We start from the raw sequence: 72,089 nt of genomic DNA, 5'->3' as shown, positions 1-72,089 counted from the left end.
TCCATGCACCTGTAATTAAAGGCTATATTAAGCCAATTAGTGGATGTAATTGGGCATCAAGAATTAATACAAATCCTCTCTTTCTCTCTCTACATTCTTCTCCCTTAATTTTCTGGTTATTGTTCTTATTGGTTATTACTCTCGAGGTTTCCCTTCATTTCCTCTTGATTTCCTCTGAGCTAACCAATCTAATCCTCATCCATTAAGTTGGATTGAATCAGGTGGCTGAGTCATTGTGTCCTGTTAACTGATTGCATCATATCCTTCTCCATGAGACAACTAATGGTTTTATCAATCATCTCATCTAGACCGACAAACAACTATATAGAAGATGAAGACTCGAAATCCTTGTGATAGACGCCATCTGAAAATCGCACATCGTAGTATACATAAGTTATAAGATTTCGTACAAGTAATTTTTTCTAAGTATATTCATGAATGTACCCGTAGGTTTTTCTTTTTTTTTTATTTATTTTTATTTATTTTTTTTTGAAATTTTTAGTTTTCTAACTAATGTTTTATGCAATATTTGATCTAAAAGTATTATACAATTTGACAACTTTTTGTTTGTTAAAGATTAAAAATTAAGATTGCAATTGGTATGCCTAATGTAATTGTTTCTTGTTCTTCCTATTCAATTCTTAGTTTTTTACGTCATTTTTTTTTTAATTTAGCTTTATTATTATACTGTCAATTAATTTTATGTTGCATTGTAACCTTCTATTCAATTCTTAGGATTTTTTTTATTTTTTTCATTATGATTCCAAAGTCAGTACAGTATCAAGATGTAAGTTGTAAAATTTTAATGTTTTATCAGTATAGTTTAGGATTTTTTTTTTTATTTCTTTGGTAATTTTTATGTATATTTAAATTATGCAATATCATGGTTGTGTTTTTTTTTTTTTTTTTGAAAGACATGGTTGTGTTTTTTGATATTATGTAATACGAAGTACAATATTATGAATAAAATAGCTTGGACAATGATTAAATTCAAGGATAAAAAACTTAAATGGTTTGATTCAAGGCTACAAAGCTTAATCGGTTTTCAATATGAAAGGATAATAATTGTTCAGTTGATTAAATGGTGTGTTTCAATCGCATAATTTGTGGCATAGTGTAGACACCTAAAAATGTCTCCTCAAAACCAAACTCGATGATGAACAACCTTTCATTGTCACTATTGGTCGGGTTCATTATTTAATCCCGAGAGTGCTTAAAAAATTGTATTTAATTTAATTCAATAGTCCGATCAGTCTTGATGTTTAGTCAAAGCATAGTTTTTAGTTTCAGCCCAAACTCTTTTTATTTTATTGTTTTATTATTTATTTTTGCCCAAACCTTTTATTTACTTTTTTTTTTTAGCCCAAATAATAATAATAAATCAGAAATGGCCTGAAATTATCAATCGGCACTTAAAATGCTGAACGAAATTAGGGTTAAAAATGAATTTAGACGGAAAAACGGATCATAGACTCCCGTGTCACGGGAGCTGTCCAACGTGTCACGGGAACCTGTCCCGTCAGACGGTGGGAATCCCCGTGACACGGGACACCTGCTATGACACGGGAGTTTTCTTGTCCTTTTCGCGTAAACCCTTAACGCGTTTTCTCCCCCGTTTACCAAATATTTCCCACGTCACACAACAAGTACACCGTGTCACGGGAAGTTTCCCGTCTGACAGTGGGGTTTCCTGTGTCACGGTATACTTTGTCGTGTCGCGACATAGTTTTTTAGGGTTTTTATATTTTTAGGGTTCCGTGTGTTCCCTCAGCACATTTTTTCTATAAATACCCCCTTATTTCTGATGTACGGGGCATGAATGAATTCTCTATTTTTCTCTCTTCTATGCACTAGCCTAAACACTAGCCTACCCCTCTTCTTTCAAAATTCCTTCTTCAAGCACTCCTTGGAGTCTATACTTTACTCATGGTTATGTCCTTAAGCCAAGGCGTGAAAGGTAGAACTGTTTGAGGGTTTGGCCCCAAATCAACTCTACTTTAATTAATTTAATTCAATTATTGTTCTATTATTATTTCCTTGACGTTACTAACTCGTTTATTATTTTGTAGTTGCAAGCAAACAGAATCAAAGTAAGAATTATGTTCCTTTTATTTCTATTATTTTTCTAACGATTTTGTATTGTTGGAATTATTGTTAAATTGCTTCTAATATTGACGTTATTCTATTATGTTTATTGATCACTATATTGCATGTTTAAAGGGAATATGTAATTGAAAACCACGCCTAATAAGATAATTTGGACAACCGGATTAGGTTCCTTTTAATCTTGTTATTAAATCAAGTGATCACAATATATTAGAATTATATGTTGCATTAATATTAAACCAATTTAGCTTAATAATAGTTTGGAGCAAATTGAATCTCTGTTTGTATGCCTTTGAGATCACAGGAATCATTTTTTCGCTATAAGAATCGAGTAGAGGCCAATACGGGCGAATGTGACTCCATGACTCACTTCGTACCATCATCCCTGATCCTCCTTTCGTGGTTCCGAACCATATAGAGTTAGTAATCTCATGGATTATGAATGGGGTATAACCTTCACGGGTCAATCGTTGTTGCCTTTCGTTGTCCCTTATCGTGGTTGCCTTTTTATGATCCGTGAACGGTTTACAGGTTCCTTAAAAACTTGTTGGCGGCTCCCTACTATATTTGTCCCTAATCGTGTTATGTCAATTCCCAATTCCTATGAGTGCCAAGCATATTCACACATGCTTTAACTTCGAACAACGCCTACAATTTGGCGACTCCACTAGGGAGGATTCTTGGTTATTTATCGATTTGAGTGATCGGTATTTAATTAAGATGAGTGGATGAGACTTGAAAGATTCTTGAAAAATATTCATGTGATTAATTTGGCATTGTTGCATAAGCATAGACGTTTTAACGTCGCATTTAGGTCTTTCCCGCAGGAAAAATTGAATAACTTGATTGCGTACGAAGGAAAATAGGGCACCAGTCAGATTGTCTGACTGTCGTGCCTCGGCAGAATCTGCCGTGTCACAGTGCAGTACACCGTCTGATGGTGTGCAGCACCGTGGCATGGTGCTCTCTGCCGTGTCACTGCAGTCCTAAAATCAGTCTGGTAGCTTATTTTATCTTCTCACAGTCAACTTCCTTCGATTTTTCTGAAAAAAACGTGTGTGTTCTACATGCGTCTTAGCCCTGGGGGATTTAAGCTCTTTCAACCCAAACACGCTCATGGAAATAAGGGTTCATTCGAGTTATTAAATCCACCTAAACCATGGAGTCGAGTTCGATTTCATCACGAACTCGCGGAGCCGCCCGTTGGCATACACCCGCAATGGAGGTTGCCTTGCTAACACGTCCAAACTCTTAACCATAGTACACTATTGACACAAAATAAACCTGACCATAGTCGAACATAGAACTTGACCTTAGGTTGCAAACTATTCTTTGCATCATTGTGCCTACGTGTTTATGTTTGGTTGTTTTGATCTTAACCTTAACGATCTTTCTTTGTCTATGGTGGATTATTTCATGACTAACGATCGCCAATGGACCATGCTCACTTAGTAATTAGCGCAAAAAAAAAAACAATCCCGTACCACGTCAGCATCCACCGTGTCACGGCAATTTCTACCGTGACGGTGGATTTCCAAAAAAAAAAAAAAATTCCCGTGCCACGTTAGCATCCACCGTGTCACGGGAAAGTTCACCGTGTCACGGCAATTTCCACCGTGACACGGTGGATTTCCAGCACCAAAAAAAAAAAATTAAATAAAATTTCCTGTGGTACGTCAGCATCCACCGTGTCACGGGAAAGTTCACCGTGTCACGGCAATTTCCACCGTGACACGGTGGATTTCCAGCACCAAAAAAAAAAAAAATCTCGTGCCACGTTAGCATTCACCGTGGCACGGGTAAGTTTACCGTGGCACGGGAAAGTTCACCGTGTCACGGCAATTTCCATCGTGGCACGGTGGATTTCCAAAAAAAAAAAAAAACCCACCGCGTTACGGCAGCTTATACCGTGACACGGTACAGTTTTCCGTGTCACGGTCCCCTTGAAATAAGTCCAGTCAGCTTTTTTTAAGTCTTCCGTGTTAATTTGGTCCTCGCGTCAGTCATTTTGGTTATTGATCACATGTCTAGCCATACAATCATACCACGAGTCTTATGACATCACTTAGTCAATCACGAGTCAAGTATAGTCCACACACTTTCTCTATGTTCCGACTCGAGTCGTGCACCAGGTTGTTTATGATCGTATACTAGGTTTTTGCACCCTTTTTTTGTCATAATAAAAAATGAGTGGAGTTTTCTCACCTGTTTTCAAATGTCTATTTTTTTCATTCCTTCCTTTCCTATCTTAAGCAATGAGTCAAACAATTAAGTGAATTATTTTATTTCACAATACTTGGTCAAGGAACAGGGATAGATTAATACGGTTCGAGTCATTACCGCAACAATCTATTAGATCTAATAGGCGTTCAAAGAGAACTTTTCCATCTCCACATTACTTATCACCTTTCAATGGCTACTAAAGACGATATTGAGAACATCAACAAATTCATCGAGGCACTATCTGCCATGATGCAAACCATTACCATTAGGGTCACTACCATGGAACAAAACAAGGTCACTGTTTCCACCCATGACAAATTGAAGGAACAAATGAGTAAGATTTCTGAGGATTTCACTTATATGGAACGGCCTCCCACTCCTTTAGATGTGAAGGACAGACTCCCTGAAAAGTTCTCCGCTGCTGATATTCCAAAGTTCAAGCCTACGGACAATCCAATATTCCATTTGAAGGCGTTCTCTGCAACTATGGCTCTTAAGGGATTAGACGTAACACTCTTCCCTACGGTGTTCCCTCTCTCCTTAGAACATGTTTGCCAACAATGGTTTTATTCCTTAGATGCCAAGCATACTGCGACTTGGCAAGATGACCGACAGTTTCATGAATCGTTACAAGTGTAACATTCAAACTAAAACTTCTGAACGTGAACTCTCCATTCTCAAACAGAAAGAGAATGAAGGCTTCACCGCTTACCTGAACAGGTGGAGGGAAACATCTCCACTCTTGGTAGATCCTCCCAAAGAAAGAGAGATGGTTCGCCTCTTTATTCAAAATCGGACTCATAAATATAGGGAACATCTCAAATTTCTTCCACTGAACACTTTCGAAGCTATATACGACATCGACATCAATATCGAGGATGAGCTAATAAAGACTGCTGGTAGTAACAATAATAACATTTGGAAAAAAAAGAAGAACGACCATCCTTCTTCTTCGTCTTCTAGGCACGAAAATACTACCAACAATATAAGCCAAGTTGATATCAATGAAGTGTTAGCTCTTGATGCTCCATTGCCCAGGAAGAAAAGAACTTACACTCCTTTAGGAATGACTTATGATGCGGCCTTTGATCGCCTTTGTGGTCAAGGCTTGATCACACCTATTGGGCCATTTTTCAGAGCTAAAACCTGAAGAAAGGAGCGCCAAATGGAATCCCAATGACGATTGCAAGTACCATCAAGGAAGGGGCCACACTACGGAGAAATTTTGGAATTTGAAGGACGTCATACAAGACTTGGTGGATGAAAACAAACTTCCTGTCCCTCCAGGCGGCAAGAAGTAATGAATACAAGGCGCACAGCAGATCCTTTGTGAAAGATTTCATGATTTCTTTCTTTATCATTCATCTCCATTCCCCCATTCATGTCTAGCATAGGCTTTCCACTTTGAATTTTTATATGTTTCATGTGTTTCGTTCACCTTTTCCATTAATAAAATGAGCAAATTTCCTTTACATCTCGATCATAGAAGTTTTCATTCATTCATTCATTCTCAAAAAAAATAAAAAAAAAATAAAAAATAAGAAAAAAAAATCAATTACCGAACTAAACCCAAGGTACACCAATGACTTGAGGCACCTTTGCAACCCTGTCATTCCCTGTTAACCGTTCAATCACATTCCATTTCTTCATCAACCATTTTGAGCCTCGTTTAACGTTTGACCTTCATTTCTTTAACCCACATTCACTTAACCCTAGGATTGGAAGATGTGTAATTGTATAAAATTCAAAAAGCATGTAGGAAAGAAAAAATAAAAAAAGCAGCAAAGCAACAATAAAACAATGTCTAAAGGCAAATGTTCCAATGTCTTTGATACGAACACGTCTCAAATTGTGTCTCTTATCGAGTGCTCGGTACCGTTCCTAAGAAACATGAATGCTAAGTGAGTGATGGACCGCATGATCTGAGATTGCCTACATTGATTCAAAAGAATGAAAAATAAAATCAAAGCAAAAATAAAATATATATATATATATATATATATATATATATATATATATATATATATATTTATATGTTGAAAATAAACTTGCAAAATTCAAAATTTTCAAATTCACAATTACACATCTTGGGGGCTTCTCTCGGGTCTTGAGCCTTTTACCCCTTTCTTCCTTAAACCATCAACTTAACCACATTACAACCCTTGAAAGACCTCTTTGAGGTGTACATACACTTGTGCAAAGTTCGGTTAGAGCTACGTTCGGCCTGATTCCTAACGGATACGTAGACAACTTCACATTGAGGTGCGGCCACATATCTATGCATGATCGAGTCAAAGAATATCCAATGCTTATCTCTATATCCCTACGCAATTAAAGCTAGACTTGGGGGCTTGAACCCACATCACATTAGCTTACCCAGCCTAAAGAGTCATCATCTTTGACTCTTCACACATATATTTCCATCACTATAACCTTTGCAGCCTCACCTTAGTATCACTTTCACACATACATATCCATATCGTCTTTCCCTTAGGAACCCTTTATCATGAAATCTTGTTTCCCTACCGCGCATGCTTCATCATCTTTCAAGACAACATTCATCAGAAGAAACGTTGTATACTTGCTTAGCTTCTTGACCTGAGCAATGTTCATTGTTTCATGCATCGCATAATGTGCTGAGTAACATTTCTATATCAATGATTTGTAATAATACAAAACATATCGTTCTTAGCTCCTTAACCTAAGAAACGTTCATAATCACTTCATCTATATACGTGCTTAGCTTCCAGACCTAAGTGACGTTCAAGATCGCTTCTTTACACCATATATGATGCTTAGCTCCATGACTTAAGTTCATTCATCTATCGTGTCACATGATGTAATTGTCCTTAGCCTCCTAGCCTAAGAACATGCATCATGCATACATTATTTTCAGGACAAGCAATTAAATCCATACGATTCATTTCTTCTTGCTCAAGGAGGAAGTTCAAAACTTTTTTCCTTTTTCATTATTTTATTTTGGGGAAGTTCAAAAACTTTTTCCAAATTTTTATCGAGGGAAGTTCGAAAATAAAATTTCATTTTTCACGTCTATCTTTTTCGGGAGAAAGTCGGCACCCTCCACTCGTCTGATGACAAAAATGATGGAAAATTTTTGCTTTTGCATTTTCGGTTGCTTATGTCTGCACACACACACTCAAACTATACACACACAATCACAAGTCATACTCATGTCATGTCGTGTCAAGTCAAACTTGGTCAAGTCAATCATAATCTATACGAGTCCCCTGGAAAATTTTATTTTGCAGGTCTCAATTACAGCCCATGTCCGGGGACAAGCGGACCATTTACAGCCCACGTCCGGGGACAAGCGGACCATCTACAACCCACAACCAGGGACAAGCGGACCATCTACAGCCCACGTCCGAGGACAAGCAGACCATTTACAGCCCACGTCTGGGGACAAGCAGACCATTTACAGCCATTCCACCGTCCGGGGACAAGCGGACCATCTACAGCCCACGTCCGGGGATAACCGGATCATTTACAGCCCACGTCCAAGGACAAGCTGACCATCTACAGCCCACGTTCGGGGACAATCGAACCACCATCATTTCACGGCGCAAGGTTCTCGATACACAGAGACTTGCACTCTCATCATCTGTCAACTTTCCTTAAGCATGGAAAGTATTATCCGGTGGATTTCTTCAAGCGTAGAAAACCGCCAAATTCATATGTCGGCTTTCCTCAACCATGGAAAATATCATCTGGTAGATTTCTTCAGGCTTAGAAAGTTACCAAATTTATCAGTCGGCTTTCCTCAAGCATGGAAAGTGTTTCAACGAACGTCATCCGGTGGATTCCTTCAAGCATAGGAACCTGCCAAACTCATTTGTCATCGAGGTGCCAGATACGTATTCTATCCTTTTACTCTTTAATCCGTGGAATTAACAATTTTCAGCAGGTATCAGCGTATATAGAGTGATTTAGGATCGAAAAACGTCTTAAATCTTTCTCCGTCCCTATCAGCTACTTTCACTATTGTTTTTGAAACTGACGTTTCTACAAACTCAGTCAAAGTGGAGGCTTCTATAGACACCAAAAAATGTCTCCCCAAAACCAAACCGGATGATGAACAACCATTCACTATCACTATTGGTCGGGTTCAGTATTTAATCCCGAGAGTGCTTAAAAAATCGTATTTAATTAAATTCAATAGTCTATGGATCAGTCTTGATGTTCAATCAAAGCATAGTTTTTAATTTCAGCCCAAACCCTTTTTATTTTATTGTTTTATTATTTATTTTGGCCCAAACCTTTTATTTATTTTATTTACTTATTTTCTTTTGTTAGCCCAAATGATAATAATAAATCAGAAATGGCCCAAAATTATCAATCGACACTTAAAATGTTGAATGAAATTAGGGTTAAAAATGAATTTAGACGGAAAAACGGATCACAGACTCCCGCGTCACGGGAGCTATCCAACGTGTCACGGGAACCTGTCCCGTCAGACAGTGGGAATCCCCGTGACACGGGACACCTGCTATGACACAGGAGTTTTCGTGTCCTTTCCGCGTAAACCCTTAACGCGTTTTCTCCCCTGTTTACTAAATATTTCCCGCGTCACACAACAAGTACACCGTGTCACGGGAATGTTTCTCGTCTAATGTTGGGGTTTCCCGTGTCACGGTATAGTTTCCCGTGTCACGGTATAGTTTACCGTGTCGCGGCATAGTTTTTTATGGTTTTTATCTTTGTAGGGTTCCGTGTGTTCCCTTAGCACATTTTTTCTATAAATACCCCCTCATTTCGGATGTATGGGGCATGAATGAATTCTCTATTTTTCTCTCTTCTATGCTCTAGCCTAAACACTAGCCTACCCCTCTTCTTTCAAAATTCCTTCTTCAAGCGCTCCCAGAGTCCATACTTTACTCGTGGTTCTGTCCTTAAGCCAATGCGTGAAAGGTAGAACTGTGTGAGGGTTTGGCCCCAAATTAACTCTACTTTATTTAATTTAATTCAATTATTGTTCTATTATTATTTCCTTGAAGTTACTAACTTGTTTATTATTTTGTAGTTGCAAGAAAACAGAATCAAAGTAAGAATTATGTTCCTTTTACTTCTATTATTTTTTTAACGATTTTGTATTGTTGGAATTCTATACTACATGTTTAAAGGGAATATGTAATTGAAAACCACGCCTAATAAGATAATTTGGACAACCGATTTAGGTTCCTTTTAATCTTGTTATTAAATCAAGTGATCATAATATATTAGAATTATATGTTGCATTAATATTAAACCAATTTAGCTTAATAATAGTTTGGAGCAAATTGAATCTTTGTTTGTATGCTTTTGAGATCGCATGAATTATTTTTTCGCTATAAGAATCAAGTAGAGGCCAATACGGGCGAATGTGACTCCATGACTCACTTCGTACCATCATCCCCGATCCTCCTTTTGTGGTTCCGTACCATATGGAGTTAGTAATCTCATTGATTATGAATGGGGTGTAACCTTCACGGGTTAATCATTGTTGCCTTTCGTTGTCCCTTATTGTGGTTGCCTTTTTATGATCCGTAAACGGTTTACATGTTCCTTAAAAACTTTTTGGCAGCTCCCTACTTTATTTGTCCCTAATCGTGTTATGTCAATTCCCACTTCCTATGAGTGCCAAGCATATTCACACATGCTTTAACGTAGGCGCACTTCGAACGACGCCTACACATCGCATTTGCTTAAACTACTATGCTTTTTTTTTTTAATTAAAATTTTTTATCAAAGAGACCGGTCCTTTCAATACACTGGTTTCTTAGATTATATCAATGAAACCTTTGATTTAAAGAAATTCGGTCTCTTAGGCTTGGTAATTTACATTATTCAGCAATGGATAGGAAACCGGTTATCAGAAATAAATGGTCTATTTGAGTATTCTAAGAAGACATATAAAATCTCCGGTCTCTTAGGCTAAGAGACCTACTACCTAGGCACCAGAACTTTTACGGTCTCTTAGACCTATTTTACTCGGTTTCTTAGGCCTGTTTTGTATTAGTACGTGAAAGTTTAGACTGGATTTGAGACCAAACCCTCAGAAATTATCAACCTTTGACGTCTAGGGAGAAGGCAACTTCGAATTTAGCTAGGTGTGTCAAGAACTAATGAGTGTGGTATGGTGTATTTTTAAAAGGGTTAGGCTTAGAAAAAGAATAGAGAGAGAATAAGCTTTAGCTTAGAGAGAAAAGAGAGATGATTGTGATGGTTTTGGATAATTGAAAATGGAGGTCCAAGGAACCTATTTATATAAAAATAGTCCAAAAACGATAGAAAATACTTCACGTTCAACACGGAATAAAACTGCCATATGTCGCTAGACGACAAGACCGACGTCAGGCGACAGGCTCCATCGCCAAACGACAGGACCTTCGCCAGGCGACAGGTTTCGTCGCCAGACGACAGGACCGTCGCCAGGCGACAAGCTTTCCCTGCAGCGCTAGGCGCTGCGTGGAAAAATACGTGTTATGTACGTGGAATCCACTTCTCAATATAATTAAGTCGAAAAATCCGTGTTTAAAGGGTAAAATCGTAATTTCGTAAAAATATTCATTTTGTTCCGAGTAAAACTCTAAAACATAATTATCAATCTTAACTCCATTAGGATTTAAGAGAACCTTCTAGATAATTCTATAAGACTATAATCAATTCTAATGGCTTTAGAATGATAATTAATAATAGGCCCTCCTCTAGATCATTGGGCTGTATGTAAGAACCAGACCGGGCCCAGTTTAGTATTTTGGCCATAACTTTCTCATTATTTATCGGAATTCGGCTTATAATATATCTTTGGAAAGCTCTTTTCAAGCCCCATCCAACTACCATTATTGTACCCTTATCATGGACCAAACAAAACTAGAATGGCTATTTTCATAAAATAGAGCAGGTTTTCAAAAGCAGAGAGAAAGATTTTAATAAAAATCTACTGCAACACTAGATTTTTCACACTTCACTTCGTTTGATTATGATTCGACGCGAAAGGTATTCATCACTGGGTTTGATTTTGGGGAGACACAAATGGGTGTCTACACTTACATATTCCCAGCATATCCGGGGTCTTTCCCTGCAGGCTTAAAACACATTCAAGCATCTTGCAAACCCAAGATTCTCTATGAAATGGTATAAGAACATTAAGAACATTAAGTTCGACCCTATCAACTCATCAGTGCAACTATCAATCCACTGCTCAACGAGCTCTCAGGCTAGATGCATTAAGGGATACTCCCAACCTCTTTAATTTGGTACCACTATTGTTCCCTACTCGAGTAATATCAAGGCTAATGATTCTAATTCATTTAAGGATCACTATCGTTCCCTACACTCGAGCAACTAGACTAGTAGTACTAAGAGCAAGCAATGCTCAACCTTCCACCTTCGGTGTCATTATCAATCCTACTCTAAGTGACACTAGGCTTATGGTCATAAATCCACTAAAGAACCATTATCAATCCCTGCTCAAAGAATAACTGGACAAATGACATTAAGAGCTACGCTTAACCTTACTGAATCTACCTGGTCAAGAAACCACTACAAAGAGTTATAGATTCAATAAACATAAATGGTGTAAATCCAACAATGAGTTAATCAAAATAAGGCTCTAGATCCATTCAGAACAAAAGTTCAACAAATTAAGGCACTTCGGTGTGTCCATGTAAGTGTCTTAATTGACCACCCAACCTAGGTTATGAACATATTAAGAGCACTTAAAGCTCAACCTGTAAACATCAAGCAACAAGTGTACGTAACAAAGCATCTCATAACTATATAAATTAGAGGGTTATCGAGCCAGATCACTTCAAAACGTAGACTCGTCATTTAAATCTTCATCATTAGAATAATCTAAAATAACCCTAGGATGTTAAATATATTCCCTTAGACAATCAAGCACTTACCTGTGGTTCATCCTTGTATAAGGACCTGCTTGATTCTTTTTTGCTTTCACATACTCTAACATATGTATCACCTCCACAAGATCTTTCTAACTCTGTCAAAACATCTATAGTTCCTGAAAACATACATAGAACCTTGTGAAAAATAATGTAGAGAACATGAGGATCAACTTATCCCCACAATGGATAAACTTCCAGAGATTAATTTTGCAACAATCATCTTCTTGACACACGTCATCCAATCTAATGAACCTTTCCTTCGTAATGATTAGTGCACAACAATTTTTTTTGCAGCTCAATCGAAACAGAGCACCACCCTTCGTCATATAAAAACCATATACTGAAAAGGTTGAACTAATCATCGTTGTTCATTCAATCATTGTCTCTTAGAACTTACTGGACAAGTACTTGAGAAACATTCTCACTTTAACTCTCATCCCTGTACTACTCGAAACTCAAAGCAATAATTGAGTTATTCTCTCTAGACACACAGAAGGAACAATATAGTTCACATCAAAACCATTTTAGGTCAAGAATAAATTGTTCATCATATAGATTGCAAAACATCAGCACATTGGAATCAAACATCAAGGCTAATTCATAATATTAATTCTGGCTTAAGCATGATAAATATAATTTACCAAAACACTTTCTCTACATCACAAAAATGAGATTGACGCGTACCTTTATCGGTTCATTGGCTTATTGCCTAGATACATTCTACTTATCTCATTATCTCATACTTATTTATAAGCTTTGATACATTCATACATCTTTATCTCAACAACAGTATGCACGTGAAGTTAACAACTTATGATCATTCTAGCATATGAACTCTATCAATGCGAACCACAGTAACATCACACATGCATCAAGAAGTTTAAAACACAAGCCAAGAAAAACTTAACATAACAAGTTTGGGTACTCAAATCTTACCCCACTCACCATACATACCACAAAGGATATAACAACATGAGCAAAAATATCTCATCTTCTAAGTTGTCAATTGTGCATGCATGTTAAATACACAACCTTGATTTACAATTAATCATTCTAGGAAGCTTAAGCAACCTTACTGCAAAGCAGACAAGCTTAGAGAAAACCAGGTGAGTCATAAAAGTAGGTCAGTACCAAACTTACAAAATAAATCATGACATCACAGTATTTTACCTTCAACCCATTTCAAATCAACCACCTTTCAACTCACCTTGAAAGATACTTACAATAGATGGATTTCTAAGAACAAGGCAAGATATCCTATTCTCAAGCATATCAAACTCAAAGGAGTACACACTCGCATTAACATGCTTCTTTCCACAACTAGTTAATCAAGGTCTATTCATATGGTTCAGGAATTTTCATCCACCACTACATGAATATATACCACACAACAAACCCTCTACAATCACCTTTCGATCAAGAAAGTCAAATCAAGATGAAACACAACTAGTTCAAGCTTTAACCAAATCTACCTTAGATGATGAACTCATCAACTTTACTGGCAGAATAAAGCTTAGGAGGCAAGAACAAATTCTATGAACGAGCAAAACTAACATGTCATGTCATATATAGGAAAACATATACTTGAGATATTTCACAAGTTTTAACATATTAAGGTCGTACAAGTTAAACATAGCCGATATTCAGCATACACATCACCCACAGTCCCACAAGACTTCATGCTTTACGTGAAACATATATAGAAATAAATTCTTCATTATTGGAAACCCCCACATCACATATACCACATGAAAATAATCATGACTCGGGTAACAAAATATGGAGTATCAACCAAATTCTTAGGTGAACTACTTACTAAACAAATAAACAACTGAAACAAATCTGCAACCCCCACATTACTAACATACACATAATATTTATAGATATCAAGGACATATGGAATCTCAATTCTCATCCTTACCTCATGTGGAGCACTTATACATTAAACTTACATGGCCATTCTGACTTTGCTAAGTCATACCTTTTTTATCTGCTAATAAGCACAGAGATAAAATCGATCTCGTCTAGACCATCAACAAGAAATATAAGAGCTACACCTCTAGCAATTATATACATTTCAAGTTCGTGAACAAAGCTAATTAAGTTCACAAGAATTTAAAGTAATAATTCTAACTCCCTTTTTAATCTAAAAAAGGAACACTTACAAGCTTATCGCATACTCCGTGCTCAACAAAACATTGTCCATGATTATGAGAAATAACAATAAAACACTATCATAATATAGAACACATATATATCATCCCTAATCTACTAGGACAAATCACATTAAAGTTCATGAGGGTAAGTAATTTATTATTGGACAAAACATACATTAGTAACGGTAAATTACTTGTAAAAAAACAAGTCAACAAACATATAGCCACAGATAAACGTCTCTTACGGAAACCTTCCTCCTCAAAACCACTTTTGAACAAGAGTAAAACTAACATACTAGTTAGTCTCAAGATCCAACTCATCTAACCCCCACATTGCATTGCAATTCTTCATAATAATAAAATTATGCATACAAAACAGGGGCACATAATAATAGACACCATATTATGTAAAGTTAGACATTACTTAAATAAATATGAGAAGGAACTTATCTGATATTAAGCACAATTATTGATCGTGCAATGTGCTTCCTCAATATATGTAGAGCACCTTTACGAGTTTTATTCGTCAACTTAACTGCTACGCACTGGACTCCAACCATGACCAAACTTGCTGCTTGGAAAAGAACCAAATGACTATTATGAGCCTTGGTAATCACCACCTCACAACTACATCTTTTGATACTGTCGTCGTCCACAACACCATACCCTCACAAGAACATTGGTCCATGAATATCATCCAAAATAATGCCATCATAAAAGTTCATTTAACTAGTAAATCACTATTAATAATGTAGTCTTGACAGCAGCATTACCATGGAATATATCTTGATTCTTGAAGCCTAACTTCAATAACAAGAACCCAAATTGGATGACACTTGCGCATAACATATCATAATCTAACACTTCATTAGTTCATCACCAAGGTCTTGATACTCGTAATTTAATAATAAAAATCCAGTCAATGATTAAGTTCATAATCTTTCCAAAGAGCCAAGATAATTAAATACCTGGAATTCCAAGTTAATCTTCATGATTAACTAACTCTGTCAATCTAAGGGTAGTTTCGGTATTTTTACTTACTAAGTTGAGGATACCATTGTAAAATTCACCTCATGACTTGGATTTCTAACCTTGACGGATTTTCAGTTGGACTTCACGCCTTCTAACAGCGGGAGCTGCTACACATACACCAAGTGTATGTAGCCCCCACATACACTCCCAATTAAATCTTGACACCTCACCATTCACCAAATAAAAGAGAGGGAAAATTGGGAGGGAAATATTTCATGCAATTACCGCCATTATACACTTTTAGGCGGGAGAAACTAGTTTGGCGCCAATCCTAAACATGTGGGGCCCACCATTCCCACCCACCCCATCATCACTTTAATAAAAAAAATAATAAAAAAATAAAAAAAAAAATCAAAGGAAGCCATTAACGATAGAAGCATTTTTTGGCGAGGTTTTTTTTTTTGTCTTCATTTTTTTGTTTTTTAATAAAATCAATTGTGTTCAACTATGTATTTCATATGATCAATACATCGAGATTCTATTGTTCAATATTTCATTGTACACATTCCATGTATAAAGCACGCTTTATGTAATGTTATAAAAAAATCGACTTATAATGTTGTAATTTCAATTTTCATTGTTAACTTATTTTTATAATCCAATAATAATTGTAGTGTTTGTTTAACTTGAATGTTACATATATTTTGTTTTATTTAAATCAAGTGGTCTGGTTTTGACAAACTTTCTGGAATTGTACAATTCTGGGTATAATCCACTATTTTGGTTCGACGAAGAAGAAGAATCAAGTTCTTCGTGATTTAAGAATGTCTTTATATTTTAATTTAATAACAATAATATTTGTTTAGTATTTTTAATTATATATTAGTAACTTAATAGTGACCCGTATATTCTCTGTAGTATAATATCAAGGGTTACTAAACAAATGATGGGATTACTATTCAAATACATTAAAAAATAAATTATAAATCTTGTACTTAGAATTAACAAATACTTAATATTAGATTCGAACACGGGACTTAAATGTTTGGAACAAGGTCTGTACATTGCAGATAATTAAAATATAGATGCTTAATATTAGTTCCCTACGACTCACGACAAGACTCGGACTATATATTTTAGTATTTTAATTGTCTTGTAACTCTTGTTCAACATACATACTCCGTCCGTCTCAAAATAACATTTTAAGTTATTCTCTTATAATACTAGTATTTGGAAAAAAATCCTTAACTTTCATTTTAAAGTTTGTCTGAAGTTTAAAGTTCTCTAACTAGTCTTCATTTTATTATCAATTTCCATCTTCAGTAGCATCGTTCTTATCTGCAAACTTTTATATAGCATTTCAATGCTAATAAAATAAATATTGTTACTAAAATAATTGTGTCCGAAATTTAATCAAGTACGGGAGGGTTACAATTAAAACAAACGTAATTAAATAAAATAGGCTATCAGCTACTAACAAGTATACAATTTTGTCAACAATGATATAAAGAAGGTTAATATTTGTATAAATTGTAAGGATATCTCTACCTATTGTTCATTTTATTATCATTTTTCATGTTCACATGTTTAGTAGGATATTTATAATACAACGTTGTTATTTGCAATTTTGCAAACTATTAAATACCATTCCAATAATAATAATAACATATATAATGTTACTATAACATTATGTTTAAAATTTATAATACTTGATAATTGTGAAAAAAAGGGTGTGATGACGAACCCAGGATTCGAACCAGGGAACTAATTGCATTAAGAACGTATTAACTAATCAAAGGTGTAAACAAGATTGAGAGATGTTCACCATGTTAACAAGTACATTTTTTAAATCAATATAGCACACGCCGGCACGCCGCTATTATTTGCAAACTATAATAAAGTTTTCCAATACTCTTTAAAATCATACTGTTACTAAATCACAAACAAACCATGAATTGTTCGTTACTATTATAGATGACAATTATTGCACAGTATATGTTTAAATTTCAATATGGATTATCATAGTAATTGAAACACACGTACAATAGATTTTCATTATTGGATACAATGATCTCTTTATTTCAATTAACATAGTAATTAATAATAGACTACAAAAGCATGTTGTCTTTATTTCAATTAACATAATCCATAAGGGGTATTTCATACTTTTTAAAAGGTAGGGATAAAATTACTAACTATCGATCAATTGTTTAACCAAATACGTACATAATTATACAAAAATATATATATTTACAATGTAATGACAAAAACTCAAGTTAGAGGGCTAAAAGTTAGTTATGAAGGGTTATAACTAAATAGTGGAGGGTTACAATAAAAGCAAATTTAATTCATATAAAAGATTATCAACTACTAATAAATATAAAATATTTTCAAAAATGAAATAAATGAAGTAAAAGTTTTTACAATATATACACTTTTTTTACTTTTTGTAAGGAAATCTCTAAATGTAGAATATCTCTTATAAGCTTCTTTTACATATAGCCCTAAGGGTCATCTATGTCAAGTTCCGTTAATAAATTAAGATATGCCTAATGTCTATCCTTATTCCTTAACATTGATAGTATATTATTCTGATTAATTTTTTTTTTTATTTTTTTTATCTTTTTTAAAATTGCGTATGCGGTCTTTTTATTATTCTTTTTAATTTGGTTTTTGGTTTTATTTGTATTTTTTTGTGTTAATATTGTAGCATAGAATAAAATACAAATATAAAATCAACAATGTCTCAAATTTCTATATTTAATATTTTGTTGTTGAAAATTATCTTATATGTTTTTGGTTAAAAAATGATTGCTTTTGTTTCTTGAATTGGTATTGTAATTATGTGTGAAATTTTCTTACATTTAGTAATATGTTCCACATAAACATAGTAACTACAAAATATTTATATGTAACAGATATTGAAATATAAGTAGTATAAAATCTAAATTAGTAACAAAGAATCCCTTATATCGGACTTAAAATTTGTGTTTAATCAGTTACTGGGATATATAGAAGAGATCCATGTTTTATGATTGTGATTACTACAACTTTTATTTTGTGTTACTAAAAATAAACTAACTTATCAAACATTTATGTTGATGATAGGAGAAAACCGAATAACATTGAAATTAACGATTTGTCATTTTTCTTCAACGAAATATTAAGTTTTAATTATGGAAAACACCAAGTTCAATTAACGTATTAGGTTGATTTGAAACAAATCATATAATGGAAAACCCCAAGTTTAATTATCTACAGTGTTAAATATTAAAAATTCACATTCATCTATAAATATTAAAATTAAACACTAGAATAATAAAAATAAAAATAGTAATCGGCGAAATAGATCTCCAAATTGTTGTTACACATGCAATTCTCCGGTTTAATTCGGATCACCCATCATTTTGCCAGGGGTAATTCTCCATTTTAATTATATTTCTTCAGTACTGGAATTAAACTCCAATTTCGTGATTACGAACCCTAGAAATTATTAGGGAATTCAAGGGATGTGAAAAGAAAATAAAATAAAGAAATTATTAAAAATATGGAGCAAATTGTGTACACAAATCCAGAATATTGAAGATTAAAAACATGTAAGTTATTTTCACAAACAAATCTGGGAACAAAATTATAGAAGAATAGATGAACATTATGAAGAACAATGGAGGAAAGAGAAGAACCATATAAATTGGGGATTTGTGAAACGAAAATTAAAAATAAAAATCGTAAAAAAAATTAAAGCAAATTGATTCCATAAATTCATAATATTAAAAATTTTGACATGTAAAGTATTTTATAAACTAAATTTGGATAAAAAATTAAAAAATAAGGAACATGAAGAACAAGAAGAATGGAGGAAAGAGGAGAGAGAAGAGAGAAAATTAGACCCAAAAAATAAATAGCATTGTCGAAATGACAGAGGAGAGAGAGTGGAGTGGTTGGGGGTAGTGGGGGCCAAGCAAATTTGAAATTTGAATCTGAAATATTCAAATGAAATTTGAGTTTTTTTTTTTTGGGACTCAAATGCAAAGCCAATAGAAGGCCGACACATCACTGGTGTATGTCTGGCCCACATACACTCAGTGTATGTGTAGCCTTACCGTCTAACAGCCTTATGTTAACTAAAGTTTGAAAAGATGCCACCAAAACTCTGTATTAAATTTTGCAAAATCCCCTTCACTAATTGGCACACACATGTCACAATTTGATTTACAAAAAAAGAGGCGACCCACTAATGAAGACATCCAATTATTAACTAAAATTGTAATTTTTCATTGTTTATTTGTGTAAATTACGTCTATAATTATCGTAAGTAGGTAAAGTAGAATTTCTTATTTTTAGTGTAAATTAAGAGTATGGAATTTTAATTTATGAATTGTTATATTATTAGAAGTGTCAATTCAGATAACCGGATGTAGTTTGGGTCGAATCTATTCGTGTCCGGTCAATTTGAATCGGATATATTCGGGTCAAAATTAAATTATTCTTTTAACTTGGGTGGGTCGGGTCGGATCAAATTCGGGTCGGTTAAATTAGGATCATGTTCTATTGAGTCCAAGTCAGATATGGGTCTGGTCAACTCCAGATCAGTTCATATTCGGTTTGGATAAATTCAAATCGGGTTCAAAATAGGTTTGACCGAGTTAATTTCGGGTCGGATGAATTTGGGTCGGTCTGATTTTAGTTCAGTCAAGTTTTGTTTGATTAAGATAAGGTTGATTCAATATTTAGTCAATTCCGATTCAAATCATTTCCGTGTATGCTAGATTTTGGTTGAGTTGACCAAATTCAGTATCCAAATAACTGAAATAAAGTCATTTTAAAATAGAGTAATTATTGAATTTGTACCTTATTATTGGGTCGATATCAAGTAATGCATGTGTCATTTTTTATACAACGTGGTCAATTATTGCGAAATGTGAAAAATTAGTTTTCTCATTCAATCTATTCTTGTGTAATATTTATCTTGGAGCCAAATTCAAGTTGAATAATTATAGATGAATTATCATACGTATGTACATATAATTAACACAAATAGTAATGAACTAGTCATAGACTGATTAAGGTACTACTCTTCAATTGTTTAATCTCATGAGGCTATGAATACTATCGATGAAATTGTATGCATTTTTTTTTATGATGTGTTGTGGTTTGTGTGAGTTGTGGGTTAAGCTCAATGGAAACCCTCACGAGATAATAATTCGTCCTCTTAGGCGACTTAGGGGTTTAAATTACCTTTCACTTGTGCTAAAAGTGTCTATGGTTGTTACCATGCGGATTTGTGTTTTTGTGTTTCTCTTTATTACCTCTCCTTGAATTGATCATTAGCAAGTTATCTTCCTTCTTGATTTGACATGTTTGTTTTGCTCGAGGACTAGCAAAAGCTTAGCTTGGGGGGATTTGATAACTTGTTATTTGGAATGATTTTAGGGTACTTTTGAACCTTGTTTTCGTGATTATTCGAAATCAAAATTCATTATTTATCCTATTTTTATACAAATTTTGTACCATCCATGCTTCACGGGTTGTTTGTGTTTTTATGTAATGTAGCTATTTTTAGCACTATATATGGACGTGATTAAGCATGAGTGATCAAGGAGAAGGGAAATCTTGGTTGATAGAGCAATTAAGGAAGAAGGATGAGTGCCTTAAAGAGAAATGAAAAGCTTTTGGAATGTTTTGGAAGGATTTTTGCACTAAGGTCAACTTCAAATGACCATAACTTTTGTTCCACTCAGTATTTTGGAGTGATTCTAATTGAAGATTAAAGTTCATCTCAAGGCCTTTCCAACGACTAGTCACATGCCTTATTCCAATGAGTAACAGAGAAGTTATGACCTTCAAAAAATAAACTATTTCGCCAGAAAAGGGCTGCACGTCCGTGTTAATAAGTGGCACATCTGTGCAAGTCACTGCACGTCCGTGCCAAATGAAGCACGTCCGTGCAAGGTCAAGTAGTAGTTGTTGGTTGTATTTTAACAGGTTTGCACGTCTGTTCAACCTTTGGTACGTCCGTGCCGACCTGTAGACGAGTTGTTTCCTCGTGTGCTCCGTCCTTTTACTTGGGGATTATATAATACCCATTTGGCTTCATTTGTAAGGGGGGATCTTCTTAGTGTAGTTTTAGCTTACGTTAGGTTTTTAGAGAGAGAAACTCTCAATTTTAAGAGAGAGAAAGTGGGAAAAACTTGTTGAAAGCTTGGAATATGAAGAATTGAAGGAAGGAGACTTGAAGTTTGATTATTTCTTGCATTATCAATGAGAATTTCTTACTCTCTCTCTTATTTTATTTCTTTAATTGCTTATTTTTGTATCTTTTCTTGTTTTATTACTTTTTTAGTGTTTTATTTCATTTTCTTAGTTGTTAATTATTCATTTAGTTTTGCAATTATTATGATTGTGAGTAGTTCTTTTAATTGGGATGATTGAAACCATTGATGAATTCACAAATACTTGTTTGCATGCGTTGATTTAGCTAATGTGGGATGTTAATTAGTTGAGCTTAAGTGGTTTCATTGTTAGTTCTTGTAAGTGGCCATTGCTAGAACTATTTATCTAAGATTTCTCAACGAAGGATCGAGAGATGAACTTGAGTTAGCTCCCTTATGCTTAATTGACTTGAAATGCCATGAGAATAGGGATTTCCAGTCAAGGGAATGTATTCGTCATCGTGATTATGCTTTAACACTTGTTATATGCTTTGTAACCACGAGAGTAGGTTGTATTCATGATTCAAGTAATCCCTCTAGCTTGAGAGAGTAGTTGGGTGCTTTAGATGACTTCCCCTATATTATCCCCTTAATTTACCATTGTGTGCTACATGCCATTTGTAATTTGTGACGGAATTGAGTGGTATATCCCGAGCCCTAGAACTCTCTAAATATTATTAATCACCCCTTAGTATTAGTTGATTTGAATTAGTACATGTTACATAAAAACCAAACCAATTTCGAATTCATTTAGCTTATTTAAACGATAGTATTTCGGTGGTTGATTCAACGCCTCTCTTGGGTTCGACCCTTTCTTACCCTTGCTATTAGCTAGTGAGACCAAGATAGGACTTTATCTTTGGTAGGCTCGACGACGGCCTATCATTAATTCAATGTAATTAGAGGCTTCAAAAAAAAAAGTATGAAATCTGAAAATTTATACTTGAGGTTGTAATTTAAAGTTCAAAGTTTTTTTAATCATAAAATACCCACAATAATTATTTTATAGGCTTAGAAGCATAAAAACATGAAATTAATTGCTCATAAAAATCAAAACTTTAATAATCTGCAAATTTATATATAATCAAAATAATCATACTTTGATATAATTTAAACATAGAATAATTAGATAACTTGATTAGTACGTTATCAAGCCCTAAAACATGAAAAATCATGATTTAAACCCTATATTATACAACATAAATAATCTGAAATTTAATATGATAATTTAAACATGATAAAACTCATAAATTTATAATCTTTTGTAATTTAAACATAATATCAAACCATAATAACAATAATTTAGAATTGAAATCAAATAAAAACTGAAGCTTTAAATCAAAAGTAACAAAATAAGAGAAGTGAGAAAAAGGGAGGAAGAAGGGCGAACTGCAGAGGGGTGCGGCTGGCGGCGGTGGCTATGCGCCTGGGCGGCGCCAGGAGCTTCAAGTTTCTTTTGTTTTTTTTTTTTTTTCTTTTCTGTTTCACGTGAAAGAGAGGAAGAGAGGTGAGGGTTTTTGTATTTTATTTAGGTTTTATTCTCCTAGTTTTTATTAGGATTGGGTTTTGGGCAATTTGGGTTTGGGTAGGAATTAAGTAATTCGGCCACTAAGTTAAGGAAAGCGTTATAATTTTAATAAAAACTTAGTAGTTTTACTTTACTAATAAAGAAAATTGTATTACTTTTACATTAAATAATCCATACTTATAAAGCTGAAATTAAAATAATAAATAATTATATTAGAAAAATATTGGTGTAGACACCCAAATGTGTCTCCCCAAAACCAAACCCAGTGATGAATACCTTTCATGTCATTTGATTATCGAAAGAAGCGAAAGTGTGAAAATTCTAGTGATGAGGATATTTTTATTAAAATATCTCTTCTTTTTGTTTTTGAAAAGAAAATGTTTCTTTTCTTACTCTATTTTTGAAAAACATGCATTCAAGTTTAATTTGGTCTATGATATGGGTCTAATAATGGTGTAGTTGTATGGGGCTTGAAAAGACCTTTCCAACGATATATTACTAGCCCAATTCCGATGAATAATGAGGAATTTTTGGCCAAAATACTAAATTGGGCCCAAACCGGATTTTACCTACGACCAAATGATCATGTTGAGGGTGCAAAGGTATAATCCTATTCCTACACTAATTAGGATTATTTAGAAGCTTCTATAAGTTTCTAAAAGATCTTAATTATCCTTTTTAAAAAGATAAGAATAAAGAATTTGAGTTAAATAAAAACTTTCCTTTTAAAAAACTTTCCTTTTCTTTAATCCTTATTCTATTCGAATTTAAAGATGTTCAAAGATAGTCAGATATTATTTTCGTGCGTCATAATATTTATCCAAATTTTATATGGTTATATAGATCTTGAAATTATCTTTCCAATGATATATTATAATATTAAATCCGAGTTATAACGAAAAAGATATGAATGAGATATGAAACTCTATCCAAAACTGATACCATTTTACAATTTCGGCCATATCTTTTTATCTACAAGAGATTTTAATTTTATTCTAATTGGGGTAAAAAGAATACTTCAAGAGCTTTCCAACGACATATTATATGCCTTATTTGAACTTCTGGATCAAAAGATATGATAAAAACAAAATCCGCAAAAACTGCTGTCCATCGAGTTTTATTTCGATTCGAGTTCGGATTCTTTTCTTTATTTTTTTACTCTCTTTTTTCCTATAAATAAAGGTCATATCTCCCCTTTTTCAATCACCAACTCTCATAAGAAATTCTTGATTCTATCTCTCTTTTTAAGTCTAGCTTTTTATAAACATAATTACTCATACATTAGCACTAGACACACATAGCATAATTCGAAGTTGCCTTCGCCCTAGACGTGAAAGGTTTGATATTTCTGAGGGTTTGGTCCCAAATATCTCTTTCAATTATTTAATTTAATTCTTTGATCTTATATTTTCCTTGAAGTTACTAACACGTGTATTTTGTTATTAGAAAGAGGCACGAGGCATCCAAGTAAGTGCTTTAGTTGTTTGCATTGATATTATGATATAGAAATCATGTCTAGGTTGTTATTATGCTTCCTAGTATCATGTTAGGATGCTTGATGTTTTGAATGAAAACAATGATTCCTAGTATTATGTTTAGGGTAAATTTAATATCAAATATGACAATTGTGATGCTTCCTATATTCTTTCCTAATAGCGTGTTAGTATCATGTTAGGGTTAAAACTTTAATCTTTATTACTTAGTGACATGCTAGGGTTTGTTATTAATCTTGTTAGTATCATGCTTAGGATCTTGCTATTATTATGCTTTAACATGATTGTTTTTATTATTATGATTATTATTATTATTATTATTTATTATTATGTTGCTTGATTATATTTATTGTTATTGCTTGATCACCCCTTTTATGCATGTTTAAAGGGAATTTGTATTTGTAATCACGCTTAATAAGATATTTAATAAATTTTTTAGGGTTAATTTGATTATGATTCAAGTGATCGCTAATAATAGATTTATTTATGCATTAATATTCAACCAACATAGATAAACAGGTTTAGGATAAATCTATGTATTGCATGTTAGTCAGAAAGCGCACATGAATACGATCAGAATAAATTTGAGGCCTATTATTAGGGCAAGTTCAATCTCTTTTAGGTTTGATTTGTACCTTCATCCCCGAACTACAAGTCATGGTTCCAGACCTATTGGAGTTGACGATCTCCTGGATCGTTAAGGGGTGTAACCTTCACCCTGTGAACGGTTTACAAGTTCCTAAAACTTCTTGGCGACTCTTTTGCTCTATCTTCTTTCCCTTTGGACGCCACCGTACTTTAGTGTATGATCATAGTGGGGTTCAAGGTAGGGGTAATGCTTGACATATTCCCTACAGTTTTTGGCGACTCCACTGGGGAGGATTTCTATTTTAATTCCTGAAATTTATTTCGGCAATGATTTAGAATGAGTGGATGAGACTCGAAAAGTTCTAAGTATTTCATGTGGGTAATTTTGATTAACATTATTGTCATATGCATAAAAAAGATCTCATTTTGAAATACCATTCTTAATGATTTAAAAACATAGGATTTTTATACGTAGGAAATTTGAGGAATATCTTTCACAACTAGGATCGAAATAATGATGCGCAAAACTGGAAAATTTTATCGAGCATAGAAATCTGCTGAGGCATGTAGGAACTAGCGTCAGGGAACAAAGTCTAGTGCCAACAATTTGACGTTAGCGTCAGGCGACAGCTTCTGTCGCCAGGCGCTAAAGCTAAATTGTGGCATTGGCCTCTGTTTGCTGGCGCCAAGTTCTTCCAATACCGAGCCAGTAATATGCGTTCTAATTTTGACCAGTTTTTAGCACTGTTTGCTCGATCTTACTTCCTGATTGAGTTTTTTCTCACTTTTCTGAAACCCATATGTGTTCTACATATGGACAAAACACTCTGGGAATTCATGCTCCATCTACCTGATTGAACGCTCTTTGAAACAAAGGGTACATCCGAGAATGTTGAATTGACCAAACCATGGAAGCGAGTTTTTCTTAACTCGCGGTGTCCCATCCACTCGCGCCAACCCTTCACGGTTAGGCTTCCGCGCGGTGCATCCAGAAAATTAACCATGGACCCTCTTTGACCAACCCATATCCCGAACTTTAGAGAACTAGAGCCATGGTTAAGTTGCAAACTCATTGCATCATATTGTGCTTACTTGACTAATTGTGCATTATTTGTTGTCCATACTCTATGTGTTTTTTTCCTAGCCGTTTGTTTGACTTGTGTTAAGACTTAATAAACTAATTAATGACTAAAGGACTTTGTTTAATTAATTAATTAGTTTATTTGAGCTAATTAATATGTCTAAAATCGAGTCATAGTCCCTTTTAAGTCAACCCAGATTTTTATTCCCGTATACTGCACAAACGTCAACTTGTTTTGGTCATATCCGTGGTTCTAGAAAGAACTACGAGTCTTACAATCTATGGATCTATAGCCTTGAGTTTTATCTTTAATTTGGCGTTGGTTTAATACCAATCAGAGTCACAGATCAAAAGTTATGACTAAAATACCACAGTCTGTCCTGTTTAATGCATATACGTGAGGTCTTAACTTGGTCTTTGCTTGATTCCAGTCACATAGTCTAGCCACGTGGTCATGACACGAGTCTTAACATATCAACTACACTCACTAGACTTAGCACACACTTTGTATATGTCACCATGACCATGTCTTAGGTTCATGCATGAGTCGCTTTCCGTCATTTGAGTTGGGGGTACATTCTATTCCTAATTTTTTGATCTCTCCATCTACATCATCTTTCCATTCTCTACATGCTTTCTCCATATCACAATATTCATTCTTCCTACCTTCTTCCATCCATGCATGTTGAATCGAGTTTGAGTCATATGATTGACATAAAAAAAATGAGGGTTATGATGAAACAAATGCACAAAGCAAGCTTCTCACCAAGATTTCATGTTTTCTTCTTCTTTTTTTCAAACCCTTTACCCAATAAGTCTAGCATAGGTACCCTTTATCCTTCTTGAATTTATTTCTTAGACTTTGATTTTTACCCTTCACTTTTTAAATAAAATGAACATTTATTTCCTTACATATGATCATTACATTGCATTATATTTAAAAAAAATCCATGTCGAATTAAGCACAAGGTATACCAATGATTTGAGGCACCCCTTGTAGCCACATCATATTACTTTTCACCCTTCAAATATACATCCTTTCTTGATACACTACTTTGAGCCTCGTCTAACGATAAACCTTTCTTTTTTCAACCCATATCTACCTAACCTTGGGATGAGATGGTGTGTAACTTATGCAATTTTTCAAAGAACAAAATCTTGAGTGACTTCAAAAGATTAAAATAGCAAAAATAGAAAAATAAATAAATAAAAGTGTACAAAAGGGCAAGTGTTCCAACGTCTTTGATATGAAATTGTCTTTGATAAGAACACGTCTCAGATTGCGTCTCTTATCGAGTGTTAGGCACTGTGCCTGAGAAACATGAAAGCCAAATGAGTGATAGACCGCATGATCGGGATCGCCCACACTTATAAAAATGAAATAAATGCTAAAGTTAAATAAAGAGCTAAAAAAAGAGTAGAAAACCTCAAGCATGAAAATACAAATATTCAATAGCAAAGTTGCACACCTTAGGGCTTATCGAGGGTCTTGAGCTTTTATCCCCTTCTTCTATAACCTTTAGCCTAACCACGTCACCACCCTTAAAAAGAACTTTTTGAGGTATACACACTTGTGCGAGGTTCGGCTAGAGCTACGTTGATTCCTAACGGATACGTAGGCAACCTCACATCGAGGTGCGGCCGTAATAAAAATGCATTCACATCCACACATCATGATCATATCAAGGGATCTTCTACGCTCATCCCTATTTACATAGAGCTAGACTTGGGAGCTTGATCCTTACATCATTAGCTTACCTAGTCTAAGAGTCACCATCTTTTGACTCTTCTAAAAATAATATCTTTCCAAACACTTAGCTCTTGTGGCCTAACTTTAGTGTCACTTTCACACACTGCACAGATACATGACCAAATATACTTCCCTTAGGAACCCTTTGTCATGAAATCTTAACACAACATTATTGCATACTTCGTCACTCATCATTACATCATAAAGTATGAAGTACTTAGCCTCTGTGCCTAAGTTACCTAAATACTTTCATTATCAAGTCAACTAGGATAGTCTAAGATGTTACAATCCTTGTACTGTGAGAGACAACGTTAACGGACTAAGCTCATTCAATATGCATTTTCAAAAAACTTCACTTCGAATCTTTATTTGTGTCTTTCTTTTTTCGGGAGAAAGCCGGTACCCTCCACAAAAATGATGGAAATTTTTTGCCTTTTTGCATTTTTCGAGTCGCACAATCACATTACAATGCACACACGAGTCATGTACACATTGAGTCATGTCGTGTTATCACATTGAGTCAACACTAAGTCTTAGGTCAACCTTAGAGAAAGATAAGCAAAGTCCTATAGTGAAAGATATAAATGTAGAGCAAAGACATTCCCGGATCTTTTTTCAAAAAAAACCGCAAATATGACACATGAGATTCTTCCAAGATAAGAGGAGTTACATTGATCGGTAAATTAGAGATGAAGAACTTTAATTTACAAAATATTTGAGCGGAGTTGGTTGAATGGAAACGACCAAATTCAAAGTTCGGAGCGAAACCGAGCAACATCAGAATAGGGAAGACCCGACTCCATCGCCAGATGACAACATCCAGCGTCTGGCAATATGATTTCAGCGCCTGGCGCTAGATCCCAGCGTCTAGTGACAGATCCAATTCTTGGCGCCAGAGATATTTCAGCAGCGACAGAGCTCGAGGCCTCTCAGAACATCAATTTATGGTTCCTTGGTACGCCAGTTAGCCCCTATAAGCAAATTGACATTGTTAGTAGTCGGATCTATTACAATCGTAGTAAGTGATTGACATGACAAAAAAGTGTCTCGCTTAGCTTAAGCGCCTAATCATTGGCTCATTACAAACACTAAGGCATCGGTTCAAAAACAAGCGCATCACTTATACGACAATTTTTCCAAGATTGGATAGTCATCTCCAACTTACAAAATTTCCAAACTATGGATTGTCGCGCATCTTCTTCAAACGGCAATTTTTCCAAGATTGGATTGTCATCCATGGCAAAGTTTCCAAGTGTGGATTGTCGTGCTCTTCTTTGTTTGGCAAGTTTTTCCAAGTTTGGATTGTCATACATTCATCGATTCATTGGCAAGTCTTCCGAGATCGGATTGTCATACACCCAATTTCCTATGGAAAAATTTCCAAAGGTTTGTCGTAGGTCTCTACTTATCATAAATTTCGGCAAAACTTCCTCAACGTGGATTGTCATTCATTTCAGCAAGTGGAAAATTTTCCCGAAGTGGATTGTCGATCGACTCTTTTTTGGCAAATGTTCCAAGACACGGATTGTCAATTGTGGCAATATTTTCCTAAAAGGATTGTCGCATAACATTGGCAAATTTCCAAGGTGGATTGCTTTCAAGAGTTATATTCCAAGAAGTGGATTGTCGATCGTAGCAAAATTCTTATGACAGATTGTTACGAAACATTGGCAACTTTTCCCAAAATTCGATTTTGGAAAATATTCCAAGATACGGATTGTTGCTTCATCGTGGCAACATTTCCAAGGATGGATTGTTACGAAGCATTGACAACTTTCCCTAAATCGGATTGTCATACATCATACTAGAGTTCTGTTGGCAACTATTCCCAAAGAAAAGAGGATTGTCATCACAGCAAAAGCACCGACATACTGGTTCACAAGCAGCAAAGCGCCGACGTACTGGCAAAGCAGCATTAAGGATCAACAAGCAATGATCTTTTTTAAGACTATCACAGCGGAAATTGGAGGCAGTTACAGGCGTAGCAGTCTTCAGGCGATATACTCTAGCTTGCGGAAGATCGTCACAACAAATTGGTCACCTACAGAGACGTGTGCTCGATGGTGCAAGATACGCATTTCTTAACACTTTTATTTGTTTAACTAATGCTAGTTTGCAGGTATCGGAGTTACAAGAATGATTTAGGATCGCTGAATGTTCTAAATCATTCTCCGTCCCTATCGATACTTTGACTTTTGTTTTCAAAACTTGCGTTTCTCCAAACTCAGTCAAAGTGGGGGCTTTTGTAGACACCCAAATGTGTCTCCCCAAAACCAAACCCAGTGATGAATACCTTTCATGTCATTTGATTATCGAACGAAGCAAAAGTGTTAAAATTCTAGTGATGAGGATGTTTTTAATAAAAGATCTCTTCTTTCTGTTTTTGAAAAGTTTCTTTTCTTACTCTATTTTTGAAAAACGTGCATTCCAATTTATTTTGGTCCATGATATGGGTCTAATAATGGTGTAGTTGGATGAGTCTTGAAAAGACCTTTCCAACGATATATTATAAGCCCAATTCCGATGAATAATGAGGAAGTTATGGCCAAAATACTAAACTGGGCCCAAACTGGATTTTTCCTATGACCCAATGATCATGTGGAGGGTCCAAAGGTATAATCCTATTCCTTAACTAATTAGGATTAATTAGAAGCTTCTATATGTTTCTAAAAGATCTTAATTATCCTTTTTGAAAAGATAAGATTAAAGAATTTGAGTTAAATAAAAACTTTCCTTTTTAAAAACTTTCCTTTTCTTAAATCCTAATTCTATTCGAATTTAAAGATGTTAAAAGATAGTCAGATATTATTTTCGTGCTTCATAATATTTATCAAAATTTTATTTGGTTGGATAGATCTTGAAATTATCTTTACAATGATATATTATAATATCAAATCAGAGTTATAACGAAAAAGATATGAATGAGATATGAAACTCTATCCAAAACTGACACCGTTCCACTATTTCGGCCATATCTTTTAATCTACAAAAGATTTTAATTTGATTCTAATTAGGTTGTAAAATAGACTTCAAGATCTTTTCAACAACATATTATATGACTTATTTTAACTTCTGGATCAAAAGATATAATAAAAACAAAATCCGCAAAAACTGGTGTCCATCGAGTTTTATTTTGATTCAAATTCGGATTCTTTTATTTATTTTTCGACTCTCTTTTTTCCTATAAATAGAGGTCATATCTCCAATTTTTCAATCACCAACTCTCATCAAGAAATTTTTTATTCTGTCTCTCTCTTTCTAAGCCTAGCTTTTTATAAACACAATTCCTCATACATTAGCACTAGACACACCTAGCATAATTCGAAGTTGCCTTCGCCCTAGACGTGAAAGGTTTGATATTTCTGAGGGTTTGGTCCCAAATCTCTCTTTAAATTATTTAATTTAATTCTTTGATTTTATATTTTCCTTGAAGTTACTAACGCGTGTATTTTGTTATTAGAAAGAGGTACGAGGCATCCAAGTAAGTGCTTTAATTGTTTGCATTGATATTATGATATAGAAATCATATCTAGGTTGTTATTATGATTCCTAGTATCATGTTAGGATGCTTGAGGTTTTGAATGACAACAATGATTCCTAGTATTATGTTTAGGGTAACTTTAATATCAAATATGACAATTGTGATGCTTCCTAAATTCTTTCCTAATAGCATATAAGTATTATGTTAGGATTAAAGCTTTAATCTTTATTACTTAGTGACATGCTAGGGTTTGTTATTAATCTTGTTAGTATCATGCCTACTATCTTGCTATTATTATGTTTTAACATGATTATTTTTATTATTATGATTATTATTATTATTATTTATTATTATGTTGTTTGATTATATTTATTGTTATTGCTTGATCATGCCTTTTATGCATATTTAAAGGGAATTTGTACTTGTAATCACGCTTAATAAGATATTTAATAACTTTTTTTTGGGTTAATTTGATTATAATTCAAGTGATCGCCAATAATAGATTTATTTGTGCATTAATATTTAACCAACATAGATAAACAGGTTTAGGATAAATCTATTGATTGCATGTTAGTCAGAAAACGCACATGAATACGATCAGAATAAATTAGAGGCCTATTATCAGGGCAGGTTCAATCTCTTTTAGGTTGGATTTGTACCTTCATCCCCGAACTACCAGTCATGGTTCCAGACCTATTGGAGTTAACGATCTCCTAGATTGTTAAGGGGTGTAACCTTCACCCTCTGAACGGTTTACAAGTTCCTAAAACTTGTTTGCGACTCTTTTGCTCTATCTTCTTTCCCTTTGGACGCCACCATACTTTCGTGTATGATCACAGTGGGGTTCAAGCTAGGGGTAATGCTTGAAATATTCTCTACAATGGGGGATTACACTTTATATGTTATAGACAGGGCTAATATAAGTTACATAAAAATAATCAAGTAGTTGATTAACATGATAAACAATTTGGTTTACATTTTTTTACGCAATGTTCTTTATATTAAAAATAAAAATTGTACTTAAATATCATTGTATTAATTTGTGATTTATTATAATCGTTTACTAAGTGTTACATACTTACAACACAAATTCTAAGCATTTTTTTAACATGTTCACTTTTTAAGTACTAAATATTCATATTTTTTAATGTATGCATCTTTTATTACTGAATGTTTATTTACTTTTACGTTTTCATAATTTTTTACTGCATGTTTATTTTATAGGCAGTGGTGCAGTTATTCTAGGCTTCTAGCTGCACTAGAGTGCATCTAAAGCTTATTGTACTTACAACCATGTCTTTGAATGCTATGATTTTTGTTTTGACGATTTGACGTGCTGCTTTTGATATGAGATAATTTAGCAAAGGAAGCAGCCCAAATCCAGAATATTAGTTATCTAAATATAAGAAAACCAACAAGGGTCTGTTCTCTTCAGCTTATTTTCATTTCAGTTCAATTTAGCTCCAATAAGTTCTATTCGGCTCCAATAAGTTCAATTCAGTTCTTATCTTAATTTCCTTCTCTCATAAAATATTTAGTTGAGTTCAGTTTATTTTTGCTCTAATAAGTTCAGTTCATATCAGTTCAATTCAGTTCAGTCAATCAAAACATGCCCTAAGTCAATTGTGAACTCTAGTTCATTAACAATATTTTTACTAAAATGGTTACACCACTACTATCTTTTAATTCAATAACTTAATAATTAAGATATAATTTATTTGACGGTCAAATTGTAATACTCCATCCGTTACATATTACTCGCAACAAAAGAGTATTTTATGTCTCACAAATAATACCCTTTTGTTGCGAGTAACGGAGGATGTACTATTTAAAAATGGGAGGGAGTTAAAAATTGTTTATGTTACTCTTGTAAAGAATAAGTGAAAAATTAATAAAATCGTTTATGTTATTGCAAAATTTGGATGTATCTACAATCATTAAATGCCTTATACTTTTTTTTTTAAAAAAAACGATAAATGCCTTATACTTGTATCTAGCTTTAATGATGACTTGTTGAAATTTAGTGAATGTGAGAAATGACCGACCTTAAGATCTAATAGATTTAGTGATTTGATTGCTTAGATTTGAAATGACTTTTTATTTTGAACTTGTTATTTCGTTCTAGAATTGATGAAATTTAATTAATTGTATGTATATAAAATTGTGAATTTAACAAGAAATTGAATTTAGAATAGAATTCTATTAACGATTACTAAAATAACACATTGTTGATGTGTCACCCTCATTATGTGATTTTCCCGCCTAAATACAAGGATTGTGTCAATTTTTTTTTTTTTTCAAATTTAACAATTTTGAAATTTGAATAAAACAATTGTAAATAACACGCTAATAAATGGAAGCCTGCATTGAAATAGAGTATGAATTAGGCGACGTTGAACACGTATAATATCATAGTTTTGATGAAAATCTAAAATTTTTAAATTACAAATATTTTTACACAAGGTCCATAATTCTTATATATATATATATATATATATATATATATATATATATATATATATATATATATATATATATACATATATCCAATTATTTTTATATAAAAATTTTAAAAATAGATTTTTTTACAAATTGTACATCGCACGGGTTTCAACCTAGTAATTCAACTGAAACTCACAAATAATGGTAATTCATCTGTTAAATTTTATGTTGAAATTAAGTGTTTAATTATTAAATGTTGTATTGTGCACAAGATTAGTGAATAATTTTTTGTTTATTTCTCAATTTATATATCTACCAATATAATTTTAATTTCATTATTTACTCCATGTAGTTAATATGTTTTTGATATTAGGTACTCCTATGGAGAACGCTTCTCGATATTCGTAACAGTTGATAAACAAAATTTACATTTTGTGGTGAGCAATTTAAACTATGACTACTAAATGATGAACTATATTGGTGATTGTAATATTAGAATTTTTTTACTCCAATTTTGTTTTTGCTGATATTTTTTACTCCAATTTAAACTACTAATGGCTCGAAGTCTTGGCTGATGATTGAAGTGTATGCTATTCGCTCACTCAACTTTCACCTCAATGACTAATCTTTCTACTCAAGATATTTTGCTTGAAGTAGTACAGTATTTTACTTGGAAGGGAAGAAGTATGAGTCAAAGACCTATCTTTGAATGGTCAATAAGCCACCACCTACCAACAATAAAAGCATAGATAACATTCTCTTCAACCATAAAGTAACAGCTATACTAACGACTAAGCAAGCAGCATCGTTTAATTAGTTTGCGTACGTGTATCTTTCATCTTCTGACTCACCTGCTGACTCGGCTTGATGTAATTCCAAAATCTGACATGACATCGATTGAAAAAGTTTGTTAATCATGAAGATTAACTAGGCAACCCTTATTAGATACGAATCCCACCAAACATAGAGAACAAAAGGGCGTCTTTACATCAATGATTAACCGGCATACAAGAGCCTTTTAATTGACACTTGACATGAACAGAGATTAATCATTCACAATTAATCAAGATACAAAACCCAAGAGCTAATTTCGATTGTACCAATCCAACGAAACTCGCAACTAAATTCTTGAAACATATTAACCATCCGAACAACTACAATTTTATCCCGATCAAACGATTTATAAATTGAATAATCTAGGAATCAATAGTATAATAAATTAATACTATTTCGCTTCTAGATTGTTGGTAAAACATCTATCAATTTCAATAAAAAATAAAGAAGATGAAAGGAAAATTACTTTATTGAAAATCTCAATAACACATTTGTGCCGCAAAACAAAATCTACTGCATTAAAAGCGAAATACACCACCACCGATACATGTTTTCTGATGACGCACGCCCCCCAACGTTAACAGAACTCTTCTCGTAATTCGTGTACCCGAACTCGAAGAGTGGAATTACTCAAGAACTGTTCAGATCTCAAAGGGTAGATTTGTTTTTTTGTGTTTAGGTTTTTCCTTCTTTTCCTTGGAAAAAGAACGTACGTGAAAATTATTAGTAGTATATTTATAAGGTCTCCAAAAGAAACATAATAAATACAAACTTCCTCTTTGATGTAGTGGTACACGGTCGTGTAGTAAATAATTGTCCACATAAATACACGGTCGTGTAGGAAAGAACACACGGCCGTGTAGTCGGGTTTATATGCAAGATCTATCACACGATCGTGTACTATTATACACACAACCATGTATTAATTGTTGCGAAACGATTCTACAACCAAAGGAGAACAAATACCTCCGGTTGCATTACCAACCCCAACAATCAATATCATAACAACTTGATCTTGGGATTCTAGCCGTTTGTAGAACATATGACGCCATCATGGTAATAGTAGATTTACCCAAGGTTATTATTCCCACTAGTGAGAGATACTTTAATTTCCACCCTATTAATCGTCTATTAATATTTCACACAAGTACCCAAATGTGTCCTTCGTTACCCAACTTGGGGGAAATGAAAACTGTGAGCTGATAAGGAAATGAAAATTGTGAGGGGGAAATTTTATTGAGGGCCTTTTGATGGCTAGGTTTATTCTAATTGTTGAATTGTGATAATGGAAGTTGAATAACACCTTACATTTGTTGTATAAATTGTAGAACTATGGTTTTTTACTTTAAATTGCTGTATAAATTGATGTCATACCTGCAAATATATTAATTCAAAAATTATTAAATTTTGTTTCATCATAGCAAAATTAAGAAGTAATCAATTAAGCATCGTAAAGGGCTACAATTAGTTTTAATAATAAGCTACCTATAATTTTAATCATATGATTTGAATAAAACTTGGGATATAATGGCCGAATAAGTTAGTTGCAAAGGATTTTAATGAAGGTTATGTGGATGTAATAAACAAAATTTTGAATGTGATAGAGTTGTCAGAAGCTTTGATAAAAGGGTAGTCCATTAGGCCCAATTAGTTGTGCATCTATGTTGATGGTATGGTAGATATGGTTGATGTATCTTTGGATTTTAATAAAGGTTTTGTGGATGTATTAAGAAAATTTTTTTATATAATAAAGTTGTCACATGCTTTGATAAAAAGGTGATCCAATTCGGCATACTTAGTTACCCGTTACATAAGTTTATAATTGATATGGTTGATGTATTTATGGGTTTTAATTAAGAAAAAAAATATGTGGACGTAATAAATATAATTTAAGATGTGATGGAGTTGTGATGTGCTTTAATAGAAGGGTGATCCAATCAAACAGTCTATATAGATTTTTCTTTGTATTTATTCGTCTTATATGTTTAAACATTAATTATTTAAACCATGATGACTATGAATAAGGAGCATAAATTGGTATTTGATACAAGCAAGCATTTATTACATTGTATTGATTACATTGTATTGTTAACAATCTAAGATGAAACACACCATCAAAACAATGCAGGACATTAGAGTACAATGTACATTATAAACAAATCATATAATAACTTAAACTTTGTGGATGAAATATTTACCCCTTTAGTTTTAAATAAGAAATTTATAATAATTGTTTGATATTTTAAATAGTTGATAAGAATGTAAAGAATGTAAAGTACTTTTAGGTAATACAATGAAAATCATTACAAATCATCATATAATTATATGAGTTGCAAATCATTACAAATAAACGTTCGGGTTATAGTCATATCATATATTAATGTTATTCTTACAGTCAAATCAATATGAGTTTTTTACATTTTGCCAAGAATGTGAAATTTGTCGAAATAGAACTAATTTATCATTGCACGATTTTATTAATTCATTAGCAGTTCTAATAAACTAATAGTTGGATATGATAAAAGGAACTAGATGATGTAATATATATTTGTAATATTTTCACATTTGTTATTTCATATTAAAGGGTAGATTTTTTTATTCATTTTTTAATCTTAATTTCATGTTTATTACAACAGAAATCGTGTCTATTAAATCCTATCAACACGCATCTGCCCCCCAATCTTATCTTTTGCTCGTCCTTGAGCAAAACATAATCAAGGGATGGAAAATGATGAGCTTATTCAGACAAAGAAAAGAAGAGGAGAGACAAGAATATACACTAACTCACTTTCGTAGGAATCACGATCAATTTTAGCAACTAAAGACAAGCCATTTAAACCCCTAGATCGCCCTAGAGGATGAGTGATTCTCTCATAAAGTTTTCCTAAGAGATTAACCTATAATTCTCATAATAATACAAACAAGGCAAAGCATGAAAAAGAAATCAAAAGAAAAGCAAAACAAACAAATGTTCATGAAATGAGTTTTCAAAATGTACAAGTACAAATGAATGCAAATCATTCTAAACAAGTAAGGGAGTGCACGTTTCAAGATATCCGAGGTTGATTGAAACATAAATATGCTAAGCATAGAGAACTAGTATTCGCAATCCACCTTCATCCCATTCTATCTTACCGCGTTTTCCTTACTAGTCTCGAATCTTCCCCTAAAGAGCATCTCAATAGTTCCACGAAGGAACCGGAAAAAAAGAATATTTAGGCTACTCAACATCTTGACCATGCATCCTCTCTCCTTAGACTATAACTCATAATTCCCTCCCCCGATATATGACTCAACCTTTAGGTCGAAAGGACTTTCTTAGGTTGTAATGTGAGGGCAAATTAGGTGAGGGTAGGCTTAAAATTAAAAAATTTGGTTGTTTCCCTAATTAGTGAAGCAAAGAATGGCGCCTTCTTAGAATCACAATCGAGTAGTCATCAAACAAAAACAAACTAACACCCCAAAGCTTATTCAAAGCTATGCTCACAATTATATACACAAAAAGCGTGAGAGCGCTTCCTCCAAGCTTAAATGGAGCATTGTCCTCAATGCTCAAAAAGGGAGAAGGATACTCACATAAAAATATTTTTGAATTTTTCTTTTTTCACTTTTTTCCCTTTTTTTTATTACCTTGTCCTCGCCTCTTTTAACTTTGGCGGCTTTTTCAACTTTACACTTGCCTTATCCTTGCCTTTTTTTTAACTTTGGATGACTTTTTCATTTATTCCTTTGCCATTATTCACACAAAAATCACAACACAAACTTGCTTTCAAGAGGACCAAAAATCCAAACTCCACCAATAATGATCAATTGCTTCACAAAAACCAAGAATGGAAACAAAAGTAAAACAAAAGGCTCTAAATCTAAAGATGAGGCTTTAAAAGAAGGTATAAGGCTCAAATGGTTAGCAAGTAGGCAAATGTAAATCCAAAATAAAAGAGATGAGAAAACTATCCTAGAAAAAGAAATCACCACCCCGAAAAGATGCATTTGTCCTCCGTAAATGGTTCGGCCTCGATCTTGGGAGCTATGAGTCAAGATTCTAGGTTAGGTCCGCAATAGTCAAGGATCCATGCTGCTCATTCAAGTATATGTTGAAGGCTTGAAAAAGCTGAAACCTCACATGGATGTAGCAAAAACTCACTATTGGTGTCAAATCGACTATAGGAAGCAACTACCATCTTGCCACAAACAAGTAGAATCCGGTTTCATGATCCCCCTAGTTCTTAGACACGCTACCTTAGAATGCTTTATCCTAGAATCAACCAAGCATACTCTCAAATCGTGCACACCGTTACCATTTAAGAAGAATAGCATTCAATTATACAAGTCCAAATGTTATTATGTCCAAAGGAAGAACAAAACAAAACACGATGCAAATTTGCCTTAATAGAAAGAAAAATCTTTTTGGAGTTTTTCATAATAAAGGACATGGAAAAGCATATACAAAGGTGCATGGCATATATGAATCAACATCCCACCAAACATGATAGAATACCCTCCCCCAAGCTTGAGTGAGACAATACACTCAAACATAAATCAAATAATCCATGGGAGGGGAATACAAGGAGATCAATCCAACAAACCAACACATGTCCAACATGGAATCAACAATTAGAGAAAGAGCAAGGAAGGATATTGCCGGATATGAGGTGGGTGTAAATACCATCCAATGACCAAATTAAACCTTTCAAAGATAATTTCCTCAAGAATTGAACCTTGTTTCCATATGCTAGCAAAAATAGGTATCAAACTTCCTTGATTCTTGATCCAAATCGAAGCACCAAAGTATATCAAGTCACGTACCTAGTAAAAGGCACACAAACTTTTCCATGAGAGAAAAACTATTCTAAAAACAAAAGAAAATCTAATCTAAAACATGGGTTACTTCCCAAGAAAGGCTTGCTTAAGGTCCAAGCTTGACCGCTCTAGAAAATAATAATTCAACGCGCGTAAGAGCTTGTGAAATGCACTGCTACACATTTCATAAGATAGTAAGTGTGCACATATCAAAATAAAAGCATGCAACAAGCTTAGTGCACACTTATGAGGAGAGAGATGCCAAGAGAAAGAAGAAGAATCAAAAGATAACTCAACAAAATAAGAAGAAGAAGAAGAAGAAGAAGAAGGCAAACTCTCCTCAAAATATTTTTAGGAGGCAAAATCACCCTTTTCCTCAACAATAGACGAATGAGGGACATTAAAATCATCGTAGACAAGGGGGTCCCCAATAGGCTCATTGACAAAGGAAGGGAGGGATATAGGAGTGTAAGAGATATGGTTGAAACTCCTTGAAAAAGGGACATGAGAGGAGGAACTATAGGAAATGGTCTCACATATGAACTCTTCCTCACCACCATGCCTCAAATCACCAATAAGAGCATGGAAATCAATAATTGACTCCTCTAAAGAAGAACACTTATGATCACCATTGTTGGGGGTTTGATGAGTCCGACTCACCGCGGAAGAAACCCGAGCCAAGATCTAACTTGTAATAATTAAAACCACATAAGCATAATTAATTTACGACAAGGTTAGAATAGTAATTATACCTTTAACGTGTGCTTTTCCCAACCTCAAGGGCTCTTACTTCGAAAGCAAGTCTCGAAAGATCGACGACCTCCAACGGAAATCCACCCACAACTCTACAACTGACAAGGGTCTAATGCCTTGGAGTTAGCAAGGCCCGACCAAAAACCCGAGTAATAATGTGTTCAAAGGTTTTCAAAATAGTGATGTCTTTTTCAACACTTACTCAAGTGAACAATCCCAAGCCATGCCTTGGCTATTTATAAGGAAAGCTTCCTTGTGAATTCCACTCATCTTTCAATGTGGGACTTTTCACAAAAATATCCCACATGGAAAGATTTAATAATTCAACCTTTAGTTAAACAAACCAAGGAACAAGTAACTAGTGTCACATGGTTAGGTGAGGACCACTTTCTCACTTTGTCCCCAAGGCAACTTACATGCATTGTAAGCTAACCATGTATCACCTAACCTTGAGCCCCAAGTTGGGTTCGGTTGGGCCACTTCCTCTCGACCCGTGCCCATGACCCGTCACCCGGGTCCACAGCTCCCTTGTCACATGGTGCTTCCACCGTGGCACGCTGTCAACATGGCACACTGTCACTTGGTGGCTGCAAACGCGGCTGCTGCCACTTGGTGGCTGCCACATGGCATGCTGCCATGTGTATTGCCACATGGCACGTTCCTATTTGGCGCGCTTCCTAGCCTTTTGCGTGGCAAGGGTTTTTACTTGTTACTTAAAGCATTTTCTCGTCTCACCAATTCCTAATTTTTGGCTCCAAGATCGAATTTCCGACGTCTAAATATTAATTACTCGGGCGACTCATTAATCCCTTCCTAATAAATTTGTCGCTTCGGTTCGTTAGTTGCTTGGGTGTGACCCAAAGGGTTCAGTCAAGATTGAGCTGTAATATTAATTATACATTAACATTACTAATCGGAAGCGGCCTCATCCTAGGCATTCCGATCACTTGATCTCACTGAATAATTAGCTTTCTAATAATTCTGAACCCCCTATCGTAATAATACACTTGTTTGAATGACACTATTCCTTTCAATCTCCCACTTGTCCTTTCGGACAAGTGAGCTTTTAGTGTGTAACCCTTTTTCTATATCACTTAATGCCTCTTCATGAATTATAAGGTGAGATTATTCGTTATTCCTATTACGTCCTGAAGTGTTTCTTGAAATCCTAGTTTGACTGTCAATAAACAGATGATTTCTAAAATCCATCCAAGCACGGCCATACATTTTCACAGTCTCTCCCTTCGAGAGGCCGTGTAAACAACAAAGACATGTTCCCTATTGTTAGTAGGGAGACATTTGTAGTCTTGTAATGTAAGCTTCTCTTACTAAGAGGACCTAGCCGCCCGATTGCCGTCTTTATAATCCCCATGTACGGCAGACGTTTGAACAACATTAGAAAAGACTAGTACTCAAACAAACAAGAGAACTCACAATACTCACGGTCGAGGAAAAGAGTTCCGATAGCTATAATGAGAAATGTACTTATGACGATTTTTAAATCTCTAAAAGTATTCTCATAGGTCGATCTAGTATAGTTCTAAATCAATACCTGTGTAAATGATTTATGTCCTCGTAGCACAAGAAACGGTACTATAAATCATACTACACGCTAATCTCAATTGGTCATTAATCGTCCACTATTTAAATGATCTCGATAAAGGATAATTTTCGATTAAGATATTCAACGTTCACTTAATAAGTGTTTCTTTATCCAAGACATTGTCTTGATACCCTATTTTGAATATTCTTAAAATCAAATGGACTCATTATTTAATTCTAAACCACAATTAAATAGTTTTGTGGAATATTTAGAAAAAATGTATTCCACTATGAAACTTCAAAACGTTTCATATTATGATAAATGGTTTTTCCCAAATGTTTTAAGAGTAATACTCTTCATAAACATTTATAGAAATCTCACCCATATTTGATATGCTTGATTTCTTTCACGCAATTTGTGAATGTTTTCGTTCACTTATTGTATAGGTTTAGTCATGATTACTTTGCAAATCTTAGCATCTTCATTATCGACCATTTTTTTTATGAGATGATAAAATTTTGAGAGTGTTTAGTGGATTACATGTGATTTAAGATTTATTGTCCAAGTAATGGCTCCCACTCATTTTCATGATTTGAGACCTTCAACTTGACAACCAGCAATCATCAATGTTCAACAATGAACTTTCTATTTAACATCTTCCTTATTATTGCCTTTAAGGAAACAATATTCTCAACATATACTTTAGTAGATTCCCAAAGATGCCTTGCTTGGATTTCACTCCAAACGGCTCACTACGATTAGAGATACCTTAATCACTTGTGATCATGGAAATTTACCTTAAATTTCTGCACATTATACATGGATGCATATCCATGTTACCATTCTCAAGCCACGACGCTTCTTACCTTGTGCTTACAAATGCCTTCCTTGTTAAGTATTTCATCCTTGTTAAGGTTTGTTCTTGCAACATCAATGCTCAAATTATATTTGTTACCATGCGTCAAGAACTCATCCTCTAACTCATCCAAGTGCTTTGGATGTTCTTGACTATAATTAATGATCTAATACTTAGATTCAAGTTGATTGGTATTATATACGTACTTCACATGCTCTAAGCAATTAAGTTGTGTGACGATTCCATATCATAGCGTACATGATGGTTTTAATTCTATAATGATTCTCAATTTTATTCCATCCATGTGACATTTAGCTCATTTAGTTACACCGACTCTTGCCAAATTGTTCGATATGTGATATGGTTGAAAGTCTCTTACTAGAGTCTTTCTTGTTTGACTTAGTATTTAGCCTAGCTTATACTAAGTTCAAACATTTACTTAGCTTTATACATATGGGTAGAAAGCCTTTCAAAGTCCTTCATGTTTAATATGGTAAATTCCTTTACACATTTAAACATTTAATTAAGTCCATACCATTGAACTTAATTCCCAATATGTACTAAGTATCGCCTTTAGCTTGGTCCATTGTCGAAAATACTTTCAATCTAAGCATTTAACATTTGATATTTATTTCACAATAGAGTTCGTAAATCTCTCGTTGGACCTTTTTTTTTTCCCCCACTAAACTTCTTATTCATCAGAATTTTTATGTTTTTCCATAAGCTAATCCTCTTATTAACTTTATGAGAAAATACGTTCCAATTCCTATATGCATTGCTTCCTTTAATCCCATGATGGATTCCTTGAGATTTCTTTCAAATCTAGCATTATTTATATTTTCAAAACCCTTAGACTATTTTGTAGTCACTTCCAAAATCCTATTTAAGGAAGGCAGTTTTGGTATCTATTTTGCCATATTTCATATGTGTAATTTTTGCTAGTACAATCACGAAAAGACTTAAGCATTCCTATTGGTGAATTGCTTTTTATTAAAATCAACTCCGTGAATTTAATTATATCCTTTTCAACCAATCTAGCTAGTTTGCATATACATTTCCACATTTTTAAGTTTTCTTCTTGAAAACTTATTTGCAATCAATGGGTCTTTCAACCTTCATGCAAATTAATCAAGTTTCAAACATGATTTTCAAGCATGAGGTTTGTTTCGGATTTTCATGGCCTCTAACCATTATTTGGAATTTGGATTTGTCGTAGCTACCTTACAAGACATTATTCCTTTACTATCTAATAGTAAATAGAATGCTTGTAAGTCTTAATTTTCTAATTTAAGAGAAATTTATAGGATTCAATCCAGGCCTTTGGTGAATTCCATACCTATACGGGGCAATTGCATCAATCACTGAGTTTCAAGGCACTTCCAAAGCCCTTTTATTATGTTGATGTTACTCCAACATTTCTGATGTTTTGTGAGTAATGAATTCTCTTTTAAGGCACTTGTAAAGTCCTTTTGATTATTCTTGATCAAGCCTTCTCACGAAGTCCTTTTAAGGTCTTCCGAGATTCTCAATTCTAGTTTGTTGCTAAGCTCGATGGTTATCGAGTTCATTTTCCTCCCACTTGTCGTTTTGGAAATGTGTAACTTCCTAGAAAGACACCACTTAGAGAAACAAACATTATGTTCTCAATCAGGTTGTGGAGGTAATGCCCGTAGTCTCACTTGAATGCTTATAAAGAGACATGTATATTGTCTTTGGTTAAAAGTTTGTTGTGAACAAACAGTTAGCTCCCACTAGAGCTATCTTAGCCTTTATTGATCCATTCAGCTCCCATTGAGCCACCTATCTTTCACTGAACCGGTGAACTCCTAATGAGCCACTTAGCTTCCACTAAGCCAGTGAACTCCCACTAAGACTAAAAGCCTTAGACATATACTTAAAAAGACGTTTAGAAGTTATTTCTATCCATAACTGTATATGGCGTCCTTTCTTAGCTTCGACATTTTGTTTAGTGTAACATTATTCATTTGTGCAATTCTTTAAGAACTTATAGGAAGGGATGTGAACCATCATTGTTCGAGTCATTTTCAAATGACATCGAGATCTTCGTGAAGACATACTATGTTCTTTGTTGAGTTTTTTATGAAATTTCTCATTCATAACTTTGAGATGGTCATGCTCGGCTCAAGCAACCATCGCTCGATCTAATCTCGATGTTTTTATATCTTGCCAAGTCGATTCGGTACTTCACTGAACTCTTGAGCTACTCAGGTCAAGGTTGTTCACATTTGATGATCGAATATATCCATATTCTTTAAAACTCTTTGTGAAACGTTGAAGTAACTAAATTCTCTTTAGCTTTCGGAGTCAACTATCTATACCAAGAACAATAGCTCTTTGCTTTGTCGGTTTCAACAAATAAGACTTGCTTGTCTTAGAACGATTTTCAATTGAGCAACTATCAAGAACCTATCTAACAGAGCCTTGAGTACGTTCTTGTCGATGTGACATTGCTAAAGATTATCAAAACGCAAATCATGCCCATTACTTGAGCTTTTGTGAGTTTATCATGTTAAGGAAATGTTTGTTTATAATCAAGCATTCTTGAATCATCTTTTGGATAATCATGCCATTCAAATAAATTCGCAACTATTGCTTTTTACTTTGAATGTGAGTCGTTCCGTGTTTGAACGCATCATACGCCGATTATGGAACATAATAATAAACATTATTCGTTCCAGCCTTTTCTTTAAAAGGTCTTTAAACAAAGCATACGACCTTACAACTTATTTAGCTCATCTTGCCTCATTCTAAGCTTGGAAGTGAATAACTTAGCTTAACTTTAGTAGTTTGAGGCCACTTTCAAAGTGGAACACTAAAGCAGTATCCGATACTTGTGAAGATAATGAGTTGCTAAGTTAACTACAAAAATATGAACTCATCAACAGAAATGGAATCTTATTCCTTTTCTACGTTCCTTGTTTCCTATATTTCTTATTGTACAATATCTCATGACCTTACTTTAAGAACCATTTCTATAGGTGCGATGAATTTAATACTTTGTTAGGCATAATTAAGCATCTAATGCACCGTAAAACAAAGTTCCATCTTTTCCTTTAATTCATACTTAAATTACTATATCAATGAGTCCTACTCATTTATGTATGAAGCGAAAAGATATGTTGGTTGTCAAATATTGACAATTTGAGTTTGCAACTCAATACTTCATGTTTTATCAAAACTACCTAGTATTTTGAATACATGATGTCCAATTATCTTTTCAGACTTAGTTATAAAAGTCATTTATGAGAATTGTATTTTAGAAATGCTTTTCCTTTCTTTGAGAACCATCCTCAAAGATTTCCTTTACCAATCATGAAAACAATATAATTTGATTTAGAATAATACAAATAAAAGTGCAAAGTATAACCATTTATCAAGAACATAATAAGTTTGAAATTTAAGAGCATTCATGCAAACTTTAATCTTATTAAACGTCTTATTCACACATAAAAATTGTCCCTATTTGGCGAGAATAAGGCGATTCCAAGATCCAAGGAACCAACAAGTAATTAGGCATGCTTTGGCTTGTCCTAACACTTGATACCCCAAGGTAAGAAACTCCTTGCTAATGGCTCCAAGCCATTCTTATTCACACATAAAAGTTGTCCCTATTTGGCGAGATAAGGCGATTCCAAGATCCAAGGAATCAACAAGTAATTAGGCATGCTTTAGCTTGTCCTAACACTTGATACCCTAAGGTAAACAACTCTTTTCTAATGGCTCCAAGCCATTCTTGGTTAGATAATCGTTGCATCTAATGCTCTCTTGACGATTTATCTCTTTTGCCATGATATGTGAGGACTCCTCACTCATATCGATGAGTTCAACCTAAACCAACATGTACACCTGGTGTGCCTTACGTTCCTTGGAGTAGTGATGGTGCCTCGCTTTGGCGTAGCCCACCATCACCCTCGTTCTGTTGGTAAGTGTTGTTTTAGAAAGGCAAGGTTTACTCAATATTCTTAGGGACCTAGGATTTCTATGTTGGTTTATTTAAGTGAACTTAATTAATCATCACAACATAATGAAAACCTAAACATGCATTTAACATATCATTCATATATAAGCATAAGCATAAATATATAAAGCATAAGCATTTGATGCATATTGGCAACTAGCATGATTCTTCAAGTCTTAAAAAGGTCTTCTTTTGCAACTTCATGGCTTCGTCTTTAGAGAATTTCCGTCTTCAAGACTTGATCAATATTATGCAACTACTAGTATCTACGATTAGGACTAATCTAAATATTAAGGTACAAAATACTCAACGGTGCGTACACCGTATTTAGATTTACAAAAATACATCACCGCACGTAGTCCATTTTTTCTATCCTAATCGGGCCCCACTAGTTGCCATTTCATAAAACATGTGAGAGAATATACATCCCATTCATCCATTCACTATTTGTGAATGGCCCATGGATTTTACAACGATAAACAAGTAACAATGCATAATACACGCGAGAACTAGTAACTAATCTAGGTGGTTAATACGATTAACACGCCTAATTACAACTAGTCAAAGTTGTTTAACCGATTATGTAATTTAGCGCAATTTAATAATTGCAGCTCCCACTAAATTTCGCATCCATCTTTATCAAACCAATTAATTAAGCCAGTCAAACCCAAACTTTTCCAAAATTAAATTTTCCCAATGCCGCTCAAAACCGAGGCCTAGCCTCTAAAATTTTAATTAAAATAAACGAAAATAATTAAAATAATTAAAACGACAAAATCCACAAAATAGCATTACATTAAAACTCGGGGTTAAAGTGTCAAGTGTGGGGTTTTGCGCATCGTGCCGTAAGCACATAGAACACCCACACGCACTCCCTGCAACACCAAGCATGCACACACACTGCTCATGCTCGCACCAGCCATGGCCAGCCTAGCACAGCAGCACGCATAGCATCATGCTACTGCTGCGCTGCCATGCTGCTGGCAGCGAGCAGCAGCCACGACTTTCCTCGCACACATGCACGCACAGGCCTGCTTCCCCATGCGCACACTTCACAACCACACACCACTCGAGGTGCCCAACAGCCTTGGCATCCTCATGTGGGCTGCGTGAGGAGCCCAGCTCGCCGCGAGCTTGCTTGGGGATCTAAGGCCTCGACTTGTGTGCTCATGCCTCGGGAAAAAATTCCCGATTTTGGTGTGAAATTTTAACCAATTCAAAATTAATTTTAGATCAATTTATTGAGGAAAAATGAAAATAATAACAAGTCTAACTTAAATAAATTCATCCAAGTGCATAAATCCAAAATTATTTCAAGAACCATTCTTTAATAAAATTGGTTTTACTTGGTGCAACAAAATTAAAAGGGCAATTACTCACTATTAATTTAATTAATTTAAATTAATCTTGAGATTTTGACAAAATAAGAGGGAGTTGGAAATATGAACTTCAATGTTCAAATATAAATGTTCCAACTTTTACACTTGTGAATTCTTGAAAAATCATCTTCCAACATGAAGATTTAATGAGATTTCTATCACAAGATTGAAACTTTATGATTTCAATCAACTAAAAAATGATTAAATCAACAAAGTTCAACAAAAAAATTCATGGAATTTAGTAACTCAAAGTTTCAATCACTTAACATAATTAAAGATTGAATCTTTAGTACTTAGAAGCCTCAAAATTAAAGATTTCACACTTAGTGCAATTAATTTGCAATTATTGAAAACTAATCAATCTTTCAAGCACCACTTCTACCAAGTAATTATTCCTTAAAAAGATTAAAAAAAATGCAGAAACATAAAGGAAAGAACCAACTACATAATCACCAAAATTATGTCATAAAGATTCAAGGTAAGAAAGACTTCAAATTTTGGCATTTCTCGTTCCATTTTTGCTAAAATCACAGTGCCAAAGGGGTGAAACGTTTCCATGACACCTTATCCAGCCAAAATTCACTATTTTTAGGCAAAAATCAAGATTCTGGGCCATAAATCGCATTTAAAATGTGATTAAAATAATAAAACCGAGCCACTAATCTAATTTGCAACTTAAAACCATAAAAATATGCCATAAATAACCTTGATAAAACATGATAATAAAAATAAACGAGTGGGGCTCCGATACCGCTGTTGGCGTTTGATGAGTCCGACTCACCGCGGAAGAAACCCGAGCCAATATCTCACTCGTAATAATTAAAATTACATAAGCATAATTAATTTACGACAAGGTTAAAATTGTAATTATAAGTTTGACGTGTGCTTCGCCCGACCTTAAGGGCTCTTACTTCGAAAGCAAGTCTCGAAAGCTCAACGACCTCCAACGAAAGTCCACCCACTACTCGACCACCGACAAGGGTCTAATGCCTTGGAGTTAGCAAGGCCCAACCAAAATCACGAGTAATAATGTGTTCAAAAGGTTTCACAATGGTGATGCCTTTTTCAACACTTACAAAAGTGAACAATCCCAAGCCATGCCTTGGCTATTTATGATAAAAGCTTCCTTGTGAATTCCACTCATCTTTTAATGTGGGACTTTTCACAAAAAGTTCCCCATGGAAAGATTAATGAATTCAACCTTTATTTAAATAAACCTAAGAACAAGTAACAAGTGTCACATGGTTAGGTGAGGACCACTTTCTCACTTGGTCCCTAAGGGAATTCACATGCATTGTGAGTTAACCATAAGTCACCAAACCTTGAGCCCCAAGTTGTGTTCGGTTGGGCCACTTCCTTTTGGCCCATTCCCATGACCCGTCACCCGGGTCCACAGCTCCCTTACCACATGGTGCTACCACCGTGGCGATTTGCCACTTGGTGGCTGCTGACACTTGGTGGTTGCTGCCACATGGCGTGCTGCCATGTGTGCTACCATGTGGCACGCTCCTCTTTGGCGCGCTTCCCTAGCCTTTCGCGTGGATAGGGTTTTTGCTTGTTCCTTGAAGCATTTCCCATCTGGCCAATTCCTAAATTTTGGCTCGACATTTGAGATTTGGTTATGATGCTCGGTTTCGACGCTCCAAGCTCGAATTCCTAACGTCTAAATATTAATTACTCGGGCGACTCATTAATTACTTCCGAATTAATTCGTCGCGTCGGCTCATTAGTTGCTTGGGTGTGACCCGAAGGATTCAGCCAAGATTAAGCTGTAATATTTATTATACATTAATATTACTGATCGAAAATGGCCTCCACCCAGGCATTCCGATCACTTAACCTCACTAAATAATTAACTTTCTAATAATTCTGAACCCCCTATCGGAATAATACACTTGTTCGAAGGACACCATTCCTTTCAACCATCTCCCTCAAACATCCAACTCCCAAGAGGAACCACATAATCTCCTCCACTATATTCATGAACAATAACTCCCTCAACTTCCTTAAAGCCCAAAGTCTCAAAACCATGCATGAATGGAAGCAAATTCATCTTTCTCCCATGAAGCATTCTCAATGAACTTATCCAAAAGGCTATGGGTTTTCCTTTGACTCTCAAAAATTTTATTAGCCATAACCTCAAACAAGTCCAAATACTCATGGATAGAAGAGTCACATTCATACACTTGAGACTCATCAAGATGGGAAAGAGGGTTAAGATTTTCAAATTCAACACTCTCTTCGTTCTCAACTTGGTTGCTGGTGAATATCGTCATCATCATCCTCAACACACACATTGGATTTGGAGTTTTCATAAACAAGCATCAAGAATGACAATTGACTTTCTAGCTCTTCACCTCTCCTTCTTCTCCCCTCAAAATGCTCCTGACTCTTTTTCAGAGACTCCTCACTCTTTTTCATCATCTCCAATTGACTTCTCATAAGATTAAGAATTCTCTCCGTATTAGGCCCAAGATCATTGCTAATTTCATCATGCCTAATTCGAGTTTCCATAGTAGCAATAGGAGATTCAAAATGGGTAGAAAGTTGAGGCATGTAGACACCTACTTTTGGTCTCTTATCCCGAAAAGGAAGTGCGATAATGTTACAAAAACTCGTTCTTCATGCCAGATCAAAGTTGAAGTGTTTATAGACTACGAAAAGCATTATGAAGTAACTTAAAACCCATATTTGAGACCAAGTTGTCTTAGAGTCTTGTCCGATTACTAATTAGGCCTAAAACGTGTTCATACATGTTTAAACTTGATTAATAACGGACCCAAATGCGTCAAATACAATGATTGGATCCAATGGAACCTACATTGTTGAAAAACTGAGCCAAAATAATAAAAAAACAATCAAATTCTCGTAAAAAGCCTAAATAGATGGATAGCCCTTTCAAAGAGATTTCCAATGGTATATTATAAGCCCAATTCTAAGCCAAAACGAAGAAGTTATGATCAAAACACTAAACCGGGCCCAAAACCAACACCCTTGCACTCCAACGGCCATAAATTTTGATAAATAATAGATTTTAACCTAATTCTAACAGTATTAGAAATTAGACTTCCAGAGCTTTCCAATGATATCTCACACGCCTAAATCCGACTATTCAATCAAAAGTTATAGAAGTTTTAAAAACGCGTTTTTGTATAAGGCAAACCGCAAAACAGCGCAACTCAATCAGTTGCGCGCAACTCATTGAGATGCGCGCGGCACACCAGCGCGACTCAGAGAGTTGCACGCAGCACACCAGCGAGACTCAGAGATTTGCGCGCAACACCTGACGGCGCGGCTCTAAAACCCTAAACCGAGATTCCCACGCCTATAAAAAGGGGTCTTCGCACAGCTCTAAACAGACATAAAATCAGAATTAAAAACCCTAAATTTCTGAAATCCCTAATCTCTCAAACCCTCTTACTATCATACTACTTTTTCCTCTTTATTCCCAACTACTCTTCAATCCTAATCCATCCATTGAAGCCCTTGGAGGTACAAAGAAGAAAGAAGGTCCATAAACATCTAAGACGAAAATCTAAGCATACATAGAAGAGCGGTTAGTTTCCTGAGCACTTAGATAAATCACTTTTCTTTTATTGTTTAAATAACTTTAATTGATTAATTAGTGTTGTTTGATCACTTTAAACAAAATTTTAATTAATTTATTCACATTGTACTCTTTCGTTAATCAAGACTAGAATTTGAATAATTAATTGTTGTTTTATCACTTAAGACAAGGCGAATATTGATTATTTCTTGTTCTCTTCACGAATTTGATTAATTAAGAATAACGGCTTTTGCAATGTAATTCCTACATGATTAATGAGTGTAAATAAAATCAACTAACTTAGTTTTAGGTATCACATTGCATATATTGTTTGGTGATGAAATTGTGCAAAAGGAAGAGCTAGTAGAGGCCGCACTAGGGCTTGGATCGCGATTCCCCTCTAAAGGGAACGCTATCTTGGTACCCTCGCTCCCGAACTCATTTCTGGTTTAAAGACCAATTTGGGCAGGAGTAAACTTATGATTCATGCTAAATATCCCTTGAACTCTACTTGGGAGAAAGGCATGAACGAGGTTTATTGGTTTTCCTAAAACTCATTGACGACTCCTACTTGTTTCTTACAAAACAGCGTGTATGATAGAATCATTTCTAATTCAAGGTCTCCCAAACAGTCAGGAATTCAAATTCTAATACACCCTTACAAGTGTAAAGTCCTAGGCTTTAAAGGACCATGGGCATTTAAGGAGAGTACCCCTTAGGATGGGATCACCCTCCTTACAAGGCCCAACAAAAGAAGAAAAGGTAAAACCAAGATTGGAAGAATCAACATCAAGATCATGAGCATATACATACATCACATTGGGGAGTGGGGGCACAATCAAACATATGAGATTTGTCAACTTGAGCATGCACCTCATTATCATGAACAAAAGAGGAAATAGAATTGAAAGCATCTGTTCTAGGTTCACTTATGGGATCATGTTACAAATCATGGGAATTCATGCTAACATTAGAAAAATTAACACATTGCACATCAAAATTAGAAACATGATTACCCCTATTATAAACATCCTAAGCAAACCAAACGTAGAACTCCCAAGAATCATCAATTGACAATGCTCTAAATTCACCATTACGCATGCATTCAACTTCATCCCTAGTTTGCTCATTCAAACCAAAATAACAAATCTCACAAGCCTCCCAAAGACTACAACAATTATAGTCCAAAAATCCCTCAAGTCTATTAAAATATTCACAAAAAGGTTCATTGTCAAATTGAGGAAATGAAAGACATGCCATTTATTTTTATTTTTTACAAAACAAAAAAAATCAAATAAGAGAAAAGTATATACAAAGACCTTGACTTAAGACATCAAAAACACTCAAACATAGACACCGTTCCCCGGCAACGAAGCCATTTTGACGAGGGGAAAAACTAGGTCGTTGAACTAATCCTCCCTCAGCCAAAAAAAATTATAATCACTCAACTAACCTAAACACAAGTATAGAGGTAATGTAATGGTCGGACCGCTAAGAACGGTTATGTTCAAGTGCTTCTAATTAATACCTAAGCTAGGTTGAAGCCAAGAGTAAAGAGGTAACACTAACCAACTAACTAAACAAAGAACCAAACAAATAAAGCACTAGGGAATGGGGATCAACGAGTAATCATGACAATTGTAGCAACTCCGGAACAACATGCAAATAAATGGTTGTAAAGAATAATGGTAAGAGAAATCGAAAGAGCTCAACAAGCTATCTCTTAGAGATCTAACTAGCGCCACCTACGAGAGACTTTAACTAGGAACATCACTAACCAAGCTCAATTGACAATTGCAATTCCTAAATCAAATGTCCGTATCAATAGAAATAACAATGCAATCTAGCATAATTCTCAAGGCCTAATCGAATTACACACATGCAAACTTACATTAATCAATTTAATCTAAACAATTAATCAACACATTCCCCAAATTAAGCACAATCAATCAATCATACAAGTTTCACCCTATCCCTAGCCAACCAACTACTTTAACATCATCATCTAATCAACAAACAACTATAGAAATCAAGAATCAACAAAATATCAAGAACAACTACTCTAATTAAGCATCAAACATCAAAATCAATCCAAACAAACATGAATATTAAACAAAGCAAAAAATGAGATAGAGTTAGAAATGCTCATTAATAATAGAAAAGATCTTTAACAAAATTGTCACCATTGAATCTTCATTCTCTCAATCACCAATGAAATTCCTCACTTTATCTCTCTAAATTGACTCCTAAACTAACCCTAAAACTAGAGAGAGAAACTCTCAACTAACTAAAATTATGATCGAAAATCAATCTAAAAACTTCTTACAAAATCGGGGTTCAAATTTGTATACATAGGAGGCGAGAAACAAAAACCGAGCAAAGCAAGTACCCAGGGAGGCGCGCCCGCGCAGGCTAGGTGGAGTGCCAGCGCTGCTGAGTTACTCGCCCGCGCCAGTGTGTTGCGCGCTCGCGCTCCCCTGGGCTTCTTCGGTTCTTCTCACGGCTTTGTGCATTTTGTTAAGGGTTTGAATGAACGCTCCGAATGATGATGATGAACACCAAGGCTGGTAGCTTCTAAGGCACTCGATAGTGGGTTCAACACAACTCCTTCATGATACCACAGCTTGAGAGCGCAAGAGCTAGGACTTAGAGAATCCACTTCCTTGCATCTTGAGCTTTCCTATTCCCATGATATTGCTCCAAAAGTATCTTCCACCTTAGTAAATCACCAATATCAAGACCCAGACCTTGTACAATACCTACAACCACGAAAATAGAGCAAATAAAGGAGAAAACACTAGAAAAACCATCAAAATGCACAAAACCACAAAATAAGAGCGAAAAGGTAAAACAAAGAGCAAAAGCATAAAACTAAGAATTTATTAAGAAGGAAAGCTATGAAAAGGAGGTGAAAACACCATAAATACTCATCAAATGGGTGCCATTTATGACACGCATCAGCATCACATTCCACGAGCACTGTATCATACTCTAAATGAACAGTTTTAAACCTTATAATATGAAACCATTAATTTTACATGAATAGTATCAAATCTTTTAAATAACACCTAGTTTTATTCGATATATTTGAATTGTAATGTTATAGTTGTAGAGGTTAATTGCAACACTACCCAAATTAGAATATGATAAATGTTTATCTGGATATAATAGAAGGAATATTGGATGTGATAGCGTTCTTCTTAAGTCAAGTGTCATGACAATTCATAAATGTAATGTTTTCAATTTTTATTGATTAAAATCCTTTAAGAAGATGCTAAAAATTAATGTAACACAAATTTAAAATTTAAATTCTCTAGATGTTATGCTTTAATGTGACTTTAAGTCAACTTAAATTTGACATTCATTTTTTACATCTGTATGATCGTAGCAATACTAATAGCAGTGGTAGTAATATGACTTCATGACATAATGGTAGTGGTAGTTTTGTTTTGAAAAGGAAATTAATTGTTTTAAATTCAAATTTCGAAATCAACAAAGCACATAGACGTCCACCATTTTGAATTTCAAAATACATGTGCATAGACGTCTAAAAATTTGAAATTCAATTACAATGTGCATACACGTATACCAACACCCATCTAATACCAACAACGACGCGAAAAGACAATGATACTCCCTATGTACAAGGTTCAGTACATAGAGGTTAATAGGGTTATACGCGTATCACCTCTTTTGAGGAGGAATTTATACAACCTTTGTAGGCTTTTAGGTTGCCCTTTTTATCCATTTTTGCCTTGCAAACCTTTTCATTATCCATTCCACAATTTCAGATAGTTTTGAATTGTTTAATGTATTGCAGCATTCATCTGATTCCCCTTTGTCGTTGTTATCCCTTTCTCATTGTTATCACCAAACCAGATGTCCTTTTGCTTTATGCAAGTTTAGTTTTCAACATTATAGAGTAAATTTTCATTTGGTCATATACTTAATCAAACACTGCATATAATGGAAGAAAAAAATAAATATAAACGGAACAAGAAAATTAATGGGAAGATATCTACATTGGAGGTTTTAGTTTAGTTTTAAATATTATAGCCTTATAGGGTGAGATACTTTACCAGACACTACAATGTAACAACAATAAATAAATAAAAAAGAATGATAAATTAATGGGAAAATTATTACAATGGGAGTTCTAGGCTTTTCATTAATATGAACCAAGTGCATATCTTTTACAAATATAGTGAAATCCCTAGTATAATGTCTCCAATCTCCACTAACACATGGGGTTACTGCTCCTACCAAAATTAAGACAAACACCTAGAAATACGTCACATAACATAATCACTAATTAATTACATTATAAGATACCCTACATAATCACTACTTAAGTTCACAATAAGATACCCTACATAATCACTATTTAAGTACATAACAAGGTATTAATAATAACAAAAAGATCTTGGATTATAATCATCAATATTCTTGATATATTTCTTGGAAAGTCTTGTCTTGTCGAATAGCCTGATTCAATTAAAAGTCTTGGCATTTTTTTTTCTAAAAATAAAAAGCTCAGGAAGATGCATTAGCCAAAGAAGGTTTGACAGATCAATGGCCGTCTGTTTTCAACGAAGAGAAAGATTTAGGTATTTTCTTATTCTCCAAAATTTAAAATATTGTGTTTTAAAATAATTTTTATTAATTTGATTATTTATTCTATTTATTTAGAGCCCTTTTCCTAAATAATGTTGCCAAAAGCCTCAATTCCTAAATAACAGCCATTTTTTCATAAATTCCCAAATAACACCCATTTTTTCATAAATTCCCTAAATACTGTCCATGTAAGCAAATAGAAAAAAAATCAATTTTTTTTTCTATCGGTTCGGTGAGAAACCGCTACTTGAAGTGGCGGTTTTCAAAAACTGAAGACTGCTACTTGAAGTAGCGGTTTTTAGAATTGAAAACCGCTACTTCAAGTAGCGGTTTCTGCCGTATTTTCTTTTTTTTTTTGGTAAATATATAGCTAGCAATATGATTCTTTCAGCAAACGAATAATAAAAAAAAAAAAAAAAAAAAAAAACAAATTTTACATTACTATACTACTTCAAAATTGATACTTGTAATACTTCCGGGGTAGAAGAAAACTAAGCGCCATTTAAGATTGATAATACTCCAATCAAACCAAACAAAACATACAAAAAAAAAATATTAACTTAGTTTGTTAAATCTAAATTACATAATTACAGAAGTTGAAAATTAACAAGTGAATTGAAAAAATAATAACGAAATCAGGGCTTAAATTAAAAATTCAATTGAATTGAAACTAGGTACAAAATAGTAACCCTCCATCACTAATTTACTACATAAACATTGAAGTATTGATGACGCTAGTGACGGTAGAAGCTCCCTAGCGTCAAGCGTGGCTCCGAGAAACGACAAAAATAAGTGGATGGGGTGTTAAATTATGTAAATAATCTAGTATATAATTAGTTTGTAAATTACTAATGTAGCCTTAACCCAAACCCTAGTGTACACTTGTATTATATATTGATGTTTAATCAATGAGAAAGGCACGACAAATATTCACACATTCTCTCATGGTATCACGAGCTTAGGTTTTCAATCCGAACCCTAACTCTCTTCTTCTGCTCGTTTTCTCTGATTTTTCTTCTTCCTCTCTTCCTTGTTATTTTCGGCTATCTCATCCTCCATGGCCGATCAGAAAATTTATCCAGCCACCCATTTCAATAACATCAAGACTTGCATTCCGATCGTTTTTGATTACAAAGGCACTCAATACAACACTTGGTCTACTATATTCCAACTCCATAACCGCACGAATTTAGCAATCGACCACATCATACCACCGGTTTTAAACGAGAAGGAAAAAGCTCCTGAAACTTCTGATTAAGCTTTATGGCAGCGACTTGATGACATTGTTCGTCAATGGATTTACAATACTATCTCCAATGACCTACTCAATTCCATAACCGATCCCGATGATAAGGCTATTGATGCTTGGAATCTCTTAAAGATTTTTTTTCTCAATAACAAGTCTGCAATAGAGCTCCACCTTGATGCGCAATTTACCAACACCAAACTCAGCTCGATCAATTCGAGGGTGTTATGTCCTATTTTACTCACCTTAAGTCGTTGGCTTATAGTTCGAGGAATGTAGGCGACCCTGTCTCGGACAATAGGATGGTGCTTCAATTATTGAAAGGGCTTCTGGTGGATTATAAACCCTTTCGGAATTATGTACGGCAGCTTAACCCTATGCCTAGGTTCTTTTGACACTTTGAGGTTAATGCTTGAACTTGAGGAACAAGGCAACACCGCTGATGTTGCTATCGAATCTCACGAGGAGGCGCATATTTCTCAATCACCATCACGAATTCCAGACCTGGAGGAGAACAACCACAAATTTCTTGTAATTTTGGAGGTGCTAACAATCGTAATGGTGGTCTCAAGAATAACAAAGGCAAAGGGGGTGGCGGAAAAGGCAAGTCTGCCGCCGGACTAAGGTTGTAATTTTGTAATTTTGAAGTTGCAGGACCAAGGTTGGATGTTCCCACCTCACCCACAATATTGGGGCTACTGGAGTTAGCCTCCCTAGCAGAATCCTCCTTGCCAGTACCCAAGTTAGGGCCCAGGCCCAATGGCTTGGTCTCTAAGGACGAATCAGCAGCAGCTTGCTTCATAAGGTGTTCTTGGGCTTATTTTGTATCGGGTCCCCCTCCTTCTTCGGATTGCACTCCGACTAATATTAATCAAGCTATGCACAAGATGTCGTTGATGGATTCTAACTATTATATGGATACAGGTGCTACCTCACACATGATAAATTCTCAAGGTCATCTATCGACATATTTTCCTTTAAAAAATTGTAATTAAAATGCAATTATTGTTGGTGATGGTAGCAAAGTTCCAATAATTGGTTATGGTCACAAAAGCATGAACCAAAATAAACTTCAACTCAAAAATGTCCTTCATGTCCCAAAACTTGTCAAAAATCGCATTTCTTTTAGAAAATTAACTTTTGATAAAAATGTGTCTATTGAGTTTGATCCTTTTGGTTTTTCTGTGAAGGACTTGAAGACGGGGAGCAAAATAGTGAGATGTAATAGTCAAGGAAATCTCTATCCTTTCTTCACTGATCGTTGAGTAATCCATTCTTCCATTCCATCGGCTTTTTCAGTTATATCTCCTTGTATGTGGCATTCCCGATTAGGTCATCCTTGAAACGCAATTCTTAGTTCTTTATGTAGTAGTAAACTCATAAATTATAATAAGGCTAAAAAACATGTTTGTCATTCTTGTCTTTTGGGAAAATAATTCTCCAATTCTTAGCTCACTTGGTCACAAATAATATGTTCTTTTTCTTAATAATTACACGAATTTCTTATGGACTTTTCCGATCTCGTCCAAATCCCAAGTCTATAATCTCTTCATTCGTGTTAGAACATATATTCGGACTCAATTTGAGAAAGAAATTAAAGCATTAATCCCCTAGCTTGAACCCCACTGTGATCATACACTAAAGTACGGTGGCATCCAAAGGGAAAGAAGATAGAGTAAAAGAGTCGCCAACAAGTTTTTTTTAGGAACTTGTAAACCGTTCACAAGGTGAAGGTTACACCCCTTAACGATCCAAGAGATCGTCAACTCCATAAGGTCTTGAACCAAATAGGGTTCGGGGATTAAGGTACAAATCCAACCTAAAAGAGATTGAACCTGCCCTAATAATAGGCCTCTACTTTATTCAGATCGTATTCATGTGCGCTTTTTGACTAACATGCAATCAATAGGATTAACCCTAAACCTATTTATCTATGTTGGTTGAATATAATTCACAAATAAACTATTATTGGCCATCACTTGAATTATAATCATAATTAACCCTAAACAAAATTATTAATTTATCTTATTAAGCGTGATTACAAGTACAAATTCCTTTTAAACATACATAAAAGGTGTGATCAAGCAATAACAAAGTATATATCAAGAAACATAATAATAATCATAACAATTATAATAATAATTATAACAATTATGATCATAATAATAATAATAAAAATAATCATGTTAATAATAAAGCGTAATAATAGCAAGATCCTAGGCACGATACAAACAAGATTAATAACAAACCCTAGCATGTTACTAAGCAATAAAAATCAAATATTTAGCCCTAACATGATACTAACATGAATATTAGGAAAGAAAATAAAAGGCATCGCAGAAATCGTGATTGATATAAGCAAATCACCCTAAATATCATATTAAAGAAAGCATCCTAACATGATACTAGGAATCAATAAAACAATCTAAGCATGATTTCTACATAATAACATCAATAAAAACCATTGAAATACTTACTTGGATGCCTCGTACCTCTTTCTAATAATAAAATACACACGTTAGTAACTTCAAGGAAAATAATTAAATTAAAAATTTAATTAAATAATTGAAAGAGAGATTTGGGACCAAACCCTCAGAAATTAAACCTTTCACGTCTAGGGTGAAGGCAACTTCGAATATGGTTAGGTGTATCTAAGTCTAATGAGTGCGGAATTTTTATATTTGAGAGAAGGCTAGTTTAGAAAAGAATGAGAGAGAGAGAGAGTAATCAAGAAAATCTTGATGAGAGTTGGTGAATGAAAACGGAGTTTTTAGAAAGCTATTTATAGAGAAAATCAGCCAAAAAGATAAAACATAAAAAACAGAGTTTTGACGCAAAAAGCCAGATTAGCGCCAAACGCTGACCTTAGCGCCAGGCGCTAAGGCTAGCGCTAGGCGCCAAGCGTAGCGTCAAACGCTACAGCTGGCATTTGGCGCTGACTAAGAAATCGACACGTTTTCTTAAATCAGATAGAAATTGCCGTACAGGAGGATAAAATCGTATTTTCCTCATAAATGTTCTTTTATTCTGATTAAAACTCTAAAAGTCAACAAAAGTCAATTTATCAATGCTAATTTAATTAGGAATGAAAAGAACCTTCTAGAAGAATCTAGAAGACTAAAACCATTCCAAATTGCATTAGGAATGATAAATCCATATTAGACCCTCCTCTAGATCAATGGGCAGCATATAAGACTCAAACCAGGCCTAGTTTAGTAATTTGGCCATAACTTCCTCAATATTCATCGGAATTGGGCTTATAATATATCGTTGGAAAGCTCTTTTCAATCCCCATCCAACTACACTATTATTGGACCCATATCATGAACCAACTAAACTGGATTGGCAGTTTTCTTAAAATAGGTTTTCAAAAAAAGAGAGAAGAGAAAAGAAATTAAAACTATCCGCAACACTAAACTTTCCACACTTTCACTTCATTCGATTATGATTCGACATGAAAGTTACTCATCACTGGGTTTTATTTTGGGGAGACACAAATGGGTGTCTACAAGTATCATTTTTTAAGTGTTACTTTTTATTGCTTATGTAACACTTACTTATCCTTAGTAACATTTTTCTATAATATAGTAACACTTTACTAGACATTTGTATCACTTATGCAAACTGATGTAACACCTTGTTGGTTATTAGCTAACATTTTTAAATCATCTTTTGAAATATAGTATCATTATATTCGACATTATGTATCACTTTTTGCAAACTAATGTAACACCTTGTTAACTAGTAAGTAACATTTATCATTACTATTATTACTAGTATTAATATTTTATTATTATTATTATTATTATTATTATTATTATTATTATTATCATCATCATTATTACTATTATTATTATTATTATTATTATTATTATTATTATTATCATCATCATCATCATCATCATCATCATCATCATCATCATCATTATTATTATTATTATAACAAAAACATACAAAGTTAAACGATTTACAATAAATTAGTGGGGAGACTTTTTTTATTTTGTAAATATATAAAAGTAATATTAACATAGACAACAACAACCACAATTGTGAAATTAACATAAATGATAGGCAATAACATGAACTAGTATAATTTCTTGTTATCTTACAAAAAAAATCATAAACACCATTTTTTTTTTGTTTGGTTAAACAATCTAATGATCTAAATAAAAAGAAAATCAACTTCGGTCTTTAGACAACAGCAAACAGTAGTAGCACCAGTAACAACAGTAGACAAGAGTAACCCAGACAACAACAACAACAGTTAGTGATAACAGCTCACGTCTTCTAGCAGCGACATTGTTGTAGTTGTTTCTCTAGTTGCTCTTGGGATTCTGATCTCTTTCTAGAGCTTCTCTTTCATCACAACTTACAAAAATTCATGGGGGCTCACCTGCAATGAGTGAATCAAATTTTAACTCTGTATAGACTGGCGAATAATTACATTTGCAACTGAAATCCAATTTATACCTGTCCCGTAAATTTTCTTGCATGCCATATTTTGCGATTGAGTTCCCCAAAACGATGAACCAAGGAAGATTACAGTGTTTGTAGTTTCTCTTGTAATAGGGGAAAAAACCTCAACGGTGTAACCGCATAAGCGCTTGATTTATTTGTAACATTAACAAAATCAATCTTCTTAATGTTATTAAGCCCTACCTGAAAACAGAATGATTCAAATGGTCAACCGATCTTCTGTAACTGTAGGTGTCGTTTGAAGTACACCTACGTTAAAAGCATGTGTGAATATGCTTGGCACTCGTAGGAAGTGGGAATTGACATAATACGATTAGGGACAAATAAAGTAGGGAGCCGCCAACAAGTTTTTAAGGAACTTGTAAACCGTTCACGGATCATATAAAAGGCAACCACGATAAGGGACTACAATAGGCAACAACGATTGACCCGTGAAGGTTACACTCCATTCATAATCCATGAGCTTACAAACTCCATATGGTTCGGAACCACGAAAGGAGGATCGGGGATGATGGTACGAAGTGAGTCATGGAGTCACATTCGCCCGTATTGGCCTCTACTCGATTCTTATAGTGAAATGTGATTCCTGGGATCTCAAAGACATACAAACCAAAATATTCAATTTGCTCCAAACTATTATTAAGCTAAATTGGTTTAATATTAATGCAACACATAATTCTAAAATATTGTGATCACTTGAATTAAATAACAAGATTCAAAAGGAACCTATATCGGTTGTCCAAATTATCTTATTAGGCATGATTTTCAATTACATATTCCCTTTAAACATGCAATATGGTGATCAAAATAATAATAGAATAACATCAATATTGGAAGCAATTTAACAATAATAGTGTTAGTCAAATCAAATATAAAATAACCTAATCATGATACTAGCAATATAAAATAAAATAAGAGTAATTAAATTAATTAATTACTCACATTCTGCGCGTTCCTTTAAATTGCTACATCATGAATAAACTGTTAGTAACTTCAATAAAAAAAATATAGAGTAAATAAAAATTAAATTAAATAAAAAGTAGAGTTGATTTGGTCCAAACCCTCGGTTATTTGTACCTTTCACGCCTTTGTTTAAGGACGGAACCTCGGGTTAAGTATAGACTCCTTGGAGTGCTTAGGGGAATTGTTATGGAAGAATAAGGAGGCTAGAAATTAGGTTAAAGAGGGAGAAGAGAATGATTTTTGGTGTAAGGTGAGAGAGAATGATTATTGGTGCCCTGAACTGCAGAAAAGGGGGTCCTATTTATAGGGAAAATGAGCAGAGGGAACACGCGGAAGTCTAAAAAGATAAAAACCCTAAAAAATAATACCGTGTCACGGCAAAGAGCACCGTGACAGGCACCGTCAGACGGGGGAAGATTCCGTGACACGGGGAAAAACTGAGTGACGCGGGAAATAATTAGGTTACGGGAAGTGAAAACGCGTTTAGGGATTACGCGGAGAAAACACGGAGCAATCCCGCGGCACGGGATGTGCACCGTGACACGGGAAGAAATGCCGTTACACGGCATTTTCCACCGTGGCGCAGTGTAGTATGCCGTGTCACGATGTAAAAAGTACGCGAAAATTACACGGAATATCCCCGTGTCACGGAATGGGCACCGTGACACGGGAAATTGCACCATGACACGGTGGAAAATCCCGTGACACGGGAGAAAATTGTGCAGAATTACAAAAATGGGCACAGTGTCACAGGAATAAGCCCCGTGACACGTCAGCTTTTGCCGCGTCGCGACATTTTTGCTGCTGCGCGGTAATTTCAGTTTTTTACCCGTTTTAAAAATAATCATAACTTTTTATCCGTAACTCGGAATAAGGCATATAATATATCATTGGAAGTATTATCAAGTCTAATTTCCAACCCAATTTGAATCAAGTCCAAATGATATGTATATTTTAAGATATGGCCGTTTTAGTGGAAGGGTGTCGGTTTTAGGCTGAGTTTAGTGTTTTGCTCATATCTTTTTCGTTATAGCTCGGAATTGGGCTAATGATATATGGTTGGAAATCTTATTTAAAGGCCTATCCAAAAAAAATAATAATTGGATCAAAATTGTATAGCCATAAAATCAGTTTCTCTTAGTTTTCCGATGTGGAGACGAAAAGTGGAAAATAGGTTATGGTTTAGGGAAATGAGCTAGAATTTGGATTGGTTCATGAAATATATTGGATAGAACATGGATTTAAGCACTCCAAAAATTAAATACTCAACTCGACCAATAATGGCGGTGAAAGGTGTTCATCAACGGGTTTGGTTTTGGGGAGACATTTTTAGGTGTCTACAGAAGCCCCCACTTTGACTGAGTTTGTAGAAACGTCAGTTTCGAGAATGAAAGTCAAAGTAGCCGATAGGGACGGAGAATGATTTAAGACGTTTTGCGATCCTAAATCATTCTATATACGCTGATACCTGCAAAAAAATGTTAGTTTTACAGATAAAAGAGTAAAGGGATAGAACACTTATCTGACACCAGTGTATCGGTGACAAATGAGTTTGGTATTTTCCTATGCTTGAAGAAATCCACCGGATGACTTTTGTTGAAATGCTTTCCATGCAAGAGGAAATTCGACAGATGAGTTTGGTAGCTTTCTAAGCTTGAAGAAACCTACCGGATGACACTTTCCATGCTTGAGGAAAGTGACATATGAATTTGGCGTTTTTCTATGCTTGAAGAAATCCACCGATAATGCTTTCCATACTTGAGGAAAGCTGACAAAGGAATTTGGCGGTTTTCTATGCTTGAAGAAATCCACCGGATAATACTTTCCATGCTTGAGGAAAGTCGACAGATGATGAGATTGCAAGTCTCTGTGTATCGAGAACCTTGCGTCATGAAATGATGGTGGTTCGATTGTCCCCGAACGTGGGTTGTAGATGGTCCGCTTGTCCCCGGACGTGGGCTGTAGTTGGTTTGCTTATCCCCAAACGTGGGCTGTAGATGGTCCACTTGTCCCTGGACGTGGGCTGTAGATGGTCCGCTTGTCCCCGGACGTGGGCTGTAGATGGTCCGCTTGTCCCCGAACGTGGGCTGGTTGTAAATGGTCCGCTTGTCCCCAGACGTGGGCTGTAAATGGTCCGCTTGTCCCCAGACGTGGGCTGTAGATAAGACCTGCAAAATAAAATTTGCCAAGGGACTCATATATACTGTGATTGACTTGACATGACATGACATGTGTATGACTTGTGATTGTGTGTGTCTTGAGTGAGTGTGTGCACTGACACAAGCAATTAAAAATGCAAAAGCAAAAATTTTCCGTCATTTTTGTCATGAGTGGAGGGTACCGACTTTCTCCCGAAAAAGAAAGACATGAAAAATGAAGATTTGTTTTCGAACTTCCCTCGATGAGAAAATTTTGAAAAAGTTTTTTGAACTTCCTTACAAGAAAAAAACATGAAAAAGGGAAGAAGTTTTGAACCTCCTCGTTGAGCAAGACAAAATGAATCATATGGATTTAATTGCTTGTCTTGAAAATAATGTATGCATGATGCATGTCCTTAGGCCAGGAGGCTAAGGACAATTACATCATGTGAAACGATGAGTGAACTTAGGTCATGGAGCTAAGCATCATATATGGTGTAAAGAAGCGATCTTGAACGTCACTTAGGTCGTGAAGCTAAGCACATATATAAATGAAGTGATTATTGCATAATGAACGTTGCTTAGGTCAAGGAGCTAAGAACGATATGCTTTGTATGATTATAAGTGATTGATATAGAAATGTTACTCAGCACATTATGCGATGCATGAAATAATGAACATTGCTCAAGTCAAGAAGCTAAGCAAGTATACAATGTTTCTTTTAATGAATGTTGTCTTGAAAGATGATGAAGCATGCGCGGTAGGGAAACAAGATTTCATAAAAAAGGGTTCCTAAGGGAAAGATGATATGGATATGTATGTGTGAAAGAAGTGTGTGAAAGTGATACTAAGGCTGGCTGCAAAGGTTATGGTGATGGAAATTTATGTGAGAAGAGTAAAAATGGTGACTCTTTAGGCTGGGTAAGCTAATGTGATGTGGGTTCAAGCCCATAAGGCTAGCTCTAAATGGGTAAGGATATAGAGATAAGAATTGGATATTCTTTGACTCGATCATGTATAGATATGAATATGAATGTGGCCGCACCTTAATGTGAGGTTGCCTACGTATCCGTTAGGAATCAGGCCGAACGTAGCTCTAACCAAACTTTGCACAAGTGTATGTAAACCTCAAAGAGGTCTTTCAAGGGGTGTAATGTGGTTAAGTTGATGGTTTAAGGAAGAAAGGGGTAAAAGGCTCAAGACTTGAGAGAAGCCCCCAATATGTGTAATTGTGAATTTGAAAATTTTGAATTTTGCAAGTTTATTTTCTATATATATTTTTTTCTTTTTTTTTTTCATTCTTTTGAATCAATGTAGACAATCTTAGATCATGCGGTCCATCACTCACTTAGCATTCATGTTTCTCAGGCACGGTACCAAGCACTCGATGAGAGACGCAATTTGAGACATGTTCATATCAAAGACATTGGAACATTTGCCTTTAGACATTGTTTTATTGTTGCTTTGCTGCTTTTTTTTTTTTACTTGCTTTTTGAATGTTATACAATTACACATCTTCCAATCCCAGGGTTAAGTGAATGTGGGTTGAAGAAATGAAGGCCAAACGTTAGACGAGGCTCAAAATGGTTGATGAAGAAATGGAATGTGATTGAACAGTTAATAAGGAATGACAGGGTTGCAAAGGTGCCTCAAGTCATTGGTGTTCCTTGGGTTTAGTTCGGTAATTGATTTTTTTTTTTTTTTTTTTTTTGAGAATGAATGAATTCTATGATCGAGATGTAAAGGAAATTTGCTCATTTTATTAATGGAAAAGGTGAACGAAACACATGAAACATATAAAAATTCAAAGTGGAAAACCTATGCAAGACATGAATGGGGGAATAAAGATGAATGATAAAGAAAGAAATCATGAAATCTTGCACAAGGGATCTGCTGTGCGCCTTGCATTCATTACTTCTTGCCGCCTGGAGGTACATCAAGTTTGTTTGCATCCCTTAAGTCATGAATGACGTCCTTCAAATTCCAACATTGCTCCGTAGTGTGGCCCCTTCCTTGATGGTACTTGCAATGGGCATTGGGATTCCATTTAGCGCTCCTTTCTTCAGGTTTTGGCTCTGGAAATGGCCCAATAGGTGTGATCAAGCCTTGACCGTAAAGGTGATCAAAGGCCGCATCATAATTCATTCCTAAAGGAGTGTAAGTTCTTTTCTTCTTGGGCAATGGAGTATCAAGAGCTAACACTTCATTGAGATCAACTTGGCTTATATTGTTGGTAGTATTTTCGTGCTTAGAAGACGAAGAAGAAGGATGGTCGTTCTTCTTGTTTTCCAAGTGTTATTATTGTTACTATCAGCAGTCTTTATTAGCTCATCCTCGATATTGATGTCGATGTTGTATACAGCTTCGAAAGTGTTTAGTGGAAGAAATTTGAGATGTTCCCTATATTTATGAGTCAGATTTTGAATAAAGAGGTGAACCATCTCTCTTTATTTGGGAGGATCTACCAAGAGTGAAGCTGTTTTCCTCCACCTATTCAGGTAAGCGGTGAAGCCTTCATTCTCTTTCTGTTTGAGAATGGAGAGTTCACGTTCAGAAGTTTTAGTTTGAATGTTACACTTGTAACGATTCATGAAACTGTCGGTGACATCTTGCCAAGTCGCAGTATGCTTGGCGTCTATGGAATAAAACCATTGTTGGCAAGCATGTTCTAAGGAGAGAGGGAACACCATAGGGAAAAGTGTTACGTCCAATCCCTTAAGAGCCATGGTTGCAGAGAACGCCTTCAAATGGAATATTGGATTGTCAGTAGGCTTGAACTTTGGAATATCAGTAGTGGAGAACTTTTCAGGGAGTCTGTCCTTCACATCCAAAGGAGTGGGAGGCCGTTCCACATAAGTGAAATCCTCATAAATCTTACTCATTTGTTCCTTCAGTTTGTCAAGGGTGGAAACAGTTACCTTGTTTTGTTCCATGGTAGTGACCCTAGTGGTAAAGGTTTGCATCATGGAAGACAGTGCCTCAATGGATTTGTTGATGTTCTCAATATCTTCTTTAGTGGCCATTGTAAGGTGATGAGTAATGGAGATGGCAAAGTTCTCTTTGAACGCCTATTAGATCTGAGAGATTGTTGCGGTAATGACTCGAACCATATTAATCTATCCTTGTTCCTTGACCAAAAACTGTGAAATAAAATAATTCACTTAATTGTTTGACTCATTGCTCAAGATAGGAAAGGAAGGAAAAAAATAGACATTTGAAAACAGGTGAGAAAACTCCACTCATTTTTTTATTATGACGAAAAAAGGGTGCATGAACCTAGTATACGATCATAAACGACCTGGTGCATGACTCGAGTCGGAACATAAAGAAAGTGTGTGGACTATACTTGACTCGTGAGTGACTAAGTGATGTTATAAGACTCGTGGTATGATCATATGGCTAGACATGTGAACAATAACCAAAATGACTGACGCGAGGACCAAATTAACACGGAAGACTTGACTGACGAGGTGTTTTTTCATTATTTACTTTTTTTTTTTTTTTTATTGGAAAATCCACTGTGTCACGGTGGAAATTGCCGTGACACGGTGAACTTTCCCGTGCCACGGTAAACATTCCCATGCCACGGTGGATGCTGACGTGGCACGAGATTTTTTTTTATTTTTTTTTTTGGAAATCCACCGTGTCACGGTGGAAATTACCGTGATACGGTAGAGTTTCCCGTGGCGCGGCAATTTTTTTTTTTTTGGAAATCCACCGTGTCACGGTGGAAATTGCCGTGACACGGTAGAGTTTCCCGTGGTGCGGCATTTTTTTTTATGCTGTAGGTCTACCGTGCCACGGTGGACTGTGCCATGACACGGTGGACAGTCCCGTGTCGCGGCAACCCTTCCCTTTTTTTTTTTTTTGCTAATTACTAAGTGAGTACGGTCCATTGGCAATCGTTAGTCATAAAATAATCCACCATAGACAAAGAAAGATCGTTAAGGTTAGGATCAAAACGACCAAACATAAAACACGTAGGCACAATGATGCAAAGAATAGTTCGCAACCTAAGGTCAAGTTCTATGTTCAACTATGCTCAAGTTTATTTGGTGTCAATAGGGTACCATAGTTAAGAGTTTGGACGTGTTAGCAAGGCAGCCTCCCTTGAGGGTGTATGCCAACCGGTGGCTCCACGAGTTCGTGATGAAATCGAACTCGACTCCATGGTTTGGGTGGATTTAATAACTCGGATGAACCCTTATTGCCATGAGCATTTTTGGGTTGATAGAGCTTAAATCCCCCGGGGCTAAGACGTTTGTAGAACACACACGTTTTTTCAGAAAAATCAAAAGAAGTTGACTGTGAGAAGAGAAAATAAGCCACCGGACTGATTTTAGGACTTTCGTGACACGACAAAGATTCCCGTGCCACGGTATGGCACACCGTCAGATGGTGCACTGTACCGTGACACGGAAGATTTTGTCGTGGCACGGCCGTCAGAAAATCTGACTGGTGCCCTGTTTTCCTTCGTACGCAATCAAGTTATTCAATTTTTCTTACGGGACAGACCTAAATGCGACGTTAAAACGTCTATGCATATGCAAAAATGCCAAATTAATCACAGGAATATTTTTCAAGAATCTTTCAAGTCTCATCCACTCATCTTAATTAAATATCGATCACTCAAATCGTTAAATAACCAAGAATCCTCCTCAGTGGAGTCGCCAAATTGTAGGCGTCGTTCGAAGTGCGCCTACGTTAAAAGCATGTGTGAATATGCTTGGCACTCCTAGGAAGTGGGAATTGACATAATACGATTATGGACAAATAAAGTAGGGAGCCGCCAACAAGTTTTTAAGGAACTTGTAAACCGTTCACGGATCATAAAAAAAGCAACCACGATAAGGGACAACAATAGGCAACAATGATTGATCCGTGAAGGTTACACCCCATTCATAATCCATGAGATTACTAACTCCATATGGTTCGGAACCACGAAAGGAGGATCGGGGATGATGGTACGAAGTGAGTCATGGAGTCACATTCGCCCGTATTGGCCTCTACTCGATTCTTATAATGAAAAGTGATTCCTGCGATCTCAAAGACATACAAACCAAAATATTCAATTTGCTCCAAACTATTATTAAGCTAAATTGGTTTAATATTAATGCAACACATAATTCTAAAATATTGTGATCACTTGAATTAAATAACAAGATTAAAAAGGAACCTAAACCGGTTGTCAAAATTATCTTATTAGGCATGATTTTCAATTACATATTCCCTTTAAACATGCAATATGGTGATCAAAATAATAATAGAATAACATCAATATTGGAAGCAATTTAACAATAATAGTGTTAGTCAAATCAAATATAAAATAACCTAATCATGACACTAGCAATATAAAATAAAATAAGAGTAATTAAATTAATTAATTACTCACATTCTGCGCGTTCCTTTAAATTGCTACATCATGAATAAACTGTTAGTAACTTCAATAAAAAAAAATATAAAGTAAATGAAAATTAAATTAAATAAAAAGTAGAGTTGATTTGGTCCAAACCCTCAGTTATTTGTACCTTTCACGCCTTGGTTTAAGGACGGAACCTCGGGTTAAGTATAGACTCCTTGAAGTGCTTAGGGGAATTGTTATGGAAGAATAAGGAGGCTAGAAATTAGGTTAAAGAGGGAGAAGAGAATGATTTTTGGTGTAAGGTGAGAGAGAATGATTATTGGTGCCCTGAACTGCAAAAAAGGGGGTCCTATTTATAGGGAAAATGAGCAGAGGGAACACGCGGAACCCTAAAAAGATAAAAACCCTAAAAAATAATACCGTGTCACGGCAAAGAGCACCGTGACACGGTGACAGGCACCGTCAGACAGGGGAAGATCCCGTGACACAGGGAAAAACTGAGTGACACGGGAAATAATTAGGTTACGGGAAGTGAAAACGCGTTTAGGGATTACACGGAGAAAACACGGAGAAATCCCGTGGCACGGGATGTGCACCGTGACACGGGAAGAAATGCCGTGACATGGCATTGTCCACCGTGGCACAGTGCAGCATGTCGTGTCAAAGTGTAAAAAGTACGCGGAAATTACACGGAATATCCCCGTGTCACGGAATGGGCACCGTGTCACAGGAAATTGCACCATGACACGGTGCAAAATCCCTTGACACGGGAGAAAATTTGGCAGAAATAAAAAAATGGGCACCGTGTCACGGGAATAAGCTCCGTGACACGTCAGCTTTTGCCGCGTCGCGGCATTTTTGCTGCTGCGCGATAATTTCAGTTTTTTTACCTGTTTTTTAAATAATCATAAATTTTGATCCGTAACTCGGAATAAGACATATAATATATCATTGGAAAGCTTATCAAGTCTAATTTCTAACCCAATTATAATCAAGTCAAAATGATATGTAAATTTTAAGATATGGCCGTTTTAGTTGAAGGGTGTCGGTTTTAGGCCGAGTTTAGTGTTTTGCTCATATCTTTTTTGTTATAGCTCGGAATTGGGCTTATGATATATGGTTGGAAAGCTTTTTTAAAAGCCTATCCAAAAAAATAATTATTGGATCAAAATTCTATAGCCATAAAATAAGTTTCTCTCAGTTTTGCGATGTGGAGACGAAAAGTGGAAAATAGGTTATGGTTTAGGGAAATGAGCAAGAAATTTGATTGGTTCATGAAATATATTGGATAGAACATGGATTTAAGCACTCAAAAGATTAAATACTCAACTCGACCAATAATGGCGGTGAAAGGTGTTCATCAGCGGGTTTGGTTTTGGGAAGACATATTTAGGTGTCTACAGTAACACAACAAGACAAATTATATTCTTACTTAGCAGATAAATGAAGAGCAAGAAGAAAAAGTTTTTCTTTTAGTCAGTCAAGAGAGCAGAAATACCAGTAGGTAATCAGAGCCGTCAAGAGCTCTTGCCCACAACTTGCTTCTATCTATCTAACTTGTTCCCTGATAAACGTGAACACCAGATATACTAGCAAAATGTTGTTATCTTCTGCAAAACACATCTTCCAGTAGAAATGAACCCGACATAACAACCATAATAAA

Source organism: Chenopodium album, chromosome 5, assembly GCF_948465745.1.
Source record: "Chenopodium album chromosome 5, dcCheAlbu1.1, whole genome shotgun sequence".
NCBI classification, from domain to species: Eukaryota; Viridiplantae; Streptophyta; class Magnoliopsida; order Caryophyllales; family Amaranthaceae; genus Chenopodium; species Chenopodium album.
The sequence above is the reverse complement of the archived record's forward strand: the minus strand, read 5'-3'. Positions refer to the sequence as shown.